This window comes from Juglans microcarpa x Juglans regia, chromosome 6D, assembly GCF_004785595.1.
Source record: "Juglans microcarpa x Juglans regia isolate MS1-56 chromosome 6D, Jm3101_v1.0, whole genome shotgun sequence".
Lineage (NCBI taxonomy): Eukaryota > Viridiplantae > Streptophyta > Magnoliopsida > Fagales > Juglandaceae > Juglans > Juglans microcarpa x Juglans regia.
Genome location: NC_054604.1, coordinates 30828378 through 30900466, shown reverse-complemented (window position 1 = coordinate 30900466; position 72089 = coordinate 30828378). Strand labels below are relative to the sequence as shown.

Below are 72089 nucleotides of genomic sequence, written 5' to 3'. Positions count from 1 at the left end.
ATGGATAAGATTGATTTTTCAGGAAATGGGATATCTGTAGGGGGATGAGAGCTGTTGAAGTATATAGTAGAACTAGAAGATTGGACTATTTTAGTGTTGAGATTGTTTCGGAGTTGCTTTCTTTTGCAAATAGGTTATGTGCATACATTTTACTATAAATTGAAAAAAATAAATGATGGGTAAATTTCATGGGTTCCTTAAACCAATTTTGTAAATTTCATTATATCTTAAAAAATATAATTTTATGTTCCTTAAACCAATTATGTATCATTGCTCTTTTTATGGGTAATTTGTGTTATTCTGTGTTGTTGGGTTTCTTTGCAGTGTATTCGTATCTCTTGGGAAGGGGGCTGTTATTAGGCTGTGATGATGGTGTTATAGTGCTGGTTAATTCACAAGTGTGAACCTTGGGCCCCCTCGGATATGGCGGGGTAATCCTCACCCGGATTACCATATTGCAGTTTTTGGTACTTTCCATAAAAGGCAATGGACATTGGGGTGATGGTTTTGCAACCATTCGATGTGAATGGCTCCTTACTTACGCATGCTGTCAATATTTCTACCATTTTGAGCCCTATTTATTTCTTTATTCTCAAAATTTTATGGGGAATCCAATGAGAATGCTCTTATTTAGCATTATTGTGATTACCATGCTGTTTGGTTGTTGTGGCGTGTGAATATGTGTGACATCGTGACAATTGCCAATTTCGTAGAGTCATCGTTCGGTTCTTAAACCAATGATGGAAAAACTCCAAACTTCATAATTACATGTTTAACATTTCAATGCATTTTTAAATATAGATTCGCAAGACCCTGACCATATGTACTTCACCAACCTCTTAAGTCAAGATCCTCAACTAGATTCAGCTTGCGGTGGGCAAAGTGGAAACTCTTCTATGACTGTTGATGACTCTCCACCCCTATCTCATAACGATCTTATCGGAGTTAGAAAATCAGTCAAGGGTGCGAACTTCACCCCGAAGAATTAATTGTAGCCTTAATGCCATTCAGGGAACATACCAAAAACACTCCCAACTTTAAAAAAAAATTTTGAATACTTCGAGCAATTTAAAGAAACCACAAATGACCGGACAATAAAGTCTTTAACCCGTCGATGATCAATTATTCAAAAGGCGACAAACAAATTTTGTGCCAAACTAGCCCAGGTTGAAGGGTTGAATCAAAGTAGCATGATTGAGCAAGACAAGGTAAATATCCATACTCAATCTTGAGTTACGAATAATTAGTTTTTTTTTTCACTTTGTATTAACATGTCATTATTTTGTTTACATGCTAGTATGACAAGGTGAAGGTTATGTACCAATCGCTAGAAAAATGTTCATTCCAGTTCGAGCATTGTTGGCACCTGTTGAAGGACCAACCTAAATGGATTTGGCGTTCCACAAAGGAGGATCCAAAGCGAAGGAAGACGATGTCCCCATCCCCTACCTCGACTCAATGTTTAGGTGCTACGGTGGATTCAGTTTTTGATCTAGAAGCGGATAATGTGGTAGATAACCACGTGATCGAATTGAACCGACCAATGGGAAGGAAAGCTGAGAAAGGAAAACGAAAGGCCCAAGCCACATCAGCACAGGAGATTGTGGGGCTCAACAAGCTGAAATATACGCTTTTGGAGGAGTCACATGCTCAGGAGAAAGAGTATTTTTGTCTCAAGGCCGAAAAGATAGAGTATGACAAGGAAAAAGAGCTAAATTACATTCGTCTTGAGGATGAAAGACTGAGGTTGGACACCAAGAAGATGAAAAATGAGAAAGAAAAAGAGTTAAATAAAATCCATCAAGAGGACGAAAGACTGAGGTTGGAGGTGGAGAAAGTAGAGCTCGCCAAGAAGGAAGCGGATCAGCACATTATGATGATGGATGTGAGTGCTATGCCAAGACTGCAACAATTATATTTCGAGCAACTGTAGAGGGACATCATGGCGAGACGCAATGATGCAGGACATTTGGATTGATTTTTTTATGTAAAAAAGTTTATTTCTTTATTTATTTTATGTTTCAAACAATGATGGGTGATAATATTATTGATACTAAGACAATTTAATTTTTAATTTAGATTGTGTAAATTGATATTTTGAAACAAGAAAATTGCCTATTACAATTTCAGAAACTATTACAGATTACCTCAAATATAATCACTACTAACATGAACGAAATACGAATAAAAAAACTTAATTAAAAAAACATATTTTACACTAACATAAAGGAAATACGAATTAAAATTTGATTAACTCAAAAATAGTTACAATAACATGAACGAAATACCAATCAATTATGCGACATGTCTATTGTTGGGAATATAATAGCCACTGATGTTCAATTAGATCTGCTTGTAGCTGATAATGTGTCGAGTTGTCTCTAATATTATGATGACATTGGATGAAGTCCGTAAGTTCAGTTGTATGATTACGCGACAGTTTGGGGACTTCATCATCAAGTTGATCATACTCAATGTTCGTGCCCTCACTATTATCATGCTCTTCTTCAATGATCATATTAGGTAGAATAACACATGCCTTCATTATATTATTAGTTCCTTAACTTTGAAAATTAGAGAAGGTCCACGAATGATTGCAAATCGTTGTTGAAGTATCCTGAATGCACGCTCGACATCTTTTCTTGCGAATTCTTGTGCTTTTACAAAAAAAATTTTCTTATTCCCTTGTGGTATTGGAATTATCTTAACAAAAGTTCGCAACTTGAAATAAATACCATCCGCAAGGTAATACCCCATCTCGTAGTGGTTGCTATTGATTGTGTAATTGACTGGAGGAGCACGCCCATGGGCAAATTTTGTGAAAATAGAAAATCTCTCTAGTACATTAATGTCGTTATGTGAACTGGGCATACCAAAAAATGCATGTCATATCCAGAGATTATATGAAGCAACTGCTTCTAAAATAATAATTGGTTCACGAATTTGGCCGGAGTACATACATTTCCAAGTTGCGAGACAATTTTTTCATTTCTAATGTATGCAATCAATGCTTCCGAGCATTCCTGAGAATTCCCGTTGTTCACCAACTGCAAGTAATCGAGCAATATCATTGGCACTTGGAGACAGCAAATATTCATCTGAAAAAACACTTACTATTGTCTCAGAGAATTTTTTAAGGCTCTCCATTACGGTGCTTTCACCAATATATATGTATTCATCCATAAAATTTGTAGTAACCTCATACGCCAGCATTCTAAGTACTGCGGTTATCTTTTGCATAGAATATAAACCGAGTCTTTCAGCACTATCTCTTCTTTGGACAAAGTACGGCTCGTACGACTCTATCTCATTTAGAATATGGAGAAATAGGGGACGGCTCATCCGAAATCTCATTCAAAATAGATTCAAGGGATATACTGGATTTTTAGCAAAATAATCGTGAAATAGGCACTCGTGCCCTTGAATATGATCACGCCGAATAAACTTACAGCGTTGGCGATTAGCATGATGCCTCAATGACTGTCCATCGGCCTCGTCATTAAGAATAACATCTAACTCATCTTCAGAGGATAAGTATGTGAGCAATTTGCGAAAGAAGGTATGAGCCATTTGATGAAGGGAGTGAGATATTAGGGGAGACTGTTGAATTTCAATTCTTTAGATCAAATGAGACTTGACTTTGTGAGAATGTGAATGCAAGCAGAATGCGTATTTATAGAGGAAAAAGTTACCGTTACATGTAGGACAAAAGATGTTACCGTTTGAGAGAAGAAAAAAAAAGTTACTGTTGGAGAAAAGACAAAAAATATTACTGTTGGAGGTAGGAGTTGAAGATGTTACCGTTGGAGGTAGGAGTTCAAAATGTTATTGTTAGAAAATGCACATATTAAAAAAAAATTACTATTTTTATAATACGGATTTCGGTTTGAAAAATAATATTATATCCGGTAGTCAAAATCATATAAGTATTTAGTAGAAGGTGATATTTGAAAAGAAGATAATAAGACAAAAGAAGTAGTAGTTAAGATTGTAAATGAAAGTGAGAAAAAAATAATAAAGAAAGAATAGAGAAATATTATTTAATAGAATAGAAATAGAGATGAGGAATGAGATGTAAAAAGTTTTTTAAAGATGAATAAAATTTAGGAAAAAAGTTTAGGGAATGTACTTTTTAGTAAAATTATAAGAAAAATTATGGGAACTCCAATGGGAATGTTCTTCGTCAAGACCTCTTGTCAATTTCTAAATTTATTCAAATAAAATTAGTCTCAAAAGATTGTACGAGTGTTCGGCAAGCCCCGAGGAAGCGCATTTCTTATGAGGTTTCATGATATCATTGATATGTCATGTCTTTGCTGACAGGATTTTGCGGGCACAGAAGAGGATGCAATGAAATATGATCCATATAAGGTTCTAGGTACAAGGTTGTTCATGAATCATGTACAATTTTCATGTAATTTTCAGGATGCAGTCAATCCCTTGCTTCTTGTAATTATTAGGCCTTGTAGAGATTTTATGGAGAATTCAAAATAGATAATAGCTCAATGGATTCATTATTCATGGTTGGTTATGAACAGACAGCCAAGGACCAAAGTTAGAGGATTGGCAATGGCCTAACTATTAGTCAATGCAAGTTCAAATTAGAAGGAAATGTGTGAAAAAACTCCAGCATTGGCCTAGTTAAACTTCATAAGTTTAACATTTCTACTACAGTAAATGTTAGCAACTCTCCATACTTGGCGAGGGACTGTACACAGACCAAATATTTTTTTATCATTTCTCTACCTCCCGCTCTTTCTTTCCCTCAGTTTTATTCTTCTTCGTCTCAAAACTCTCCTTTCATCTATCTTGATATTCTTTCTCCCGAAACTCTGTCTTCGCCCTTTTTCTCCCGAAGCTCCATTCTCTTCTTTGCCCTTTTCTTCTTCAACCTGCAAGTCGTAATCTCCATTTTCTTCTTCAACCCGCAAGCCATAATCTTCTAGTCCATTCTTGCTGAGACGTCGCTCTTCCCCAGCCCGCAAGCGTCCCCTTTTCTCCAGCGGTTGCCGTCGTCTTCGTTCTCTCCAACGTAAGTCCCTTTTCCTCGCTCTTCTCTCCCTCTTCTCTCTGATTTCTTTTCCAGTTTTTGCCCTTCTCTCTATTCCTTCTTCTTGTTTTGTGCTTTTGATTTGTGGGTTTTGTTTTGATTGTATGCATTTTGTTGGAAATACTGGTCCTACTTGGTTTGTCAAGAAAACACAAAAAAAATAGTGAAGTTTCGTGGTGCTTTCCAAATCCAAATTAGTAAAGGGATGGGCTAGATGGCCTTTCTTTCTATATGCATTCTGGTTTGTTGGAGATTTGTCGATTTCTATGACTTTCTTGGATATTGTATGGTGTATTGCATTTCATATTGGGTATTGATTATCTACCATCTCTGTTTTGACATATTGTTTGTCTATTATTTGTTGATTTTGGCATATCTACAATTAAGTACAATTAACAAATTAAAAATACTATTAAAGAAGCTTAACTCATGTGTAAGTACGGCTAGATATCTGACAATTAAGTAATTGTTAAGATTAATATATATAACTACTGGCTAGGCTACATATATCTATGCATATGGGTTAAGAACAATGGCGTGATCAGGGTACACCCATAAATTAATGCCATGATCAGCTCGATCGAGCTGTAATCTACCATCAAGTTGTATATATAGTCTTTGGACCACCATATTAAATTAATTGAGAGCTAGTTAATCAAACAGAAGATCAGAGGCCTTTTACTTGATGTTCATGCTCATTGCTCATGGATTTTTGGTGATCTTCCAGCATCATCACACACACACACACACAGATATATATGAAATATCCATCTCCAAAGTTTTAATACTCTGATGAACTATATACACACATATATACAAATAAAAAATTATATTTTCAAGTCAGTATATAATATATATAGATTAACTTAAATACCAATTTACAACTAAAACGACTTGTACAAAATACACATGAAACTAAAACAGTGTATCACGTTAACTAAATAACTATCATCAACTTAATTACAAAAATATCTAGCATTAAATCTTCATCATTATCATGGTATAACTTTAAGCACTACAAGACTAGTCACACGACCTCTTCATCTCTCTCCACACATATGTATATATATATACATATTTTTAAATATAAAGACAGACACATACACACACAACGGTTATATTGCTTTTAATTTTGAGAAGTTGCTCCTATGATTCTCAGTATGTATCAAACCTTAATTGAACGTGATGTGCTTTGTGACTCTTAAAGAAAAACTAGATTCCTTTATCAAAATTCAATCTAGGTCCATAATGAAGTCATGAAGTAGAACTACAAAACTGCATGTTCTACTAATTTACAGTGTAACTGTGTTACACCCATTAGATCCCCCATTCTTAAAACCATGATGTGTGGAAGCTTTTGCACTTAAACATGGAGTTTGTAATGCAACCCTTTTGTTGGAGAGGCTAACAAGTGGCATTTCATTGATTTTGTAGCAGGAAATTATGTTGTAGAGCATCTCTTGGCAGTTCCTCACAGTTTCGAGGAGTTTTGTAAAACTTTAATTAGTAATTTGGCTAGCTACTGCTACTGAAGTTAGTGAAAATCAGTATAGATGTTTTGTTTTATTGGTGGAATTTAATGTTGGGTAGCAACTGATTTATGAACTGTTTTTATGGCTGCGTAGCAACAGGTTTTGTTTTGTTGGTTTGATAGTTGCTGAAATTGGTAGATTTCTCAACTTTTGGATTAAATGTTTGTGGAAATGTTGCTGAATTTGATTTGTGATAGGCATTTTGTGGAGATTAAGGTTGTGTTTAGATGTTGAAGTGAGTTGAGTTGTGTTGAGTTGAGATGATAAAATATTGTTAGAATATTATTTATTATTATTATTATTATTTTGAGATTTGAAAAAATTGAATTGTTTATTATATTTTGTGTTGGAATTTGAAAAAATTGTAATGATGAGTTGAGATGAGTTGAGAGGAGTTAAGGATCCAAACGAAACCTAAATGTGTGTTTGCAAAATATTAAAAAAAATTAAAAAATTAATATTAAAAAATATAATATTTTATTATTATTTAGACTTTAAGATAGCTAGTCCAATATGAATTAATCTAGCTAGAAGTCTATGTTATGACCAAAAGATAACATTCTAATTAAATTTTAGACTTGATAATAATTAGGCCATTATCAATGCTCTTATCTATATCGAGTTGGATGTAAAAAGAAAACAGGGGCTGCTGACATGGACTTCTTTACGAGGACACGTGGATTGGATCATGATGGTAATAATGATGTTCCTTTTAATGCCCTGCCCAATTAATCTTTTGCATTCTTGAATCTTATTTCTTTTCAGAATCTTCAAAATGCAGTTGTCATTTGGGGGCGGCTACTATGCCGCCCCATTTTGACTGCTGGGCATATCGTCCAAGGTAAATTTTTTTTTTTTTTTTATATTTTTTTAACATATTTAAATATATTTAAAAAATAAAAAAAATATATCAATACATTTAAAATCACTTTCTTAATCATTAAGTAAAAAAAAAATAAAATAAAAAATAAATTTTGACTAGGTGTTAAATAGAGGTGTCAAATTAAGGAGGTAAAGTAGACTTTCTCTTGTCATTTTAAAGAGTGGTTTTAGAACGGAGACAAGGAAACTGTGCAGATAGCTGAACTCCCAAAAGAAGTTCAAACTCCTTCCAATGCAGGACACTTGAACTGCTGGATATGGATCCATCGTTCTTCACAGCAATATTGCAGGACATGCCGGGGTTTACCTTAGTAGCGTTGAACCCTCTCAACTTTGAGTAACCCATGTTGTGCTGCAGGCCTGGTAATATCGTGACGAAATGTGATAGGTGAAGTTATAAAGATCATGTTATTGACAAAACCATACTGTGGCATGCATGCCTCAGACTCAAGTTTGAAGATAGAAGAGAGATTTGAAAGGATGAAGTTCCAAGTATATATATTAATTCGAGACAGCAATAGGAGAAGTAATGTGTCATTAATATATATATATATATATATATTTTTAATGTCGGAGAACCTCTCCAATGCAGGCCCTTTGGACCTTTTTTTCCCATATTGACGTATATGTTTGTAGGTCCTTTGTGAGCAAGTAATGTGTCATTAATATTTAATCAGGGCACGTTAATTTAGGTGTTTATCTGGGGGAAGATCAAAGAAATTGACTAAATGATTAATTGTGGCTTGCACATTCCAAGCTTGAAGAAATTCTAAGAAGTTGGCATTTCAAAAACAGAAGGATGGCTGCATTCATAGTCTTGAAAGTGTAGAAACTATCTCAGTTACATACCAAATCAATAAAAGAAAATAAACCTCGATCTGGAAAAGTATAAAAACACAGAAGAACTGCCAAATTGAAAGGAAATTGGCGTCCATATTCCGTCCTGCATGGGCATGAGGAAGTGTTCTTCCCAGTGAAAGGAAGAATTGGTAACTGAAATGCTTGCAGTTTGAAGAGATGATTAGATAGGATATGAGCCCCACAGAGAGGTCCATTTCAATTTGCAACCAGAAGAATATTTGCCAGTACTCACAAAAGTTACTAGCAGTTATGTGATTTGCCTCAAGTTGTGTTTGGTAATTGAATTTCAGAATTGGCTGCAGCCATTCTGCTGCCTAGGCCCTAAACCAGGCCTCTAGCCATCATGAAGTTGTTAAGAGATATCATGTGCAAACACTTTTGAGAGAGAGGGAGAGTTATAAAATTAATAGGTAACTTTATGGATTCTTCACACGCTGGAGGAATTTCTTCTACCTACTGTTAGACCTAGAGGGACTCTAGCATTTGACTGCTTTTTGGGCATTGCCTTTCCCTTTTAGCTCAACACAATTTGCACTTGATTATGTATCCCCAGTTTTTACACAAAACACTTGCCTAAAGAAAAAAGGAAAAGCCACTCTCCCAGCAAGGCAAAAGATTCACTTCATAAAAAACAATATGCTTAGCATTGCAGCTCATTACTGCAGATATAAAATCAGTTTTTGAGAGAAAGAAAGAGAGAGAGTTTATGTACAAATATTGAAAGCAACGTGGACCACACTCCCAACTCCAAGTAGTGGAGACAAGTAGAATAAAATGTTGTACACATTAATGGAGGACTGAGTGCGAAATCATAAGAAAAGTTTTGCTACAAATAAACCACACGAATTGTCCTTACAGCACCCTCCTTTGGTTTAGTCAACTTCAAGCCATCTCTAACTATTGCTTGGCAGAAGGATGTATGGTTTTATACAAAAGGCATATGACATGTTTAATTAAAATAGCAATTTTGCCTACTCGAATCTCATTTTCATAGCTTTCCTTTGGAGATGGATTCCAATAAGTGGAACCTGTAAACTGGTAGCTGTTAGATGTCTGCCTGACTGGTTTCCCTCCAAAGGAAAAGGCTTCAAAGTTTAATATTATTCTTCTTTTTCCTGAATCAAAAGTTTCATCATCAGTGACATAAGGTTCTCTCCTGTCTGCTACATGGACAATTTGATCAAAATAAAATAAAGCATAAAGCTAGTCTAAATAATAATCATATAGCATTCGTGCGTGCACAAGCTTAAAAAAATGAGCTTCTTTTCAAAGTAGAGTTTTACAGCATCATTAGTATAAGGAGCTTCTTTATAAAAATGAACATGGAATTTTCGATATACCAACACGAAGCCTTTTCGATCTTTGGACCAAACAAAAGGACAGGGTAGTCGACAACTACTTCTTGATCAATCACTCATTTTCTCAGCATATCTCATCCCAGAGAAAATTCTCTTTGGGGGAATCTTTTCCAATAGGCCAATCGATTACTCATCTTATAATCTATAGCAGTGCAATGATAGGAAATTGAACTAGGTTTGTTTATTTAGTTATTCTAATATTGTGGTGTGGTCTGGTCAAAAGTCAGTCTTTGGAATCATCATTGTTGGGTGCTTATGATCAAATTTAATAAGCATTCTTTTTCTTTACTGCTCTCTCCATTAAGTTACTCATCTCTCTCACTAGTCTCTCATTCACATTGTTATCATAGCAGGAAGATGGTTTGCTGATAATAAACTTACTGCATAATTATAAGATTTGGAGCTGTGGATTGACAAGATTCGGTCTTTGTATCTCCATTTGACTCTTCTTTGGATGCTTATTGTTTCTTTTTGGGCTTCCATTGGCATTTTTTGAAAGAGAGAACAATTATTAATTGGCTGTCATTCTGAACAAGTTAACAACAAAATCATACCAGGGTTATGACTTTGGCATACTATTAAGAAGATTTGAGCCTTATGATAATCAAAGCATCTCTTTCTAATACCCACAATCAGACACGAATGCATCAATGACACCTTTTTTTTTTGCTTTTTCCAAGATCCAAGTAAAGACAATCATTACAACAGTCCAGACCTTCTCTATTTCGAGCTAAATCTTCATTTTCAATCAAGAAGTACTTCATCCTACAGATATGGTTCCTAAACCGGCATGAACCCAAAGATTATGCCCCTTTTGTGGGCAATGCCACTAAGCTGGTCAGGTTGACACTTGGTGCCTAGCTTTTATTTGTGCCTTGTGGGAGCTTCCTATATAGAAATAATTAAGATGTTAGTCCCAGGAATTGTTTGTTTAATCGGAACTCTGAAAATAGCTCTAGCCTCTGATGCCCTTATTTCTTTTTCTTGGCAACCTTAATGCACTCAAGCCTTCAAGATCAACAGAAGATGCAGTTTCTCTTGATTCAGAAATGATGGCAGTAAAAGCTGCACTGCTCATCTATATGTTCATTTATAAGAGGTGAACCAGAGGCTACAGGTTATATTCAAAGGTTCTAGCTCTAAGCTCCTCATGCCTCCTATGATTTTTTTTTTTTTTTCAAAAGGAGAAATAATCAAATCTTGTTAATATTAAAAATAACAAAAATTCTATATTCAGTTACTTTTATATACTTCTTACTAATTTGATTGACTACATCACTTTTTTATAATATAAAATAATTATTTTGACCAATCATATCAAAAGAATATATAAAAAATACGTAAAATTAACTGTATATAGCATAATTTTAAAAATAATGTTATAGATATTAAATTGGAGTTTTTTTTTTTTTTTTTTTTTTACTGTTTTTGGATCTTAACTTTAATTGTTAAAAACTTCAAAATATTTTGGGGCATGAAAGAGAAGAGCATGCCATTCACACGCCATCGGTATCTCTACAACTTGCAGTAAATTACCATCATTATGATCAGCGATTCGACATCACTAAAAAGGGTTGAAGCATAAAATACCTATATACACACACACGCCTCTAGCGTTGGAAATTCTTTGACTAATTTCTGATTTGTGAATGGAATTCTCATTTTCAAATGTTGTCACGTTTGGCCATTTAATAAGCAATATTAATCTCTTTTTTCTTCTTTGGCAATTTCGGGTATGCATGTTTGACTGATCAGGAAAAGAAGAGACAATATTCGTCAAACCAAACTTATTAAATTAACTATTGGAGGAGAGAAAATAAATAATAATAATCAGTGCATGTGATGTTCCTTCAGTGCAGCATCATATGTGTCAGTGTTACAAGAGTCAAATCAAGATTAGACAACTAAATAATTTATTTTTTTCAACAAAATTGATTAAATTTTATGAATTTAAATTTTTTGAACAAATAATAATTTTAAATGATATTAAAATATAGACGTTGAATTCGAATACTGATCCTATATTTTTTTTATGAGTTTAAGAAATTATCGCTTAATAGAGTTCGAATATTTTGATAGATAGATTTGTGAAGTAATGACACCAGTCAATAGATCTAATATAATTTGAGCAATATTACGTACATATCAGCAATTCGACTATACTTTAAATATAAATTAATATCATAATCACGTATAAGGCCCCAATTTTAAAAACATTTTTCCACACGAACATCTTGGTCGGCAACTATATATGCAGGTAAGGGCATCAATTTAACTTCAAAATCCGCTGTTTCTCCTTTAGAATTATAATTTTAAAATTTATTTGCAGTTAGAAATTTTTTTTTTATTAGTTATTATTCATTATTACACATCTTATATCTTATAAAAAATATCCTCACAGTTTATAAAAAAAAACTATAATTATTAAACGTGTGAATGAATAGTAATTGACGTATAACATTCCTTAATTAATCAAGTAAAACTTTTACTTATTTTAGCTATATATATATATATATATATATATATATATATATATATATAAGCCCGACTTGTAAGCTTAATTCAGTGCCTCAAATTATAATCAGACCTCAGCATTCTCGTAAATAATTCTCTATTTTATGTGGGGAGAGTTGGATTTTTCTCTTGCTCATTTCGTTAAATTTTCCGTTTTCAAAATACTTTTTGCCTCAAATTATCAGTTATTCTCTAGGCATGCACAAACATATATAATAACTAAGCAGGTTTGCCTAAAAAAAAAACACAGCAGGTGTTAACTCCCCCAGTTCATACATACATATAAATAAATAAGAATAAGGTACATCCAATACTTCACATTAATTGCTGCATTAAGTTGTCAATTAAATACTCATGATCCTAAAGGTAGAAAAAAAGGAATATTTTCAAAAGCAATTTTAAGGAGGACATATTTTTAAGTTTTTCATAGTGCTTTGTGTTTAAAAAAATTATCTCTTTACATTTTCTTTATTTTTGTTTTATTATTTAATTTATTATTATTATTATTTGAATCTGGATTGAAAATACATGTTCTTACATAATCTAAAAATAAATAAATTCAATCAACCAATTTGATTTTATAAAAATTGATTTTTTTTTACTCTTTAAGTTAAAATTTTTTATAAAATTAAATTTATTTTTAATTAAATAATCTGATTATATTAATTGATTAAATTTATTTTTTTAAAATTTTGTAAGAACATTATATTTTAAAATTTTAAATTTAAATTCAAATAACAAAAAATAAAAAAATATCTGAATAGCCGAGCTACTAGTTTAAAACTCACCTTAATCTATCTCATCTTATAATTATAACTTTATCAAATTTTAATATAAAATATAATAAATAATTTAATTTTTCTAAATTTTAAAATAACTTTCTTAAATTTTAATATAAAATATAATAAATAATTTAATTTTTATTTTATTATTTACAAATTATATCAATCAACCTCTATCTATCTCTAAATCTAAATCACTTTAATAAATGATGTTAAGATGAATGTACGATAGTCCTCTAACTGAGTCCTTTCAACTTTCAAGTGTACCCTGGTCCCTCATGTCATAATCCAATAAAGACGGTAAAGAAAAGTTGCTCTTTTGTGGCTGCCAATTTCCTAGGTTATACTAATATGCAAAGTTAGAGCAACTTGCTCGTCTGTGCCGTCTGAATAGTTAAAATGAATTTGAATTTAGAAAAAAAGTTAAAAGTTGATAAAAAAAAATTATTAGAAAATTATTTTTAATATTATTATTATTTAAAAATTTAAAAAATTTGAATTATTTATTATATTTTATATAAAAATATAAAAAAATTATAATAATAAGATTAGATAAAATACTTTTGTTATCTAAAGGCGCCTAAAAATAACGCAAGTTTGAGTTAAAAAAAAACTAGCAAATGGTGATGTTTTCACACTTCTTATGTGTTAGCTTTACATGAAACGAATTTACAAATTAATGATAAACTTATAACTCTGTATACAATCATATTTTTAATTTAGGATATTTCTATAAAATGTTGGTATTTTGATAAGTTATTTAATAAAAATGTTCATAATTTAAAATAAAATTGTGAAAAAGATTATAGGTTACGTTTAAATGTTGAGCTGAATTGAGTTCTCTATAAATAATAATGAGTTGAGATTGTGAAGTGAGTTATGTGAGGTCTACGTAAGATAATTTTAGTCTGTTTAGATGTATTTGAATCTTTAGATGAATTCAGATGTATTTATGAGAAGTTGAAAAAGGTTATGAGTCTCACGTGTAAAGATGTGTTGACTTAAAAAAGATTATGAGTCATACGCATAAAAAAATTTTGAATTTGGATGAATTTAATGATTTAAGAGTTAAGTATTTAGATGTTAAAAAAAAATTAAATTTAAACCGAACTCAACTAAACTTAGTGCATTCAAGTAACTAAACGAGCATATCATTTTCATTCTAGTAAAATTTAAAATGACATCCATCCATCTAGTAACTTGGCTCAACTTCAACGAAAGTTCTCGTTAGAAATATCTACGCGTGTGCGTGAATAATGTAAATGATTATGCTAACAAAGTAGTTAAAGTTAGGGATTATTTTTAAGTCCTTATAAAACAATAAACAATAACTTAGGGGAGGAAAATACTAAATAGTAGATGATTTTATTTGTTTAATTTATTATTTTGTCTTCTTCTCCATTCATGGAAATATCAAATAAAAAGATTTATTCTGCTGACCCTGAAAAATAAAATTCCAAGTAGAATTTATTAATGTTGCTTTAAGCAATGGAGGATTAAAAAGGAGAGACAACAGTACGGATCGGACAAGCAAGATATTACTTGAATCAAACTAAGGAGTATATTAAATATTTCATTTTTCAATTTGGAAAATTCTTTATCATCCTCAAGATATTACCAAGCTTTCTACAAATTTAATTTCCTGATCAATAGGCAGTTAACAACATATCATGAAGAACCAAAGCATCCATCTGGCGCATGTGATTCTTGACAAGACCCAAAAGGTGTTGGTCCATTACTAGAATGTTTTTTTTTTTGTCAACTAACCCATATGTTTTATCAATATGTACCAAAAAAAAAAAAACAAGAGAAAAATCTGAAATGGTATCTTGAAATATCTTAATCACATTATTTACTGTTGATTTCTGGTTAGTTTTTACGCTAACCCTTTTGAACACAAACAGAAACAGGATGCTGTAGTTTTCTGCAGCATGGCTATGAAGACGGGCTTCGTTTGGATCATAAATTTCTCTTAACTTATCTCAACTCATCATTATAATTTTTTCAAATTTTAACACAAAATATAATAAATAATTCAACTTTTTCAAATCTTAAAATAATAATAATATTAAAAAATAATATTCTAATAATATTTTATCATCTCAACTCAATTCAGTTCAACATTCAAACACAACCGATGCAACCAAAACAAAAAAAAAAAAACAGTTCTTCTGTGAATTGGGTATGTTTGAGAATAGTCTCGTTTAGATAGTGAGATGAGATGAGATAATTTTAGATAAAATTTAAAAGTTGAATAGATTTTATTAGAGTATTATTTTTTAATATTATTATTATTTTGAGATTTGAAAAAGTTAAATTCAGATGTGAAAAAGTTCAATTATTTATTGTATTTTGTATGAGAATTTGATAAAGTTGTAATGATAAGATGAGTTAAAATAGTTTCTCAATCCAAATGGGATATTTTTAGACAACTTCACTATTATTCACTATTATTTCATTACTATTTACAAACTATATATAGCATTCAAACGGAATAATGTCAAGTGAAAACAAATACGTAAATGAGCAATAAATGCTGGAAAACATTTCACGAATCTCGTTTATTTTTGCAGATGAGATAAGATAAGATGAGTTGAGATAAAATGTAAAAGTTATAATAAAATATTATTAGAATATATATTTTTAATATCATTTTATTTTAGAATTTGAAAAAATTGAATTGTTTATTTTATTTTTATGCGAGAGTTTGAAAAAATTGTAATAATTATATGAGATAAAATGAGATGAGAATGATTATAAAAACAAACGAGGCGATATCTCTTATATTTGAAACTCTTAAATTCGGTTAAAATTTGAATATGAACAAGTGACAAAAATTTTTATAATTCAAAATTTCTCTCTCTCTCTCTCTACAAAATTCTATGTACATAACAATTTACCCTCCGAACAACATTATAATCCTTATGTACTCTTTAAAGTTCTTTAAAACATGTATACACGTATAAATGTCTCTTATTTTTTCTTATATTTTATTTTATTTATTTATATATATATATATCTTATACTTACTATGACGTGGAACCTTCAAAATTAATTGCTTTGCCTCCAACAGTCCTTTTAGTTTGATAGGTAAATGCTTAAAACTAAAATTAAATTTATGAGAATAATAAATTTATTAATATAGACCAAAAGTTCTTGATTATATAATATTAAACTTTTTAATAAACTTAGTCCGAAATAAGCACTAAAAGAATCATTTAAGATAGTCGATAAATTTTATTCTTTAAATTTCATTAAGAAAATCATTATTTGAGATCTCAATTGTAGCATTATATAATTAATATGGCACCAAAATATCTAGATTTTATAATAAAATATGAATTTATAAAAACTCGTTTGGTAGTTTTTATCGAGAACAAAACTTTTAAAAATTTTATTATAAAAATAATAATAGATAAATATTATTCTACGAGAAAGATTCTAATACAAAATTTAAAAGGGATGATAATATGTGTTTTTTTTTTTTTTTTTTATAATTTTCCTTTTTACAGATATATGGAAAATTATATTTTGTTTCCTAGCTTCAATATGAATATCGTGAAATTAAACTTAAAATTTAATTTTACATAAATATTTTACGTTAGAAAAGTTGGCCCCAAAAAGAAAAAATTGTATAATTCCGCCACTGACTTGAAGCAACCACACTACCTGTAGGCTGTATTCATATCACAACACCCAAAACATCCAAAAAACTAGACATATTTAGATCCAAAAGGAGGAATGCTACCTAGCCATAGCCAAAGCATCAAGTAGTTCTCACTCAGTTCAAGCTTTGGAAGATGATAAAGGGTCATTAATCATAATTACTGGTCACCGTATATATATATACCCACAGAAACGATAAATGTCCCACAAAAAAAAAAAAAAAAAAAAAAAAAAAAAAAAAAAAAAAAAAAAACTACCAAAACTACCATAAAGTAACTGATCAGGCTAGTCTTTTAACTGCCCAAGACACAGGTTTAACCTCAGCAACCTGTGGTGAATTATTCATTAAAGAAGAGGAAAAAGAAAAAGAAACATTTTCTTTTCTGATCATGCAGTCCGAACCAGACCAAGAAAGTTCCTCCAGCAAAAGATTCTTCCACTCATCAAAATCCGTAGCACTGGAACTGTGCATCTCCATAACTGTTCAGAAGCTTTCCCATTCCCACTGTTCCAATATTGTCTTCATGCAGTTCTTCAAGCTGGATATTCACACACATGCAGATAAAACTTTCTTAGAAATGGAGTCATGTGTGCAAGAAAAAACAAGTACAGAATATATTGCACGGTGAAATATTGTTTGCATCTAAAAATAAAAAAAAGGTGTATTCAGACGAATGCTTAAAAACTCTGTTCCAAAAAAACAAAATAAATAGCACATGAAAATGTGAAAATATGTTTTACCCAGAGATCATCTTCGTCTTCAATACTGGTTGAACATGCAGTCTTGGAAATCTCACTGGTTTCATCGTTGCGTGCAAACCTGCCACGTATACGGGGTCGGCTGTCGGCTAGTGTTTTGCGGCATGCATACTGGTCCCGACCAACAAAAAAAAAAAACATAAAAACTAGACTCAATTATAGTTTAGATTAATGGAACAGATCAGGTTAACGCAACTTTCTTCAAGAGTATTGCTATTAGACAACCTTAATGGTCTTGCTGAAGTTCCTCTGGGTTCTTTTGGCTTTGTATTTGGAAATCTTCTCTTTTCTCTCTTCTGCACTGTAACGCCCTACTTTGATGTTTGCTTCCTCATTGAATGGGTTCTCCATAGCCAAAGGACTTGAGAAAGACCTGTGGGTGCCGGTGGCATGAGCTGCTTTACCACTCTGAAAAAGGAAGGAAAAGAAAACATAATTTGATTAGATATTTGATTTGAAAAACAGAGAAAAGACAGATGAGAAAACATGTATTTTAGATATAGTATAGGTGGTAATTCTGACCTGCAAATCTCCTGTGCTGCAAGCCCTCCTCATTTGTCCACTAAAAAAGCTATTTTCCGGGGGGCTCAAGGCCTTGTTCTGAAAACTTGAGCATTCAATGAAAGAATCAAACCGAGGCTGATATAGAAAACCAGGCTTTCCATCGAAACATTTACTACTATAGCTCCTCTGCATCAACTTAGCCACATTCTCAGCCCCACCGCTGTAACTGCGAGGAGCAAATACCTGGTTGAAAGAAGACTCAAAGCCCATTTGAAATTCTTCATTTTTGACCTCCAAATCCTCCAAGCCAGACAAATTCCAAGACCCATTTGCCAAATCAGAACCATGTGGTAAACACTGCAAATGGGTGGTCTGGTAAAGGTTCAAACTCTCGAATTGATGGCTTGGTGAGGAAGAGAGGAGCGTAGAAGAATATTGGTCAAAGGAGTGGGATTCATTAACTGGATTTTGCTGGTTTTGGGTGTCTGGAATTGCCTGAAAAATATCAAGGGGTGAGTCGGGGAAGAAGGGAAGGTCTCCATCAGAGAAGACCATGTCTGAGTTTGAATGGCAGTAGAAAGGGTCATCAAAGTCATGATAGAAATCCGAAGACATTGAAACCACTCAAAAAGGAATAGAAAAAATGAAAAGAAACTTCAAACAAGCAGTATTTGTTGCTAAACTAAAAAATAATAGCAGCAGTATGTATTTCTTTTCTCTTCTTCTTTCTTCGGTGGCTATTTTCTGATTTCTCTGGGTATTTGGCTCTGAAACTGCCACACAAAGCAAAACTGACACTTGGGTTCTGATGTATTTATTGAAGAAGACTTAGGTTTACAAGAGCAACAAGACAAAGAAAAGCCATTTCCTCTCTCTTTCTCTCTCCAAATGAGATTTTCAAACATACGCATACATAAGATAGAGTCCGCTGCCTCCGTCCCTGCACATATAAGAACGAAGAAGTTGTTATTTGCACTTTGCCACTCATACTTGTAGGATATTTCCAAGTAACCCCGGTACTTTTTGACTTTTTTTTGAAAAAACCAAGAGAAGTCAGAAGCCGTGATTGACCTAAAAATACTCTTGAATTAGCTAAAATTTAAATTTAATGAGAATTTAATTATTAAAAAGTAAAATATATTTATATTAAATTAGTCAAATTTCGAAATTTTTTAAAATTTAAAAGTTAGTCAAATTTCAAAAATTTTTAAAATTTAAAAGTTATTATACATACATTAAATATATATTTTATTAATTATTTCTATCTTCTTTTTTTTTTATCACATATTTTATCATAATTAATGTATTAATTTAAGTTAATGATATATTAATTTAATAAAAATATAATTATTAATTAATATATAATAGATAGAATTGTAAAATATGATAAAATAAAATAAATTAATAATTAAAAAATTATTAAAAAATTAAATATTTTTTAAATTATTAATTATTTATTTCTATATAATAAATAAATATATAATCTAATATTGAGATTTGATATAAATAATTAAAATTAAATTTATCTTATATTATTTTATTATTATATAATAAAAAAATAATATTTCAATATAGATTTATATAAATAAAATAATTAAAAATTAAATTTCCCTTATATTTATAAATCTGTCGCTGGCGAAGGCTTTTTATTTTCTGATTATCGAGTTTTTCCTCTTCTTCCTTAATCCTTCGTCAAAGACCTAGAAGCTAGGGGTTCCTTTTGGTTGTGGCGAGAGCGAGAGTTGCTACGGACATGGCGTCGCAGGAGTACTTGGACAAGATGCAGCTACGCCAGAACTACCGCAACCTCTGGCACTCCGATCTTTTGGGCACTATTCAGGCTGACACTCCCTGTACTCTCACTCTCTCTATTCTTTTTTTTTTTTTTTTTTTATTTGTATATGCGTGTGCATGCCTTTTGCTTTTGCTGATACGGTGTGAATGTGTTTGCAGATTGCTGCTTTGCATTGTGGTGGTAAGTGCTCTGGATCTGTCGTTTTGTATTATGGATCTAATTGTGTCGATGATTTCTAATCGGCTCACTCGATTGTTGATGATTTCTTCTCGCAATTTATTCCATATTCGCTGAATCTTGAATCGTATTTTTTTAGAATTTTTGGTCTTTGAAAAAAATTTCTAAATATCTGTTTGACTTATTCTGACATTGCTTGACTTTGTGGCTTTTTTGGTCTTTTTGTCCAATTTGAGTGGAATTTGACATCTGGTTTTTTTGAATAGATTGGGATTTACTGATCATGAGTCATGACATTGAACAACCCTGCCATTGCTGTGGGGTGGGCAATTTCTTGGTATAATTTAAGAGTGATTGTTCAGATTTTGTTTATTATGGTACAAATGGTCACTAGGAAATGTTTATAATCAATTCTCCTGAATCTGGAAATGTATCTGTATGATTGCTCCCTTTAGCTGTGAAGATTGAAGACGTTTTCTACACCATAGAACTCGAAACGAAAGTAGAGAATCTTTCTTTCGGGCATTTTTTTAACGAGTCTTAGTTATTTTGATACTGTGGGTGTTGTGAATATTTTACAGTTGGGGGCGTTAGAGACCGTCCTTTATCAAGTTAGGGTATGTTAACGTAAATGAAAAGTCAAGCAGCCTTGATATGTTTGTTTTTTGACCCCTTGATATGTATGTTGGTTTTTATTAAAGTGGGATTTTTTAAAGAAAACGATTGACATATAATATGGCTAAGATAGAGACGGTTCAATATGAATTGAGTCCTAAGATGAAAAGTCAAATGGTGCCTTTATTTCCTATTATTTGGTACTTGGTTTTTTATATCAAATGTTCAGTTTTAATTTGTTTTTCTTTTAAAAACCATTCTTCTCTCTTTTTGAGATGTGAATTACTAATCAAATTTCTGTATTCAAGTTCTACTAGTGTATTATTCTCAATAGATTAAGTGGATAATTCATTTAATCTTTCTTGGGAAATAATTGATCACAAATTGGATTTTGTTAGTTTTGAGTAATTTTATTTATTTATTTTTATTTTGCAAAAGCAACTGCTTCGAGTTTTTTTTGATGATATTATATAATCAATGTGTGGGTAAGAAAAAAAATCTACTATTTGTTGCAGTTTTGTGCTTCGACTGGTGTATTAGTTTTTTATTGCAAAACTTTACTTATTATCTTTTTCAATGCTGATAACGACTTTGGGCCAGCAATATCTGAATATTACCATGTTAGAGAAAATTTTCAAGAGTGAGATGACAATTTTTTAAACCATCATCATTTAAAAATCTCAGTTTTTTTAAATTAAATAAAAAATCAAATTCATCTTCACATACTGTAGATTTTTCAAACTTATTTAGAGGTAAAGAAATAGTATGATCTACCTTGTATATGAAATATTCAATTTTAAATTAACCTTTAATGCAACCATTTGATGTAAGGTGTGTGTGTTCCTCTTGTAAGTATGTTTCAAATCTTAATAAATTTAGAACAATGAAACCTGGCAGTGTGATGAGTTGAATGCTGAACAAGAGCCAATTAAAATCATTGGCATTTGTGGAACAGATAAAAATTTGTTAATACTTAAATATCTAACTAAAAAGGGCTTGTAAAAAATACTTAGAATAACTAAAAAAGGAAGGAAAAAATTAATTTATAATGAAAGAGTAAGAGGAAATGTATAATTTTTGTGAACAAGAAATAAAGTGTGAAAGGTGCAGAGATTGTAGAATAGAATAAGAGATGAGGAGTTATAAAATGAAAGAAGAGCAAAAAGAAACGACCTCCCCCCCCCAACCAAAAAAAAAAAAAAAAAAAAAAAAGAGTTAGGTGAACTTTAGAGTCTTTAGTTCAGGCTTCATCCCTTCTCTTTTTCCAGATGCCTTTGACCTCATTTTGTCTAGCCATTAACCTTCCCTCCTGTAATATCACAGCAAGGCATTACCGGAGTGAGTTAACACTGAAAAGTGATTGAATCATTTTTAATTTGGAATTAAACTACTTATCAAAAAAAAAAAAAAAAAGGAACTAAACTGAGTCAATAGCACAATATATCTACCAGGCATGCATATGCATCCCCATGTACACATGTTGGATAATATCCTTTGAAACAAGTGTACTTTCTTTCTTTCTTTCTTTAAACATCACTGGTAGAACTTCTGACTTTTAGACCAAGGACACCTAAAAAGGGCAAAGGCCATCCTGGAAACTGGGTTACCATTTATTTAAGAAGCACTGATATCAACACAAGACACCGATGTGATACTATACATATGCAGAAATATGACAATTCTAAAATGATTTGGATATGATAATTCGGGTGCGTGCTTGGGCTATGCCTATTTCCTTTCTGAATAAAAATTATTGATTACCTACAAAAAATGTCTAATCAGTAAATTCTTATGAAAAAAAGGTTAGTCAGTAATTATTCTCTTTAGTACTTTCGAAGTCTCTGTGCTTCCTAGTTGTTTATATAGGTTGCCTGAAACATTGGTTAGGCATATGTCCATACTTTTGGAGTTGTTGCCTCACAAATGTCTGTGTATTCCATTTTCTATGTTTATATGTGTAAATCAAGTTGACCCCTGCCCTCATTTCCCTCATTTCAGGAAAATGGAAAAACCTTACTTTTTTGTCTAGATCTAAATCTTTTTTTTTTTTTTTTTTATACGTAATCTAGATCTAAATCTTGATTACTGGTATTTTAACTTTCATTTTGAATTCATGAGCTATTTACTTGTTATAGAATTTTTCCTCCATACAAGTACCTGTTTCTAGTTCTTAACTAGGTGTTTTCTCTTGTATGTGTCCCATGTATTTGGGCTACACCTATTATTTTTATCAATATAATTCCGTTTACCTTTAAAAAAGAGATGTTTCTTCCCTGGAACACATGGAATTTACTTGGTTTCATTGTAGTGCGCCATGTGCATCATACTTGCTCCGCAAACGAGCTCTTTACGATGACATGTCAAGGTAATGGATTCTTTTGATCCTCCCTCTGACTCTGGTCTGAAAAACTGGACCTCTCGGTGTTAATGTATTGTCCTCTTATTTATTGTAGATATGTCTGCTGTGCTGGTTATATGCCCTGTAGCGGCAGGTGTGGAGAAAGTAAATGTCCTGAATTTTGCCTATGCACTGAGGTACAGATCTATTTGTTTTTGTTGGTGGAAATCAGAGTAGATATATAGTCAATGACTTCACATTCCTATGTTTCCACATGGATAGTAGTCGAGTCTGTGTCCCTTCTTAACTCCCAATTGACAAGTTAGATTAACTACCCATGAGAATATTGAAGGGATGGAAAAGGGGCCTCGGGTGTCCCTTTAAATGAGAATATTATATTAACTACGCATGGACAATATTTGAGTCTGTGTCCCCCCCCCCTCTTTTTTTAAATTGAATACGGTTTATTTCTCTCCGTACAACCAAAACTCCGATGATGAAAAGTTTTACTTTTTCCTTTTGGTGATGTTCTGGTGCATGTAGTGGTGACTTTAGTGTTTGATTTTAGTGAGTTATGGGTCCTTCGAAACTGGTGATTATTGAATCTAAGGCTTTTGAGGTAGTAAGGGATGGAAGGTTTGTACACATAACGGAGAAAGGTTGGAAGGTGGTGAAAGAGGTTAGTTTGGGGTTAGGCATGACAAGGTGGTTCTTAAAAGCCTTGGAGGATAGCTTGAAGGTTGGGAGGAAGGAGTTCTATTCTGCGCATAGAGAAGGTGATAGGGGCTATGTTGCACAGTGAATCCTTAACTCACGAGGTTGTTTCATGGTGTTGATAGAGTATGGGGGGGTGGGTATTGGAACTTCTTGTTCATTCCAAAGGACAAGGAAGGAAGGGGTGAGAGGAAGCTGGTGGAGGCGTTGGGGGAGGCTGTTGTGCAGGTGGTTCATTCTTGCAACCACAACAACCTCCATATCGGTCGTACAAGGAGGCGCTACAACCCAGTGGAAGTGTCAAGGGTAGCCATCACTTTGACATTTCGGCATGCTCGAGAGGAGGGGTAGGCCTGCAAAAGGGTGCTACCGCTTTTTCAGAAGCCTAGGCACGGGTAGAAAATGGCAGAGGAGCTCTCGGACTGAATGAGGAAAGTGAGCTTTGTGCTTTGCAGGAGATGAAGTGCCAGGTTGACTTGCTGCAAGCAAATATAAACTGGATGATATGGTGCGTAGAGGAGAAAAAAGGGGTGGGAGTGGGTTTGGGTTTGGGTCTGGGTCTGGGTCTGGGAGTGGGCTGTGGCCCAAGTGAAGTAAATTTGAAGGGTGCATCAGGTGGGCTCATGACGTTGGGCCAGGCTCAGTCAATTGGGCCACAGTCTGGGAAGCAAAGCTGCGTGGGCCAGGGAGGAGAGGCAGACCTGAAGGGGAAGGAGGTGACTAATGGGTTGGGCCTGAGCAGAAGCCCACTCCGGGTTTGGCAAGAAAAAGGCCCGAAACTTAGGATTTCAGGTATGTTGGAGGTGCCCAAATCCTCACTATCAGGTCCAAGCCATGGGTCGTGCTTGGCACAGAAAGGGGCTACAGCCTGCGGTGACTCAGTGGTTCAGTGGTGGTTCCACATTCGCCGGAAGTGGGGGTGGGGGAAATTGTAGACGGCGAAGTGCACTTTTCTATCCATGATGGTTCTGGAGCTACTCAGGGAGGGTCGCCTCCTTGTGGGCTACCTTAGAATCCTTCGGCGAGCCCTGGGTCACATATGAACGTGTCATTATCCTCGGCCCACACGCAGATAAGGTCATGGGGGGAAGAATTGGCTTTCAGTGAGCCTTAGGAGGGAGCTCGAGAAGACACCTTAGCTGTTGTGGATTGTGGGTGTTTGTCAGATAAGGGGGAGATAAATGAGTAAGGTACGCTGATGTTGTTTGACCCCTGTAAATACTCAACAGGGGGGAGGAGGCTGTAGGAGAGGATCCTACCCCTTTAAGCATGGTCCCTCCTAGTATTTCCTCTTATTGGTATTGAAAAAGGTAGAGGAACTTCAGAGCTGAATGGGGATCTCGAAGAGCAGTTTAAGGCTTTGATTATAGCCATTGAGGCAGGACAACATGGTGCAGGATCAAAAAGAGATAGAGAGCTGAAGAGTTTGACGTGGTCCATTAATTATGATGGAAAGAAGGGGAGTGCGAGTTGTGGAAGAAACAAGGGGAGGGTTGGAACAATTGATAAATGAAACCCAAGATTTTGAGTTGGAATGCTAGGGGGCTGAATGAGATTAATAAACGCCTTCGAATAAGAGCTTTATTAAGGCAATGGAAGATGGACATCATTTGTTTTCAGGAAACAAAGTTGAAGCATATCAATAGAACAATTATTTGGAGCATATGGAGTTGCCTATATGTAGGTTGGACATACTTACCCTCGAAAGGGGCCTTGGGTGGAATTTTGATTATGTGGAATAAGAGGGTGGTGGAGAGTATTGACGAGTTTGTGAGGGAGTACTCGGTGGGGTGTTTCTTTAAAAATTCTGATGATGGTTTTCTTTGGGCCTTTGTTGGGGTATATGGTCCTAACTTGGATAGTGAAAGGCGGATACTTTTGGGACGAGCTTGTTGGCCTATGTTCTTGGTGGGAGGCTCCATGGTATAGTAGAGGGGATTTTAATGTGACAAGACTTTCTAGCGAAAGATTAGGTGGATGTCAAAATCAAGCTATGGTGGATTTCTCAGATTTCATTTTTGAGTTAGGCCTTATGGACATACCTTTAATGGGAGGTGAGTATACTTGGTCTAATAATCACACTTGGTCAAGACTGGACAGGTTCTCATTTCCCCTTCGTGGGAGCTACAATATCTAGATTCAAGTAAAAAAAGGCTCCCAAGGATACGTTCTGATAATTTCTTGTAATGCTTGATGGTGGTGGTATTCCAGGGGGTAGAAGGCCGTTCAAGTTTGAGAATATGTGGTTAAAAAAGGAGGGGTTTGTGGACTTTGTTAGACAATGGCGGAATTCATACTTATTTGAGGGCAATCCGAGCAATGTGTTGGCTAGAAAATTGAAAGCTTTGAAGGACTCGAAGACATGGAATGAACATGTGTTTGGTGATGTAACCTTACAGAAGAAGAGCTTGTTTCAAGAGTTAGAAAGCTTGGAGGGTGTAGGAGATGAGAACAACTATAAAGAGCAAGTAGTTTCTGAATTAGAAAGATTGACTCTAATGGAGGAGATTTCGTGGAGGCAAAAGTCAAGGGCTTTATGGCTTCGGGAGGGGGATAAATGCACTAAGTTTTTTTTATCGAGGGGCTAATGTACATAGGAGGTTTAACTCCATTGAGTCCTTGAATATTGATGGAGCTGCATCCTCTGATCAGGTTGTGATGAAGGAATATGTGGCTGGCCATTTTGAAAATTTGTTGTCAGAACCTCATGCATGGAGGCCTACCGTAGATGGATTAGCCTTTGAGGTCATTGATCAACATAGTATGGTTTGGTTGGAGAGACCTTTTGAAGAGGAAGAGGTACAACAAGTAATCAGAAAAATGAATAAAGATAAAGCTCTAGGCTCGGATGGTTTTATTATGGCTTTTTTTCAGACTTGTTGGAGGTGGTGAGAGAAATGTAATGCTGATTTTTCAGGAATTTTTCACTCATGGCAAATTTGAAAAAAGCTTAAATGCTACCTTTATTGCTCGTCCCTAAAAAGGCTGGTGCAATAGAGGTACAAGATTATAGACCGATTAGTCTTGTGGGCAGTGTGTATAAGATACTATCAAGGTTCTTGCTAATAGGATGGGCACAGTTATGGAGAAGATTATCTCTAAATTCTAAAATGCCTTTGTGAGGGGGAGACAAATCTTAGACTTGATTCTTATTGCCAATGAATGCTTGGATAGCAAAATCAGGTCAGGAGTTCTAGGTATTCTATGCAAACTAGATATGGAGAAGGCATACGATCATGTTAATGGGGATTCCTTGATATATATGCTAAGTAGATGTGGTTTTGGGGAAAGATGGAGGAAATGGATAAGGCATTGTGTGTCCACGGTTCGTTTCTCTATCTTGGTAAATGGTGATCTTATAGGCTTCTTTAATAGTTTGCGGGGACTACGACAAGAAGATCTATTATTACCTCTCTTATTTGTCCTAGTAATGGAGACACTAAGGAGAATGCTGTCAGCGTCAATAGGGGAGGATTTTTTTCAGGATTTTCAGTGGGAGATTCACACGGCCCTACCATTATTGCTGTTTTGTGAGGCAAATGCAGGACATATCCAATCTTTGAAGGCCATCTTACTTTGTTTTGAAGCTGTATTCAGGTTGAAGATTAATCTTGCCAAGATGGAGATGGTCGCGGTTGGTGATGTAAGCAAAATTAGAGGGTTGGCTAACATCTTGGGTTGTGTGGTTTCTTCGTTGTCGTTGAAGTACCTTGGGCTTCCGTTGGGGTCTTCTTTCAAAGCTAAGTCTATTTTGGGGGGTGGGGGGTGTTTTTTTTTTTTTTTTTGGGGGTGGGGGGGTGTGGTAAATGTTGTATTTATCAAAAGGGGGGTGGATCACACTTATTAAGAGTACTTTATCCAATCTTCTCACATACTACTTATCTTTATTTCCCCCTCCCACTAGCATTGCAACTAGAATAAAGAAACTTCAACGTGATTTTTTATGGAGTGGGATGGGAGATGAGTTTAAGTTTCACTTAGTGGGATGGGACAAGGTTTGTTCTCCTTTGAGGGATGATGGGTTGGGGGTTCGAAATGTGAGGGCTTTCAATAGGGCATTACTAGGTAAATGGTTGTGGCATTATAGCTATGAGAGGGGAGCCTTGTTGAAAGGGGTGATTGACACGAAGTATGGTAGTGAACGCCCGCCCCCGCCCCGGGGGGGGGGGGGGGGGAAGACATATGGAGTGGGGCTATGAAGTACATACGGAAAGGTTGGTGCTCTTTCGCTAGTAATACTCAGTTGTGCCTGGGGGATGGTAGTAGGATCAGCTTTTGGAAGGATAAGCGGTTGGGAGACACGGCTTTGAAGGATGCTTATCTCACAATTTTCAGTATTGCACGGGAAAAAGAAGCCATGGTGGCTAATCTACGGGTAATTCATCAAGGTTCACCGGAGTGGAACATTAGCCTTACTCGGGATGCACATGATTGGGAAGTGAATATTCTGGTGGATTTTCTTAACTTGTTGTGTAACACTTCTATTGCTGCCACAACTGTAGATGTGATGGCATGGAGACCCTCTAGGAAAAGGAAATTCTCGGTACGCTCTTTTTATGACTATTACCGTGCAACAAAAGCACAATTTTCCTTGGAAGAACATCTGGAGGAGTAAAGCACCTACCAAGGCCGCATTCTTTGTTTGGACAACAACTTTAGGGAAGACTTTGACCATTGATAATCTTAGAAGACGTGGCCTTATAATAACGGATTGGTACTGTTTGTGCAGAAATAGCGGTGAAACGGCAGATCATTTACTTTTACATTGTGTGTTTGCTAGAGATATTTGGAATTATTTTTTCAGCAAGATGAGAATATCATGGGTAATGCCGGGCAGGGTGGTTGAACTATTAGCGTGCTGGAGAGGGATCATTAGGACACCACATATTGCAGTCGTATGGAAGATGGCTCCTATCTATATTTTTTGGTGTAATTGGAGTGAATGAAATGAGAGACATTTTGAGGATCATGATTGTTCCTTGGAAGAGTTTCGGAGTTTTTTCTGTAAGACTTTGTTTTTGTGGGCCACTGCTTTAAATTTGAATGGTCTCAGCTTCAATGATTTCTTTTTAACTGCTTCTAGTTCCTAAATAGGTGTATGCATTTGTATACTTCTAGCATACTTGGGCTATGCCTGTCTTTCAAAACAGCCTGGCATTTCTTAATCAGAAATGCCCTGTATGCACTGTATAAAGCCATTTAGGATTCATTAGAATTCATATAGTAGCTTGATTTCCCTAGCTACCTGGAATCTTGGTTGTTATGTGAAATATTTTCTTTACAGAGCTGTATAGCCTGCTTCTTATTCGGTGGTCCTAACTTCAACTCACCTTAACCCCTATCAATGTGAGAGAATTGAGTCCATTACTTGAGGATGTTGGCAAAATATGAAGAGACAAAAGAGGAATGAGCAAAGGCATAGATTAAAATGATTGTCTTTTGTTTCTTCACATGAAACTAAGGATGATCCTTGGGGAACTTTTGCTTCAATTTCTGGCTTGTTCAATGGCTTTTGAGTATGAGTTGAACTTTCCTTCATTTGCTTCTTGCAATAATTCCTGCATTGAGCTCTGTAATGGCATGGTGTAGAGATTGGTAAAGTGCTAGAGTAAATTGATACTTCCTTTCAAGATTATAATCGAAGCTTTAAAATGGTGATTTTATTGAAGTTAGAGAACACCCCCCCCCCCAAAAAAAAGAAAAAGAAAAAAAAGGTTATTATAATTCTTGCATTGGATACTCATAAACATTCTCTGATAACTGTTGTTTAGTTTTTTTTGCTTCCATATGGAAGCTCTGTGAAATACGTGTTCGTGTGAATAAATTAAACCTGATTGTTTATATAAGCAATGTAAGATCCATTGCCTTAGTACCCTTATTTAATTATGGCGCGCACACAGGTGATTAGAGTAGCGGACTCTGTTTATGAAGCATCATCTGGAATTTATGATCCCTTAGTTTTCTCAGTCCTTGCTACTTATCAAAAAAAATTCTCAGTGCTTGCTTGATGGCAATATGCTCTGCCCCCTGTCAGTTATTGCTATTGATGAATGGGTACACCTCAAAAGTGATTAATAAAATCTTTAGAACTAGTCATTCAAGGAGTGGATATCAATAGATTGAGGTTTGCATTACTTTTCAACGATATTTTAGCTTTTGCAGCAGACTCAATACTCTTATAGAGCTTCTGTTCTCGGAATTAATGTTTTATATTGTGTTTATACCCCAGGTTTTTCTCTGCTTTGGAAATTCAGTGGCCTCAACCCGGTTTTTGTTACAAGATCAATTTAACATTCAGACAACACAATGTGATAATTGCATCATTGTAATCTCTCTCTCTCTTCCCCCCCCCCCCCCCCCCCCCAACCCCAAAAAATAAAAATCCATCTCTCTCATTTGCAACTCTTTATACACGTTTCCTCCTGTTTTCAGGGTTTCATGTTCTGTTTACAACAAATTGCATGCATCTTTTCCATCGTTGCAATGATAGTTGGGAGTGAGGAAATTCAAGAGGCTTCTCAATTGTTATCTTGTTTGGCGGACATGGTGTACTGCACGTAAGACTTTCTTTCCATTTTTTTTTCTCCTGAACATTCTCAGTCAACGCGGCCTGAAATTACTTACTGAATTGATTATTTTCTTTTTTAGGGTATGCGCATGTATGCAGGTATGGAGCGAGAAAGTGATAGTTGCAAGAGGGGAAACATGGTCTGTACTTGAATGAAATGTCATTATGTCTAACTTGGGTTATTTGCAGACACAACACAAGATAGAAATGGACAAGCGAGATGGCAAGTTTGGGCCTCAACCGGTAATGGCCGTACCCCCCATGCAACAGATGTCTCGTATCGACCAGCCTTTTCCTCCATCGGTTGGGTATCCACCTCAACCAGCATATGGACAGCCCTATGGTTATCCGCCGCCGCCCCAGGCTCAACAAGGCTATCCAGCTGCTTATCCTCCTCCTGCTTACCCACCTCCTGGCTATCCCCGATGATTTTATTACAACATTACAAGTTGATTTGCAATTTCAGTCGATTTTTAGCTGTTACTTGCTGGGTTTCAGGTAACGAACTGTAAAAAGCTCCAATTTGTGCGTGGACCAGAATACAACTGTGATCTGGCCCATGGCCCGGCGCACTTGTTCTGTCTTTACTTGCTTATAAGTGATGTGAATGGCGACATGTTTGATGTGAATGGTGACATGTTCGTGTGTGATTTGGATTGTAATTGTTATTTTGCCCATTTGACAACAAAAGTTTGAAACAAGTCCTCGTCGTCCCTATACTTTTTTTGTCTTACGACCTTTGCCTTTATAATTGATGTTTATATAGACTTGTTTATTGGACAAGAGCATATATCATCGAAGGGTTTTGCTACGCATCATTCTATACTATACATGTTTCAATTTTTTTTTATTTTATTCTTATTAAATTAATTGAATTCTTCTACTAATCATCTATACATTATATACTTGTTAAGGGAAAAATAAAAAATAAAAAGATAAAAAAATTTGTACTGTGTGATGTAGGGATAATCGTAACTTGTTAGCCAGGATGGACTGAGTTATGACATCACTCAGTTTCTCCTGTGCTGGAAATTAAAAACTTTCCTTTTTTATTTTTTTGTAATAAATGGCATGAAATGCATTTCCTCTTTCCTCTTAGTAAAGATATCTACACAACATATTTTATAATATATTTTACAATACATGTAAAATAAAGATATTTTGATAAAATGATGTTATTTTTACGAGTTAGTTTACAAAAATAACCTTTTTTTTAAAATATTATTGTGTAAAATATTGTAAAAAGTAAGTGTGTCTATCATTTTTCTTTTTCTAAACTCTGCTGATGATTTTATATGTAAAGTCAAAAGTGACCAATTTAGGTTAACGACTCTATGTGATTAATAAATAGAAAAGTAATTAATTCAGGATATGATGGCTTATTAGCTTGGACAAAGGCTATCGTCTCCTATCACAGCACTTTTCCCCGCGAAACGACTGCACACTGTTCAGAATGCTGGAGGAACTGCATGCATTACTGAGCTGATACAGTACCTTCTCTTATACGTCGTAGATGTGTCATAAATACATTTCGTAGATCCATGTGCTTTTTAATAAATTATATATTATAATCTACTCTCCCCTCCGAATCCGACGGTCATTGTAGAATGTAGACTGCATTTCAGTTCGGTATGTTCAATACGTATTTATTATGTGTACTGTGTATGTATATGCATATATATATATGTATTGGTATGGGTTTTTTTTTTATTTTCTTCTGTATGTGCTTCATACTTCTTTATATTTTATAATATTTTAGCATGCATGAATGTGAGCCCCCTAACTAGAGCAATTGTTCAACAGGGAAAAAAAAAAAAAAAGGTAGCGTTACTGAAAAATTAATCCTGTAAATGCATTAGTTTCTCTCGTCTTTGTCCTGTTAAGAGATTGTAGAATAGTAATCGATGATCAAGAGGCATTGATTATTGGTCAAAAGATGAGAAAAGAAGACTATATGACATTTTTTTTGTACTAATCCTCAGCTTCCACGGTTCCACCACTCTCCATATGGCTGCTGATCTGTGTCTGCTATGACTGATCATCAGTCACTTATTATCTCGTGATGTGGTATTAAATGATTAGATATTTATTATATTTTATTTATTTATTCATTATTTGATGTTAGTTAAAAAAATATTAAAAGAATGACTAATATTATTCTTGTACAAAATCTGTTGTTTATTCACGCAACTCTTCATATCATCATCTCTTTTCTACCAAAGGTTACGTATACTCTTGTCTTTGAAAAACCTTGACAGCATCCTATAAATGCATCTGCTTTAATTCTTTACAATAAAGTTTTATTTTTGTGGAGTTTTTCAACCATTATTTTCAGGTGGTTGTAACGATACCACTTACTTCTGTACTTATTAATGATAAAGTTCAGCTGATTGGAAGAATATGTTAAATTTACGTTATGTTTCTTTGAATACGTGCTCAAGGACTAGATGGATGAATATGGAGGAAACAATTTGCTCACTTTTCAATTTGGAGCTATGCCTGACGTTGTATGTTGGAAACTCTAACGTTTGATATGACCGATGTCTTTATCATGGACATTGTTATATATCGTTTATTTTCTATTTTTGGGGAAATAATGCTATACTCTTTGACCCTTTTTTTCTTGTATTGGGTCATATTTGAAAACGAAGGAATTTATTTATTTATTTTATTTTATTTCTTCCCATCAAGTAAAACAACATACCTTGATTTTCACAACAAAATTCACAATTCAAAATTCAAAAAAGTTTCCATAAAACTTCTCTTCCAAAACATATTGTGAATAGTTATCACAATTTTTTCAAACTTCAACGAGAACAACTCTACAAAAATCTTTCAATAGAGAAATGTTTTAGGCATAAAGCTATTTTACATAAATAAACTTATAAAATAATATGAGTACTTAATATGATATGTCAGATTGAAAAATTATTTTTATTATAAATTATATTTAATATATCACATAAAATCACGTCAGTTTGTGACTATACTTTGTAAAAAGATTTTGTGGCTATATCATTACTTTTCCCAATATACAATATAGTTTTATTGATCACACCATTTTTTTTAAAAAAAATAATAAATAAAAATCGTTTAAATATATCTTCAAAATTTTTCTAAGATTTTCAAGAAAAATTCCTGTCCAAACATCACACAATCAAAATTCAAAACCATTTTCATATTTTCACAAAGAGTTCTACTAGTGTGCCGCCCAGTTTTGACCGCTGGGTGTGCCCACTAGCACAAAATCATTTTTTATTTATTTTTATCTTCTTTTCTTTTTTATATTTTTTAAATATATTTAAATGTTTTTAAAAAATAAAAAAATACCAATACATTCAAAATTACTTTCTTAATTATTAAGTAAAAAAAAAATTAAATACATAAACGGTCAAAATAAGAAGATAAACTCAAACGACATACTAATATTTTCCTTTCACAAACACGCTTTCATGCAGCATTTTTATTTTATTCCCAAGACAACTACCATGGAGGTGTTCTAGATAAGTTCAACGTTATCTACATTATCGAAAATTTGAACGACCATTAGGGACCATCTAGATTAAGGGCTGGCGGAGCAAAAACCCAATTCCTTTGACTCTTCCAATAAAAGGACATCTTACTATTTCAACCTAATATTATAGCATCTGACCAAGTTATTTCCATCACTCCTTCATCATTCTAAGACCACGTACACACTTACCTGTAATTTGTATCTATTCTGCTTGCTATCTTGAATGAAAATGGTCGGGCTGTGGCAGAAAATTAAATCTAATCAAACGTGTACATCTAGAAGGATTAGGTATTAAATTCGAGCAACATCGGTCGGGAATCTCAAACCGTGTGGGCTCGCTCGTCCTTATGAAAGCTGAACCCCTACGGCATTCTGTCTGTTGTATTATCTAAGAAAAATTATATTTAACAGCCTACATGACACATCTCTATTTTTTTTTTAATTTTTTTTCTTCAGCATGTGTGTTGTAAGAATGTGAAATAGAATAATTCTTTATCTTTTTTTTTTTTTTTTTTTTTTTTTGAGTAAGGGAAGATGATTTCAAACTTCATACCTCTCTTTTGGATATTAGAGGTCATGTCAATCAAATCACATCTTTAGTAGAATTTTTTTTTTATTATCTAAAGACAAGAGAAATAATACAAAACTAACGAATAAGAAAGATATATGCTTTGGCCACAAAAACAAATTTATAAAAATAAACTCATAAATTAGCGTGACTTGATATAAGAGAAATATTTAAATTATAAAATAATTACATAAAAGTAATCTCACATACTGATGTAACTTGATGTTATTTGTCAAATTGTAAAGTTATTTTTATTGTAAAATAGATCTGACAGATCACATAAAACTACGTCAACGTTAGATTGTAGAGTCACTTTTATTATAAAGTAGATCTAACATATCGTATGAAATTATGTTAGATGTAACACACCAAATGTGCACCTCAAATATATACACCAATACATATTTGAAATGCACATTAACCATTACAAATTCACTAATAGTTATTTCATTAATCAAATATATATACACACACATTAGTGGGCACATTAAAGAGTCATACTGAATTTTCCAAAAACATAAGTATGGACTCGTCCAACGTGGCATGACAAATCCTTTCCACATACAAAAAAAAAAAAAAAAATAAGGTCTTTTTGTGAAATTATTTTCATTATATCAACATATAATTTAGGATGTTCACCAAACAGAATTATCTTATTATGGCATGTCACCCTCCTGCCGATCAAGCCATGGTTATAATATTTACAAGCAATAATAATAATAATAATAATAGTTTTGTTTTGGTGTTAGTACAAATTAGGATTAAAGGAACTCCTTACTCAATTTGGAATATAGTGTAGAAAAATAAATGATAGATTATTCATGCCGGCAATATTAATAATTAATGCACTTCACTCAACCTGTTCAATTCATGTTATGATAATCCTATGACTAAAAAACAAACAAAGAGAAAAACAAAACCCATGTCAAACAGTATACATTAATTAAAATCATGGGATTCTTAAGTAAAGTCTGATAAATTTATGACGTAGAGCATTCTCAATGATTTTTTCATCCTATTATTTAAAATATACTATTAAAATTTATTTTTTCTATTTTACATACTGATTTTTACTATATATCATACATCAGTTTATCTATTTTTTCTTTATATCATTTAAATATTATACTTTTTAATATTTTTTATTCATTTCAAATATTTTCTCTAACTATCAATATCATCATATCTTTTGATATTTGTAATATCTTTCTATATACAATATACAATGTCATATAATTATATTTTATTTTAAATTAATTTAAATTTATAAGTTAAATTAAAATATAAATTGATTTAAAAATAAAAAAAAGATTATATAATGAAAATATTCTTGTTTTATTTTGTTTTATAGTCAAACCCAATTGAATAATTATAGTTACGTACACCACAAATGAGAACCTTTGGATCTCTTTCAAACGTAAGGGTGGACATAAATATTTCCAACGCTAATGTACTCGGGAGGAGGAGTGAGAAATTAATTAAATATATTTCCATTGATGAATAGAATCCTCTACATCTAGGAATGTCCTATAGGAAAATGTAAAAATGACTTTAAAATAAAAGATTCAATGGAAGGTATTTTGAGAGTATTTCTTTATATTTTTAGAGAAGAATGTATTATACAACATCCGTTGGGAGTGCTCTCTCCTAATACTACTGCTCAACCGAGTGGTATCTTGATCAAGTTCTTGCTCAAAATCACAGCTCATCTATCTCTTTCCGGCTGGCTGCCGCTGCTAAAATGCATTGATGCAACACTGTCCCCACAACCACAAGCAAAGTTTTCAAAGCCATTTAAGACAGTTTCTGTCGTCCGTGACCCATAATTTTTATCCAGGTTTGGCCGATTACAACCCCATGTCACCCTCAAATTCTCAATCACCTATTGCATTGACACTCCTAATGCCAAGCCAAACGCCACCTCTACCAATCTTGTCACATCCCCCACGCATGCATCCAAAGAAATAATCGTTCATGAACCATCCCAGTTTCACCAAAACCCCACATTATTAGTCGATTATGTCCAATCAAATAATCCCAGTAATTTTAGATGCAAAACTACAAGGTAAAAAAATATACATCGCCATTTTTTGCCAAAATTCAATATACCCAGCAAAGAAGCTATACAAAATCATCTAAATTTCTGATATTTTACTTTTTGAAATTTTGATAAAAAAAAAGAGATCGTCTTTCGTATGTACACAGATGAACCATCTCAAACAGCCAAAACCACAACTCTTATCCTGCTCTTTGGATTTTTGGTTTTTGGTAAACTGAGAGGTACTACCAACCAGTAAGATGGGAATAGTCGCCGTAAAATTCAGGGATCCCAGAAGCAGCCCAGAGTCTCTCGTTAATAGTTCCTTGCATATCATCCGGAATAAAGGGTGTTCGGCATAGAGGGCACGTCTTCTGCTCGTACCCCATCCAACGGTCGAGGCAGCCCTTGTGGAAGATGTGGCGGCAGTTGGTGAGCCTACGGATCTCGTCCTGGGACTCGAACTCGTACAGGCAGACGGCGCAGGACTCCGGCGGGTCCACCAGGTCCGAGAACCTCACGACCGGAAGGATTTCCCGGATCAGAACAGCCGACACGGAGTGGAATTCAGGGATTCGGTCAGGCGTGTCGGGCCACGAAATGTCGGGCTCCAGAAAATCCCCGAGACCCAGACAGCGAAATATGGTGGAGATGAACTTTCTAAGGAAACCCAGAACTGAAAGCGTGTGGAGAAAGAGCTTCGGGAGGAGAAGCTCCGTGTAGCCCACCGGAAAACCCATGGAACAGATAGAGCAAGAGAGAGAAAGTCTTGAGCTTCGTATGCGGTAGTAGGGGAATCTGTTTCTGTGTCTTTGCAGCTAACAGAGACGGAGAGATTAAGGTATGGTTATGGAGAGGGAGAGGAGGAAGAAAGAGAGCGAGAGTCTTATAAAGAGGAGTGGGAGAAGTTCAAATGTCAATAATGGGTCTGAGGTTTGTGTGGAATGACAAGCGAAGGGACATGAGAATATGATTGCGGTGGCGAGAGACTTGTTTTTTTGTGGAGTTTTGGTTTATGTTACTGTTCACTACTGTCTTATTCACAGGCTTTTACAGGTGTGAATTCAGCAACACCTTGTGAATCAAATACATAGGATAGATTATAGCCGTTACTTCTGGAGGATCTGTTAGTCTTTACAGATAGGATTGAATCCTGGTTTTAAGTTTTTATTTTACTTGTGGCTGTGATTTTTGTTGTTTTGGATACGAATGTTAATCTGTTGTATAAACAATATATGATTTGTCTGTCTCTTTGGCTTTCCTAATTTTGGTATATGTATAAGGTCTGATACTTCATCGATGCATTTGAAATTAGAAAAAAAAAAAAAAAAAAAAAAAAAAGAAGAAAAGAAGAAGAAGAAGAACCGTTTGGAATTTAAGGTAGAAAAGGCAAAAACCTCCAGGCTTATCAAGGAAACGAAGGGAGGGGGGTGGATAAAAAAAAACATAATGATAGTCAAAGTTGAATGAATGCCAGCATGTTTTATTATGTGAATTATTGTCTTCAATAATGCATATGGTTTCAATAAAACTACAAATACAAATGGCTGGTATCTGAGTTTTTGGAAATTAAACTTTTGAAATACGTGTTGATTTTACATAGTATTAAAGTAGAGATTTTGAGTTTGAATTATAACTCTACAATTTACATTATTTAATTAAATATTCTATTTGTTAGACCACGTATTGCGTCTGGGTCACATGTAAGATGAGTGTTAAGAATATAATACAAATGATTAAATCTATTTCTTTCTATTAGATCAAGCTTTTAGAATAAGTGACAATTTAATATGATATTTTTCGATAGAATAAGGAATACATATCGACGTTATAGTCGAGATTTTACTTAGATTTATGTTAGTTATATATTTATTTGGCCAAGTTATATTAGTATAGCAATCACGAGTACAATGCAAATATAGGCGGAGAGCTCTTGGGAACTTGACTCTATGGATCTCCTCCTTATTAGGGTCATATACTAAAATGAAACAATGATCCCTCCATTAGGGTTATATGAAACAATGATAATTGTGCAAAAGATCCCCAAAGTAGACAGGTTGCTCCGATGCATTCTTTAGTTACTACTAATTGCATGAATCGAATACGCCACAATGCTTCAATGCTTCTCGATAGACACCATGGACATAATCCAACAAAGATGATCAAATCTAAGTGTGTCAAAGACTTTGATCCCCTTGAAAATGATGTGACTATATGATCCGTCTTTGATGAAGACATTTTGAGCTTTGGTGATACTTATAGTTAGTCCTAAACGATTGAGATTTTCTTTAATTGTATGCTTAGTGTAGATAAAAATAGAGACGGTATTAAAAATTTATTTAGAGTATTAAATATGAGCTCTTCTACGTACAAGTGAATTTGCAGACTAATCTGTACACCAATGTTAACATGTCAGATGTTAATTAAAAAAAATAATACCGTTTCATTAAAGTCTATCTTTCCAACTCAATAGTGGTATGCGTATTGGTGTGCAAATCTGTTTACAACTAGATTTTTCCATTAAATATTGTAGGAGTTCATGATGTGTCTATCTCTCTCTAGAACTGGATCATCCAAATCGATTAGACAATAGAAGAAGGTCTGTTTCGAAAATCAATTTGACAAGAACGAATCAATTAATTAATAGGGATCAATCAGGGAGTAATGGGCCAAAAGGGTGGGGAAAAAGGAGAGCCATTGTGTTGAAACGTCCTAGACATGAAGTGGGTGTTGATGGTTACACCACGCATTCTCTTCGGTCCCTTTGGAAGCCCACAAGACTTGTTACACATACACAAAAAAACAGAGCACCGGAAAAGAACAGAGTAGTTATGGCTAGTGGGTGGGTGATATCTTGTTTTCTTTTGGCACATCATATATGGTGTCATTGTCCATTCTTAAATCTCCAGTCCGGGCTCCCACTAACATATCAAATGGCCGATTTGGGACATTCTTTAGCTCTCTCCATCGCAAACACATTTTACACTTTGTTCTTGTTTGGGCTGAATTTGCATGGAAAAATGTTATTCCCAATTAACCAAATTCTGATTACATGTTGATTTGTGTGCTAACTTGCTTCATAAAAAAATTGGGTTACAATTACAAACATGTAGTCATATGCTATGGTTTTGAACCAATCAACTGATGATTCGTTGAGATGTATTAAATGCTATTGAAGACAGATAACAAGGGAGGGAAGACAGAGAGTATTGGGTAAAGGCAAGGGAGGCCTGGCCAACCAGCCAAGCAGGATGGGTTATGGGAACTTGGGGCAAAAGGAGTCATGGAAGGCGTGGCGAAATGTGAACACAAAATGGGTAGGGGCTGGGCAGAGGCATGTTCACCATGGCAGCACCAATGCCCGATTACCAAGTTGCTCTGACACGTGTCTGATAAGGCCACGGCATCAATGGCCCACCCAATAACAAACAAACACATAGGCTATACAGTCTTTCACTCTTTCAGGTCCCCCACCCCTATATATATATATATATATATATATATATATATATATATATATATATATATATTTCACAGGCAGCTGGGGGTGGGGGCTAAGGGGGCAACCCATGCACGCACCCAACCCCGACCGCCAGGACCAGATTTCTGACCAGTCTCCACCACCTCTGTTCCCTTCTTTTGTCTCATCCTTTGTCTCTCTACTAATGCCGTGGAGTCCCAATCCGAATCCCAATCACTTTGTTCTTTATTTTATGCTGACCAATTGGCCCACTGTATATGTTGAAGTATGGTGCTGTTAACTTCTTGTTTTCATTTTATGAATTGAGATTTTAGATGGGTTTTTGATGTGTAGTTTTATACTCTAATGGTCCATTCAATTGAAGCACCTTTCGTGCATGCATGTGTTCATGAACATTTATCACATCTCTTGGGTCATGCAATATTCGTGATGCACACGTTCACCTTGGGCTACCTCAAACAAAACCAACTTTCCTATGGATAGGAAAAGAAAAAACAAAACAAAACAAAACTCAAATGAGGCATGGGTTTGAGCTCACTGGCATTAATTTTGGCGCTATAAGGATCAGATGATGAACAGGTGATCAACCAGCTAAATCCAACCATGATTTGTTTTTAATCCCAGGTGTAATCAAAATATCTTAAGCCCAAAGAGATTCCACTTTTCATATTTAATGCGTTTAGTTCTGAGCTTGGGGCTTGTTTTCTACTTGATTCGCCTACGCATTTTACGCCGAAAGACATGTATGATTTGTACGCCATTAGCTCCCTAAAATTTAAAATCAGAAATTTCCTGCCATTATGTTGAACCAAAGATTCCAACTTGTCTACTTATTATTAAGTAAAGATCAAATTCTACCCAACCTTGCTTGTCAGATATTGTCCAGTACCATTGGTGACAATGGCCAAGAAACTCTCTCAGGAAATACTTGATGACAGCAGAAATTAGTAGCAACTTGCATTGTAAATTAAGCAAAAGCAATGGTTTTCTGGGTCGTGCTTAATTTCACATGTGAGAGCACGTTGATCATCGTTGCCTCATTGGTGATATAGACTGACAGCACCACGTGGCTTCTCTTTCCGTATGTCCTTTTTCCTTTGTTTTGGGAAATTGAAGTACTAATCATTGTTTTTCAACCTTTAATTTATATATATATATATATATATACATATAGATATGATATATGATATATTCTTCAGCTAGGCGACTGTTGTGAGCCGTCCTTGGCCTACATTGGATTGGCGTGGGAAAGAAGTGATAATATAAAATAGTACAAATCCATCGAGTAATAGCTTCCCAAAAATAATGGGACTTTGTTCCCTTTTATATCCCTTCTCCTTTTTCTAAACATAAGAATGATTCAAGAAAGTTACAATCCCATGCAGAGAGCTATGCTATATACCTAACATTTGAAAACAAGGGTATATTTTCCACAGAGCTATGGAACAATCCAGTTTAGATCTCTCTCTCTCTCTCTCTCTCTCTCTCTACACCAGCATTTTAGTAAGTAATAGCTACTAAAAAGGCAAGCAAGGCATGCAGTAGGGGGGGGGGGGGGGGGGGTATGGCTTGTGAAAATGGGATTACAGGGAGATGAGGTTGCAGTAGCATATATAGCACTTTTTTTCACAAGTTGCGTATATATGTAATTACCATTACAGTCTGCAGATATGATTGTAACAAAAAGCTTTGTAAAAAGGATAGAGGTAGCAGCTAACTCTATCTACTTACTGAAATAGCCATACGTACAATGTATATATGTCCTCTTCTTTGTTTTCAGATAAATCGGGTGGGTTTCCTGACTCTGCTACATGAGTTGCTTTTGCTTTCGATGATCAACAGCTCACCCAGACGGAAACTTTGCTGTATTCTCACGTTTTGTTTGCGTTCGGTACAAAAAAAAGACCCTGAGAATTAGGTGAAATTTGTTTGAATAAATACTGACAATTAAATTAATAGTCACTTCTCCCGCCTCCACCACTTTTCCGTACAAATTAAAATGTGAGCTTGTCCCCTCTGAGACTCTCGAGTTGGATTCTCTCTCAACTTTGCCACTATGTCTTCTGATTCATGCTATTAATTATTCATCACTTTAAGTACTGTTCCTTTAAGGGTACATCAGCATACACACAAACCCAACTAGTTTATACAGAAAACATATGTTTTCTTTTCCTCTCATAAATCTTTTGTTTCGATCTGTTTTTGGCATGACTTGAAAGTAATGCATGAGTTCATTGAGTTGGGAGGATGAAGCCAATTAAGAGCATAATTAGACGGGACATTATACTTAAATTTAGGTGATTGTTGAACTTTAGAGCTCAGTGTAGGGGTCTAAAAAGTAGATTTAGATTTATAGGGCTTTGAAATTGGATGGGAATGGGACCCTGGACACTGCTTAAGAGAAAAGACAAAATGAATTGGGAGATTTGGAGATTCACATTGTGATTGCTGGTGCAAAGATAACGATATTAGCAGAGACACAAGTCAGAATGGTGGGTCATGTTGGCATGTGGGGATGTCTGGTGTTCTTGTACCTAACACAAAATATCCTTATAAATCTGAAGTGATCCATCTCTTCTCTGTGAAAGTTATGTTCTCCACCAATGTCAAGCTCTTCAACTCTCTCTCTCAAACACAAACAGTGTGTATATAAGATATGCAGATCAGGAAAACATGATCATCTCGCGCTAGCTCTTGATGATATATTATTTCTTTGCTCATGGATCTCCAAGGAAAGTGACCCTTTTATTGCTTTTACCCAAAAGTCTTCTGTCTAAGAAAATGACCATGTCAAGATATATTAATTTCGATTATTTTAATTTCTTTTCTGTTTAAACTTTTTCTGATTTAGATGTATGCAGATCATGGATGGGGTGTGTTTGGATTCACTAACAAATTAAAGCTTTTTTATGTAGCACTATGAGTGACCATCTCTTAATTGAGTTCAATTTTCTGTTGTAATCCAATTTTTCAATGCGTATTTGTAGATTCCCAGATTAAACGTCTATATCCATTATCCAGCTCTATTAAAAATCTTTGGCATAGCATGAGTGTTTTAGCTAAAGGCTATATCTGCAATTATGGTTCACCCGAAAGCGGAAATGAGAAATATTTTAGTCACAAATAGATCCCACAAAAATAAACTCTTAAATTGATATGGCTTGATGTGGTACATTAGATTGTAAAACTATTTTTATTGTAAAATAGATTTAACGTATCATATGAAGTCATGTCACTTTGTGAATTTACTTTTATGAAATATTTTTGTAATTGTAACACTTCTCTACCACAAATTCTTTTTTTTCTTCTTCTAGAGAGCAAGTTGCGCATGTTAAGGAATATACGAGACTAGCTAGAGAGAGTATTATAAGCCGAATCCATAAACCCACAACCTCTAGATAATGATTGATTAAAAATGGGGTATATAATACTTACAATTACACTCAACTCTTGCCGTTAGAAATACTCTTCTCATACCATTACACCACTATTTCTCTCTTATGGGTAGTTAATATTTTACTCTGATGGGTAATTTGTACAAGCTGCAACCAGAAATATTAGGCATAATATGCATAAATATGGAGAATTGCTAAATTTATAAACTGAGGTGACTTACTGCGATATATATACTTTTACAACAAAAAAAAATTCCCAATTTGACGTGTCATGTCAAACCACATTCATTTATAAATTTTTATATAAGATTAATTTATAAATTAAGCATTTCTGCATGAGTATGTTATATTAAAAGAATGTATGTTATATGAGTACGCTATATTAAAAGAAGAAAAAATATATTCATCATCCTCACACACCATACATGCACCATATATGCACCACACACCACACACCATATTTTTTTTAAATTTTTTTCTCTTACCGGTTTTGAACATATTTTAAAATCGAACCGGTATATATTGGTTTTGAGATTTGAAGAACCAATACCGCACCGGTTAAACCTCTAAACTAGTACTTCCTGTTTTACTAGTTTCGGTCCGGTTTTTTCAGTATATTATATATATATTTAGTATATATAATATAATATATATATTATAGTATATAATAATATAGTGATAATATATTGTAGTATATTATAATATATAGTGATATAGTATTAGTATAACTACTATACTATAGACTATAGTGATAATATATAGTTATTTATATAAGATTTTAAAATTTAATGTTATATTAATTAGTAATTTACTATATAATACAAAATTATTTTATATATAAAAATTATATATAATATAAAGAATTATATAAAAAATATTTTATACAATATAAAAAATTAATATATATATCAACTGGTCCATTTCGGAATCTGATATTAAAAAAGAAAAATTAGAGGTCCAGTTTTGATTGTTCTGATTCGATTTACTGGTTATTGATTTATTTATTTTTATCCTTAATGAGTAGCAAAGCTCTTAAAAGGATGTCTGTCAAGCCTCGTGATTCCAAGCAGTGTTTCAAATACAGTACCATACCGGCCGGTACGATCGAAATATGCCGTACCTGCCACTGGTCCGGTACAGGTATTGCATATATTTCGTACTGATCGTACTGACCTATATTTCGGCCTGTATCAACCTATATTTTAGCCTGTACCGGTCTGTATTTTGGCCTTTAATTTTTTTTCATTTTTTCAAACTACAAGCTTATTTTTTGACCCCGAATTCAGACTAAACTATTTATAATTTATATATATATGTATTTATATATAATTTATTCATATATAAACTAGTATTTTAGAATTTAATTTATATATATTTATATATATAATTTGTTCATATATCGACTATTCTAAAATATACACAAAACAATACCAATATTAAAATATTTCGTTCCAGTATCTTGACCAATATGACGTCCGATACAGTATTCAAAACATTGTTGCCAAGGCCTTACTATATGTGTATTTAACAAGCTGGGGAGCCATAGTACAGTTCATGTTTAATGGGCCTTATGTGAACTTGGGCCAATTTACAGACCCTATGTGACGAGCATAAGCATAGTCAGTGACCTGAGCTATCAACCCCAACCCTATAAAGGTCCAGCAGCTGCATCTGTGTTTCAAATCCACCATTTGTACGCATGAGCCAGCCCATGAACTCGGTCCCAGTCCACAATCATCTGCAGATCCATCACCTCCCTTCTCCAGCAGAAAAAAATATATCTATCATCATTTTAATTATCATTTTTTAAAAATTAAATGAAAAAACGTTTATTAGAAACAATATTACAAAGAGTCCCTCTTCTCAATGGGTAAGCCGTTCTCAAGCCTCAACGGCAACAAATGAAATTCCTACACGTAAGCAATCCTCATGTAAATTTCATGAGCCATATTACATAATAGTAAAATCAAATACATTGTAAATTTATTTTCCCCCTCTGCACTCTCTCCTGAGTTCTCACTATCCACATCGTCGTAACCCCCTTTGCACTCTACACCGCCGCACCTCCACAGCCCGTCGCAGCTAGCTAGAGATCTCCAACCTGTTGCAGCCCAACGGACCTCTCCAGCCCATCGCAACCCGTCGCACCCTTCAGCTAGTTCCAGCCCTCCAGCCGTTGCAGCTCGACAAACCTCTCCAGCCCATCGTACCCTTCACTCGTTGCAGCCCGATGAACCCACGAAAATTGGTTTTGGCGTGAGTTTTTGGGTTTTCTTCGAAATTTTACCAAGAAAGAGGGAGGGAAGGAGGGGTGGGGCTAGGGCTAGGGCTAGGGCTCGATGGGAGGGAAGGAGGGGGTGGGGCATGGGCTCGAGGGAGGGGTTTGCAATTCCGGAGGGAGAGGAGAGAGAGTGGGAGGAAGGGAAAATGGGATACGGGAGAAATGGAAGATTGTTTACTCAATCCGCTACAATGTGACCACATTGTTGGTAAATGGAGTGCCTATGTATCATAATTTTATTGGATGCCCTTTTTTAGGGGAGAGCGGTAGCATCTGTGGGAAGATATTCTCTATTACAAAATGATAAAAAGAAATAATGATTAGAACCATGTCTGAACAATACTCATTGGAGCATATACTGTTCACATACCAACGCTTCTATAATAGAATATATATATAACACTTAATACTGCTCATATTTGTCAGGATAATGTCTGTTTTAAAATTTTTTTTGTGCTTGTTAAAAATATGATTGATAAAATCATATTAGGAATTCTTTTTATTTTTTCGTTGTATTCATTTCTTTCTGAAAATAATAGTATTAATACTGATCCTTTCTATATATATATATATATATTAATGTTGTAGTTTGATCCTAACATATTTTCACCATTTTGCGGAAGCTAATAAATTCTACATTTGGGCTTTTGTCTACGTGGCTTTTTGTCATACAATCTACTAATCAACTATCATAAATCTTTTTTTTTTTTTTTTTTTTTTTTCATTGAAGAATTTTTTTTTTTCCCTATAGGGCTTCTTTTGTTCGATTTATTCCAAGACACCTCGATACTGACTCTGAATGATGTCTCGAAGAAATCCGAAGAAAGAAAAGAAAAGAAACGAAACAAATCGGCAAGCAGCTTGCTTTGTAATACTGTGAACTTTAAAGCATTTCAATAGTTAGACAAGGACATAGGGACAATCATAGTTTATGCTTGGGGGTGACCATAATTCCAAACGTGGGTCAGGAGCAGCCACTATCATCATATTACCTCACCATTTTTTGTGGATTTGGAAAGAAAAACAGTAGGCCACTAAGATAAATATGACGATATTCCAAATGCATAGAATCCCCATGTTGATAGGATCCTCCTTTGGATTAGCTACATGCCAACCATTTCAGGGCCTACCCTCTGCAAATCTTTCTTCTTTTTTTCCCTCAAATTAAACCCAGAAGAAAAGTGTTTTGTGTGAGTGAAAAAGGAAGACCACATCACAGCCTGTAATGAAAAGGAGCTTAGCTCATGTAAGCCAAGGCTCCCTTTGTCCAAACTCCACCATCGGTACTCATTTTAAGTTCAACAAACTGATACCATCTCATTTATGTGCCCTTACTTTCACTTTTACCTTTGGTATCTGGCTTTAATACGATTTTGAACACAACAGTAAGTCGACTTTGGAATTTGTTGGTCAAATATATATATATATGGAAATCTCTCGACAGTAACTACTGTTTGGTCGTTAGAATGAACAAGATTTCTCGTGTAAAAAATAGCCAAAATCAGATAGAGATCCGGTTCTAATGAGTGGTGCCAGGGGGGGAGGGGGGGTGACATCTGAGTGTATGGAGTTTGACGCTCAGAATTAACATTCTTTCCGAGAGGTATACAAAGCTCCAATCAATCAAAAGTGTTGGAGACATAAGGAATCATTGTAGTTTATAACGGAAATAAACAAGTCTTATGAATGGACAGCATTGGACCCTGTGGTGACCATGACTCTCTCAACAACGTGTAAACGCATGTCTTACTTCATCTGCAAATGATGACAGATTATGTATATCTTTAGGCAATTAGGAGCACTCAGGCCATTTTGATTACAAAAGAAGTCCCATTCCCACCCGTCGAAGCAACGAACCACACCGGATATTGTTGCTCATTCTGCAAGCATAAAAAACAAAGGAATCCCACGCAAACAATTACTCATTTGTGGGATGTCTCTCTCTCTCTCTCTCTCTCTCTCTCTCTCTCATACACCTCTCACTCTTGCCCGTTCCTATAAAGACAGTTCCAAAGCCGCATATTATAAGGCCGAAGTCACCAAGAGGAAGAGCCAATCTGGACGCAACAGTGCAACACTCAGGCGCGCACAAACAGAGCAGATACTTTGGACTCGTCTCTCCCACATTAAATTGCTTCCTCAGTAGTCAATAGTTCAGTCCCTCTCTTGTTTTCCTGTCTCTTTCTCGATCACCTGTCTCGTTTCCATCGCCATTTTTTTTAATAATATTCTCTGTCTGTCTGTCTGTGCCGTTCTCTGATGCCAACGTCATAAACAAACTGACAACAACCCCACACACCATTAACACCTGCATTTCATGGCTGCGGCAACTACGACCACTACTCACCTTAAAGCCCAAACCCAACACACCAAGCCCAAACGCCGCAAGTGCCGCGAGACTACCATCTCCGCTACTGCTACTTCCGACTCTACAGGACACTCCTCTCGGAAGCTCGACCCGCCCACCATTCAAACCCCTGACCACCACCCCTGGTGCTATCCCGCTTCGAAACCCGTCCCAAGTCCTCCACCTCCTCCACCATCTCCTCCGCCTCAACCTTCGAATCCCCGACGTGCAACGAACTCGAAACAGGACCCCATTAACTCGTCCTCATTTTCATCATCTTCGCCTTCCGATTCACCATCGACCTTCAGGATCAGATTCTCTCCGGGTAGTCTATCGCCGGTCATGGACTTTACACCCACCACAATGAACGACCGGGATACGTTTTCTTCCGGCTTTACCAAATTTAACTCGGTCCTCACCGCCGGGCTTCTCAACCCAATGTCACCACCTCCTCCACCCGACAAGGCGATCCGATCCAGTCCGACCCTTCTCGAAATGATGGCCAGCGAGCTCGATCTCCATCATTCCAGAACCCAGATCCCACCCCAAAACGCCGTCGTGCCAGTCCCCAAACCGCAACTCCCCCAAATCTCACCCCAGGACCAGCAAGCCCTAACAATGCAGCGAATCTCCGAGATCTTATCGACCCGCAGCCCTGGAAACCAGTTCAACGACTCGACCTCGAGCGACATAAAGCTCACCTTGAGCTCCAAGGATGGCGTCAGTGTCTCCGTGAATCTCCACCGTCAGATTCTCGTCGCTCACAGCCGGTTCTTTTCGGTCAAGTTGTCTGAGCTGTGGACGAAGCCGCAGAGATTAGCAGGGTCGCCGTGCGTCGTGGAGATTGCGGACTGCGACGACGTCGAGGTTTACATCGAAACCTTGAGGTTGATGTACTGTAAGGATCTGAGGAAGAAGCTTATGAAAGAGGATGTTCTCAGAGTTCTTGGCATCTTAAAGGTAATGTTTCTTTTTCTGTTTCAAGGTTTTTAGCCTCTGTTTCATTGCTGATATACTCTAGGAATAGACGGATTTGTCATATTAAAAGGAACTGTGGGTTTTAGGAAATGCTGCTTGAGAGTTGCGAAAGATATAACATTTGCGCTTAATTATATGCGTTTTGGGCTGTCTTGAAATGGGACCCAAACTGTTTGTGTTCTTGCCTAGGTATCGGCTGCAATTGGGTTTGATGCTGGGGTTTTGTCTTGCTTGGAGTACTTAGAAGCTGCGCCGTGGGAAGAGGATGAAGAAGAGAAGGTGGCTTCGTTATTGTCAGAACTCCGCCTTGACAGTGTCGGAGCTGGGGAAGTTTTGAAAAGGGTTTCAATTGACGTTGCTAATGGAGCTGATGATGGTAAAGACAATGAAGAAGTGCTGCTTAAACTTTTACATGTAGTTCTTGAAGGTAAAGACGAGAAGGCAAGGCGAGAAATGAAGGGGTTGGTATCGAAGATGCTTCGTGAGAATTCTTCGCAGAATGACCTTCGGAAAGAATCATTGTACTCGGCTTGTGATGGGTGTTTGCAATTGCTTCGCCACAATTTTATGCAGGCAGCCGGGTCGCACTTACAGGATGTGGGCCAGATTGCGCGACAAGCAGATAATTTACATTGGATTTTGGATATTCTGATCGATAGGCAGATAGCTGAGGATTTTTTGAGAACATGGGCATCACAATCTGAATTGTCTGCTGCACATTCTAAAGTGGCCGCAGTTCATAGGTTCGAGGTTAGCAGAGTTACAGCACGGCTATTTGTTGGGATTGGGAAGGGGCAGCTATTGGCTTCTAAAGATGTGAGGTGCTTGCTACTGAGGACATGGCTAGAGCCATTTTATGATGATTTCGGATGGATGAGGAGGGCATCAAGAGGCCTTGACCGTCACTTAATAGAAGATGGTCTTAGTAACACCATTCTCACTCTGCCTCTCTCTTGGCAACAGGATATTTTGCTTGCTTGGTTTAATCGTTTCCTGAATTCGGGTGAAGATTGTCCAAACATACAAAGAGGTTTTGAAGTTTGGTGGAGGAGGGCTTTTTGGAGACGAAATGATGAGCAGGAAAGACAACGACCATTGCGAATTACAACTGCAACTGTTGAAAACTAGAAGTCACTACTACTTTCACAATTCCGGAGAGGTTGGTGCTCTTATGGGTCTTTTGACATCCATTACTTTTATGTGTTCTCACTTTGGTTCTGATCCTTCATTAACGTTCATATGTTTTGTTTGTCGTCTTCCTTTCTAAACCTGGACGTCTAGCTTTCTAAACTGGGACGGACAGTTCTTTGTCATCAAGGAGTTAATTACATAGAGATGTATGCTGTATTTGCCTTCACTTTGAAGAAGCCAGGTTTAGCCTGGAAGAAGATAAAGAGACCTGTTGGTGCAACTCCCCTTAGCTTGTTGAGAAGTAAACGGAGTAAAATTGGTTGCTCTTTTCAGTTTCATTGTCTAATTGGAGGATTAACTCCCTCAAAGAAGAGTACGTGTATGTTAGTCAACCACAATCAATTGCCATGGGCCTGTACACTTCCAGGATTAGTGCTAATAAAAAATCAATTGCCAAATGACAGATGTGTGGACTTACTAGGCATGGTAATTTAGTCACCATTGAAGTCATAACGCAACATAACACGTACTGGTTATATCCAGTGTAGTTCTTTGAATATTACATTCCCTTACACAAACCACATCTGTCGACACAAGACAATCTAGTAAGCTATGCATGTCCAACTTATTTCTGATACATCTCCGCTCATTATCCAAATGCACCTGTTCCATTTGCTCATTCTGGAAAGTTGATTAACCATGAGTTCTCAAATTTCTTACAGAACTCTTTTTTGTATGGAAGTAGGGTTCATTTTTATTCTCTGACAAAGTAAATTCCGAACATTTTGCTCCAACAAATGCTTTTAGTTGTCTCTGTGCATGGCCCTTCCCAAATTTACGAAACATACATATTCCTTGTGATTGATGTCTCATTTATCTGATATACGATGACCATTTGATTGGTTGAGATATGGGCAAATTTGAGGCTGCAATCACCTTTTGTTGCTTGTTATAAGAACGTTTGGAGTTTACAAGAGTTGTAGAACTAAGATGTCAATCTATAATAGTGATGGAAACAACATAAATGATGGGTACTCTTATATGATTTCTCTCCTTTTAGTCTGGGTGAATGCTGGAATGTGGCAAAGTATTTTTTACCTTTTTCGGGAGTGCATATCCTTAGGAATAGCTTATGCAAGGTTTTTTCTGTTGGTATATGACTTTCTTCTCTCATAATAATAATAATAATAATATTATTATTATTATTATTATTATTATTATTATTATTATTATTATTCGAGTAGCTTTCGAGATTCCCATTCGACTCTATACGTAATGCATATTTGCAATATTGGGGACACCTTCTTGCATTTCCTGTGAGATAACTTCGGTGTGGTTTTATTGCTGCTCTTATGCGATAACTTTCACCTTATTAAAACGCCCCTGATTCCGTGGCCTTGGCTACATCTTCGTTAAAACATTTGGTGTTAGGCGCTTTCGGATTAAAACGTTGGAATGAATTGGCCTCCTCAACTTCGGTTTTTTCGAGCTAAATAGCTCTTGTAATTACGACCAACCCACCAAATGCCAATTATATTTCCCCAATCACTAGACACCACGTGTTCAAATGTACCACAAGATGGTTTGGGATGTCATTTCATTTCGTCTAATCATTATAATTTTTCCAAACGTTCATACAGAATATAATAAATAATTCATTTTTTTTCAAATCTCAAAATAAAAATAATTTTAAAAAATTTTATTATATCAATATTTTATTTAATTTTTATTTCATTTCATCTGTCTAACCAGAAGTTTGTAAAAGGAAAAGTATAATGCTAGGATACACTCCAAATATGCATACCAATGTAAATGGTTTTTTTTTTTTTATTATTTATTTTTCCCCTTTGAGTAACATACATGAGTCACGCATTTGGTGGAAACAGTTAAGAGTCATTAGCATTTTTCAAAAAAAAAATAAAGAACTAACAAACAGAAATAAAAGAAGTTTGTATTTAAAACAATTAATAAACAAAAAAGGTGGGGATGTAGCTCAGATGGTAGAGCGCTCGCTTAGCATGCGAGAGGTACGGGGATCGATACCCCGCATCTCCATATCTTAATTTGGTCTGCCTTTTTCTTTTTTCTTAGTTTTATTCTTTCTCTCTCTTTTTTTTTTTTCTCCTTTTGTCCTTTCTTCCAGGAAGAAGTAGCAAATGCCTCAGATATTTTCTTTTTGGAGCTTTGCAATAATTGCAGCTTAGGCACAAACATTAGTTTGAAAAGATGGGTTGTTTCAGATCTGCCACTTCGGACTGCAAGGTTGTACGTAGAGCTTCCAACATTGTAATGTACAATTTAACACAATCTTTTTTAGCTGTTAATTAATAAAAGACATTTACAGTCTACAGATAGTGTGACTGTTGATGTTTTTAGTCATTTCCTAATTCGTTAGTTTCAGTTTTCATTTCAGTTCATTGGGGCAAATTAATGACAGTGAGTGTGTCCCAGTTCAAGTCTCAAGACATCGCACATTTCTATGGAATCCACTTTCTACGTGCTTTGGGTGTCTTTGCTGGCTGCAGCTTAACTAACTTTGTTTGATGGCCGTAGATGGTGTTGTGCACTAAGAATGGGACCATTGTGTACACTTTTATTTTTGAAAAATGTTAGTATGCCGTCTAATTTTGTCATTTTATTTTAACCGTTTATATATTTAAATTTTTTTTACTTAATAGTTAAGAAAATAACTTTTAGTGTATTGGTATGTTTGTTTTTTATTTTTTAAAAATATTTAAAAATGTTTAAAAAATATGAAAAGAAAAAGAATAAAAAAATAAAATATAGAATTTGTCCTAGTGAGCACACCCAATAGTCAAAGTTAGGCGGCATATTAGCATCACTCTTTATTATTTGAATACAGTTAGATATAATATCAATATGTAGACTCTTAAGGTATTTTGTGGATGATCTCGACGTTAAATACTTCATGCGAGATAGATAGATATATATGATGTTGTTGTATCTATTTTCTCCGAATTTTAGATAGATAAGATATAAGGAATCCTCATATATTCTGTTAGGACCATATCAAGCTTGGGGCATTGGTGATTTCTACACAAGAAACAAAAGTTCTTAGATATTAGCCATGGAAATTGAAGTTTGACAAAATTTTCGTCCTTGGAATTAATGGTGGAGTAGGGGACCAATGTGCTTCTTCAGGGTCCCAAATCATTTGTCCTTTAGGTTGAGTGAGGAATCTCTGAGTGTGATTGCAATTGTTCATCTAATAATATCTGTCTGTGAATTTCTGAGTGTGTGGCTATGCTTAATGCTTATTTATTTATCATGTTCATGGTCTTACAAATTGGGTCAATCAGTTCGCTGGGCTTCTGATTATTGTTTGCCTCTTTATAAGCCATTTCTTAGAGCCCAAGTTCAGTAGTTAGTTTCCTATCCAATTCCCAGGCTGAGAGGGTTTTTGTTTTTTTATTTTTATTTTATAAGGGGGGTGGGGTTTGAATCCTGATTTTTCATTTGGAGAACTGGTCTATATGCCATTAGGCTCTTGGCACCATGCTGAAAGGCTTAGGCTTAGGCTTGAGTCAATAAATTATATCCCTCCATTTGCTGCTACTACATGTTATTTGTCAGAAATTAAGATGTCATTAGCCTTTCATTGAAAAAAAAGGGGAGAAAGAAATGCACAATGCTATCTACATGTCTTCCCTAAAAACTAAAAAATCACCCTTTTGAAGTAGTTTTGTTTTCTTAATGATCATCTTGAGTTTCCTAAAATTGCTGCTTCATCATTTGCAGAAGAAACCAATCCCCATTTCCCCAGTTAACAGAGACAAATTAAATTATATACAATGTGTAAGACATTTCATCCTCTCTCAACAACAAAACATTATTGGAAGGAAATTATTTATGAGCTATTATTTTATTATATTTTTCTGCTCAGTCTGTACAAAAAAGGTTGCAGAGAAAAATCTCAGGTACAGATGCAGCATTAACACTCTCGTTTGGAGAGACTCGATCTTCACATACAAAATAAAATATTTTCCACGAGCTCTATGAAAAGAAGATGCTATATCATGAGCCTTCTAATTTTTGGTATTTTGGCTTCAACAATCGAAGGAGATCGATCCGTTTAAACCATTGTCCCTTCTAATTTTACATGCCATAATCGAAGGTCATGAGTTTTGAAAATATTTACTATTTAAATGCTAGGTAGCTAGGCATATAATGCTGATCCAAACTACTACTTTAGGGAAAAAAATAAGGAAAATATTTAAGTTATAAATAGATTACGCAAAAACAATCACACAAACTGATGTGGCTTGACGTGGTTCGTCAGATTATAAAGTTACTTTTATTGTAAAGTAGATCTAACGAATTAGATGAAGCCATATCAGTTTGTGAGATTACTTTTATGTAATTCGTTTATGGATGTAGCAACACTCAAAAAATAAAGAATAATTTTACTCATCATTTCTACGTATACCATATATTTATTTTTATTTTTTTATCTTTTTTTTTAATAAGTATATAGTGTAGAGATGATAAAGGAAATATCTCAATTAGTTTAGTCTGAAAAAAAAAAAATAATAATAAAATAAAGCCCGTGAGGTGTCGGCAACTGGATAGCATTCCTAAAAAATAAATACCAAAACTATATGAGATTGGTGAAAGTTTGCCAGCAGCAATGCCATGGCAGGTACGTAGCTTTTGTTTTTTGACAAAATAAAAAAAAGGGTGGGAAGTTGGTGGCACTCCCGACCTTTTCCTTTGCTGTGGAAGAACAAATTAAACACAGTACTGAAAATTGACGGTCCTTCGCTTTATTAAAAATTTTGTGTGTAATTATTTTTGTATATTTTTTTGTATATTTTATTAATATGATTGATTGTGTCAATTTTTTAATATAAAATAATTATTTTGATCAATTACATTAATAAAATATGTATAAAGTACATAAAAATGATTGTATATAGTAAATTTTTTTTTTATTTTTTTATTTCCCAGTACAATTTGGATCCTATACATATTTTTCCTTAGCTTTTTTTTTTTCCGCCCTTTATAAAACCAAGATCCCAGGTCAAGCATGAAGTCTACCCATGTAGAAAAAAAATAAAAATTAGATACCCACAAAACAGTAGTTGTCATTAAATTTGTCTCTTACAAAAAGGGTTTTCTTAATCACCCAATGGAAAAGGCCACCAAAGTCGCCAAGAAACTTCTTGTAATTGACAATACATAAAAGATTATTCTAACAAGAGTATATACGATACGTGCAAGCTTTAATTAACTTACTTTTTTAAAATTTGAATATAAAAATCAGCCCAACAAGTTTAATATATATATATATATATGCTATGAGGGAGTAAAGAAATAAGGAAAAATAATAAATTCATTGCTAGCTGATCAGCAAGACATTAATTCTCCATATAAGACAAAGATACCTTAGGCTTCTATTTCTCTTGGTTAATCTTAATTGTCATGTCTCTTGGCTTTAGTCCTGTCGGTCACTCATCTTTCGTGCAAGCCAAGGAGAGAATTCAAAATAATTTATAATATTATATCTAAGGGTGATTATTATATCTTGCAAACTTTGGAATATATTATAATTCTTAAATCTTTCTCCTTTGAAAATTTTCAGATTAAATTATAAATGGCATAATGGGATATTGCCTAATTCAACTGAAATTTATTAGTAGTACTACGTCATTATTAATTCCATTACATTAATCTAACTCCCAGCTTGAGTAGTACTATATATTAATAATGTTTACTTCACATATCTCTTATAATTCTATTCCACTATATAATTAATATAATGCGCGCGCTTTCCATCATTCTTTATAATTAGATCATTTCTTAATTTTTAAAAAATAATCCAAAGTTTGGTGGATATATTGTATCATCTCATCGTATATATGTAATGAAATAGGGATGATGATATATATAGTAGTGTATATATATATATATATATATATATATGTACAATTTTTCTTAATAAATAGTATATAATTTACTTTATGACTGTATTATTCTTCCGTTTGAAATTCTAAAATTTAAATAAAAATTTGAAAGGTTTAATTTGTTTTTTCCACGGAGACAGAAGGAAAAGGATCTTTGAATTAAGTTTGGTGTGAAAGCGCGAGAAACCATAGTCGTGAATGGTACCGATCGATCGACCTTTCTACGGTAGCGGTCGGGTTCATACATGCATGCGTCCTTCTAAGATTCACACACGTCCTTGATCTGGTCTACACAGACAGGCCCCACAAATTAAAGCAATTCAACTGCATGCATGCGGCCTGTACATGATCATGAGATTAGTCAATTGATCGAAGGCTAAGCTTAATTCTTTTCAAATAAAATATTACTTTGTTTCTACACTTAATTTCAATTCTCTATGTCCTAAAATATTTCTTGGGAGACACCTTCTTAATTATTCGTAGATGCATGCAGTGTGATATCATAATCTTCTCTTCTTTTTTTTCTATTTTTAGTGGATAAACATGCATGACAAGTAGTAATTTGTTGCACTCGATCGATCCCTCCTTGTCAACCTACCTACCATGCTCTATCAATATTGACAGCTTTTACCTTCTACCAATGTATGATTTTCATGTAAATATATGCATGCAGTCGTCAGTACCCTTCATGCATGCATTGGTCGACATATTACTCGATCATCCTATATATATATATATATATATATATATATATATATATATATATATATATAATATTGTGAGAGATGACTAATCTCTCACTCTTTCTCTCTTTTTTTTTTTTGACCAGTAAGCTGTACGTACGCAACATGAGTGCGTACATCTTTCTGAAGCATTATATATCTTACTAGCTACAACAAACAAATCAACCTAGATTCATGTATTAGCAATCGTTTTCATGTCTGCTCATTTCTTAATACTTTGGCCATTTAAATATGGGACCAGACGAACATTCACCTCATTTATTTCCTTTTTAAATGTTTATAATTGGGATCCAGCCATTCTTGTGAACATAACACTACATCCATAAACAACAATAACAAGAAAGACAGTAAAAATAAATGCAAAAATATAGAAATCAAGCACACAAAATCACAAGACACAAGAATTAATGTGGTTCAGCGACTTGCCACGTCTATGGATCAGTTGTAGGGGATTATGTTCAGAGGAGATTACAACACATAGTGAGTTACAAGAATTTTACTCTACTCACACAATCTCAACACCCTTTCTCTCTTTCTAGGGCATTTTTCTCCCTCACTCTCAAACGCCTCTTGCCTTTCCCTCTTTCAATTTGATCATATTTTTCTACTTTGAAACAGTACATATATATAGGTCCTAGCGTGAGAAACCTAAGGTGAAAAAATCAGGGTTCTTCGCTCGAGCAGAATGTCGAGCATGCCGCCGGCGAACAATTTATGCAATATTCGCTCAAGCCAACCATCGAGCGCACCTCGTGCGAACACTAGAGTTTTTGTTTCGCTCGAGTCCATTGTCGTGCGCACTTCAAACGAACAAATTGTCTAAGCTTTGCTCGAGCCAACTATTGAGCGTACCTCAAGTGAACTCTCTACTTGAGTTTCACTCTAGCAACAATTGAGCGAACAATCAGTCTGAAGCTTTTCAGCTCTCAAAGCAAGCTCCACACATATCCCACCAATCTCCCAGCCACTGCCTCCACCATTAGCCCTATCACCTCTGTAGCTCACAACTCATTTCTTCAAGCCAAAAGACAATTTGAAGTCGAGCTCAACTTTAGTATCTCACATTGATCACCCCCAGTTAGCATATCTGCTGGATAACTCACAATTCCTACTCCACTGGGAATATCCGGTCTTGAATCGACTCTGGAAAACATTAGAGAATCTATTGTTGATGTCCCATTCTCTAATCTAAGCGATTGATTCCATAGTTAACCTATTTTATCTTCAATCGACGTGCTTATCTCTTGTGTAGTCTCTAATTCCTTCGTGGAAGTCCAATCAACTTCTTCTCAGCTAACTCTCACTTGCTCAATCTCCCATCTCACAAGATTTTTCTTTTGTATCGTCGTTTACCACCTTCAGTCAGCAGGACATAGATCAAGCTAGGTGACCATTGTAGAGGTTTGGTCGTCCTAGCAGCTATGCAAGCACCAACTATAGGTGTAGACGTCATTGGAACACCACACGCTTTGTCCTTGTCTCTCAAACCTCTGCTCTGCACCATGGTTTCAGGAGATTTTCTCAGGCTTATATGAGGAACTGTAAAAATCGAATCCCTTCTGCTTTCCCATTTGATTCGCGCTACCAAACCTGATCTACCTCAACCTTATATTTTTTTGCACATCATTGGACCCTGATGTCAAATACAAAGTATTAATTCTCTTACCAAGCACTAAGACTAGCGCACCCTTTGTGACCTTCCACATTCTTCTAAAAAACACGGCTGAATGATCGTTGTCATCAAGCTGTCCCACAAAGATCATTCCTTTCTTTAGATTTGTAACATGTCTGACTAGCTACAAATTCCACACACTCCTATTTAAGAGTGCGATGCGTACAACACCCATTCCCACTTCATCTAGTGCCTCTCTAGTAGCCGTGTATGTCTTCCCAAAATTAACAGTAACATAGTTATGCATTATCTCTTTCTGTGAGGTGCTATGGAATGAAACCACTAAATCCGACACTCAATCATCAATTGGAATGTGCACTGTAAGAAATCGAGTGTCATGTATTTCTTCAGCCACTACTTTCACAGCGTCATCCTTAGTCTGTTTCTGATTTTGGTAGTCTCTTTTGATGTGGCACGACTTGTCGCAATTCCAGCAAGTGATTTGCTTCCCCGATCTTGACTTTCTTCTGGCCCTATTCTTGGACTATCATGTCCCCTGCCCCAATCGTCAACACTCAGGGCCAAATCGATACTAGAAAACTTACAAGAGTCTTTCTTGCGTACCTCCTCAGCGAGAATCATATCATGTACATCATCATAATCCAATTTCATCTTGCTGGCTGAATTACTTACTGCCATTCTCATGGCTTCCAAACTATTTGACAACGATGTTAACAAAATCAATGCTCTAATGTCATAATCAAACTCAATTTCTACAGATGACAATTTATTTGTGATTGTATTAAAGTCATTCAAATGTTGGGCCACAGACATACGTTCTGGCTTTCTTAAATTGAACAATTTTTTCATCAAATGCATCTTGTTATTCTTCAACAACTTTTCATACATACCTGACAAAACTATCATGAACTCCGTCGTGGTTCTCTCCTTAATAACGTTGTGCACCATTGATCTAGACAGGGTGAGCCGAATAACCCCCAGAACTTGTCGATCTAACAGATTCCAATCAACAGCGTCCATGCTCTCTGACTTCTATCCCAATAGAGGAAGATGAAGCTTCTTCCCGTAGAGATAATTTTCAATCTACATCATTCAGTATCTAAAATCTGTGTTATCGAACTTCTCAATTCCAATCACCACTTCGTCTCTGAGCATCGTTCAGCCCTGAGCTCTAACCTTGGAAGTCTGATACCAGCTGTTGTGAAAATAACATCACACCCACAAACAATGATAATGATATTGACAGTAAAAGTAAATGCAGAATTATAGGAATCAAGCACACACAATCACATGACACAAGAATTTACACGGTTTGAGAACTTGCCTACGTCTACGGAGCTATAAGGGATTCTATTCAAATGAGATTACAACATACAGTGAGTTCCAAGAGCTTCACTTTACTCACACAATCTCAATTCTCTCTCTTTAGGGCTTTTTTTTTATCTCTCATTTGCTCTCAAACGCCTCTTGCCTAATTGTTGGGATTATCCCACATTGGTTGTTGATAAGACAATTGCACCATCAGGCAATAATGCAACAGACTGCACCAAAGGCAAAGCAGGATCACACATCATGGGCCAAGAAAACTCTAGAATAAATTGTGAGAATATCCTTGTCAAAACAGAATGAAAATTTGTGGTACACGTGTCACAATGATAGAGAATAGGTTGTTATGTACTGAGTAGTATAAATGATGTAAATAGGATGATAGAAATGTAAGAAAAGAATTTTGGAATAGTAAGAAAGCCCTTTGAGGCATTTCAACAAATACCTTGTCTACACTGTCTCTTCCTACTTTTTCAGTTGTGGAATGAGCTAGTGATCAGTTTACAAGTGTGAGATAAAACATCACCTCTTGAGCTAGTTTTTGGAGTTGAGAGAGGCCCATGACCACCCAACATTGGTATCAAAGCTAGGTTTACCGATAGTCTCAACCCAACAGTCTGCGGGAGAAACAGTTTGTCACTACTCCAACATAGGGCCCAATGTGTAAGGGGAAGATTGTGGGGTTTATCCCACATCGGTTGTGGAATGGGTTGGTGGTAAGTTTATTAGTGTGAGAGAAAGTCTCAGTACCCCTTGAGCTAGCTTTTGTAATTGAGAGAGACACATGACCACCAAATAAGTACCTTCACCTCGATCTAATTAATTAATTTGTATCTTTGGCCTTCGTATATAATATATCATTATTTATATCATGTGCTTATTTGAATAAATATAAAGCACTCAAAATATATTGCATCGATCGATATAATTTAAGAACAATAAATTTAGGACATATAATATTGTTCTCAAGTATAACATAAAGCCATAACAAAGATTTTGTAGCAATTGAAGTACATTTTTTTAACATAATATTTTATGATAGCTAATTTCAAAACAAAACTGCTACGTACAACCGGCATGTGCAAACGGAGTGCAACCGGCTGTACGGACAAAGTTTACGTGGAAAAGAAAAAGAAAGAAAAAAGCCAAAAAAAAAAAAAAGCAAAGAGAAGGCCAAAGTAAAGCCTTCTTCCGTCGAGTTCCAGATAGAAAGAGGAAAGTCTTCTTATGGGTTGAAGACGCTGGGAAAGTAAAGTCTCTTCAAGCATTTCTCCACCAAGAAATAGAAAAAAGAAACCATCTGCAGCCTTCACAATTGATATATTAAAAAAAATGGAAACATATGTGCTTAGAATTTCAACAAGAGAAGTCTGCAAACTGGGCCTCTCAAAGATGCTTGGAAGTTGACAGCTGCGTGATTTTGAGGTTGAAGATCGAGGGAGATTCGAGCCTTGTGCATGACCAAATAACAGAGCCTCTTTTACTTATAAATGAAAGAAGATCATGGATGAAGAAGAGAAAACAATGAAGGCTTAAACCAAAAATATACAACGTATGTGACTCTAAACTTTGAATCTAACAAAATTTTTTCCTTTCACTTCTGTGCTGCTATGGAATCCAACAAAATAGTTTTTGCAGAGTTCTTTAGCCATTTGTGTTTTAATTCGACCTCCTAACAAAGTGCCCCTACAAAGTCCCAAACATAGATCAGAGAAAGAGAGAGAGCAACATTATTCAACAACTCATTCCTTTCCATTTTATGTATTATCGGTCTAAATAATAGCTGGTACGAACTGGGTTTGTTCAGGATGGTGACTGGGTGGTTAAAAATTGAAGAAACTGGTTGTTCATGAGGTCCTAGGTGTTGATTACAGAGTCTGGGGATGACAAATGCTCTGGGTCTGCAAGATGGAAATGGAAAATGGGTCTGAGGAAGATGATACAGGAACCAGAGCAGGTTAATGGAGGTTTAAGGCATGCGAAGAAGAAGATGAGAAGAAGAACCTGCAAACGAGGAAGGTGCGTTGTCGTCGTCGTCGTCTGTTCTTTGGGAGGGACTTTCGTCTTCTTAAGGGTTGAAAATGCTGGGAGCAGCTCTATGGGAGACGGAATTCAATTTGTTGTGTTTTGTTTCCACGTGGACGCCGGTTGCGCGAGGGTTCCCCCAGGCGATTGCAACTAGAGTTTCTCATTTCAAAATTTTACTTGAAGATATGCATGCCACTACTTAATTAGAATTGAACTGATCTACAATTAAGATGAACCGGAAGGTGGACCATCAAGTTGGTTGTCTTGCCTGGATGACTCCTGGAAGCCCCCGGCCATGCAGTTCTAGAGGACACTAAACTAGCAACTATAATGGGGGTCTTATATATATATATATACCGCGTGGAAAAACATCCACCCTGCATACCTGGTAGCGATCGACGAGAACTTTGAACAAATCTACGAAACTTAGCTAGCTAGTACCTTCTCGATCAGCAGTCAAACTTAGGTGCTTCTTTCTTTTTTTTCTTTCTTCCTTCTTTAATTCCTTTAATTTCTATCTTTTTTCGTTTGAAAGGTATGCTTCTCTTTAACACGCGCACTCGCAAGTCGCAATACTGCAGCTGGGACCTACGTACAGTACTGGATTGACACCCGACACAAACAATATTGCTCTGCAGCCTGGTCTTTCCTATGATTGCTCTTCCACTTTCCCTGCAATAAAAGTGGTCCATTTTGTTAGACTGTGCGCAGTAAAATTTGCTAGCCTTTGTTATTTGTTGCAGAGTTGCAGTTATAATTGGTCCATGAGTAAGAATAAAATCCAGATCAGTACCACTGCATGCAGCATGTATCATGTATACATTTATTCACGTTTGAAGACTTGAGGTCTGGTCTTTGGCACATGGTATAGTACATGGGATGGGGGTTTAAGACTTGATCATCAGGTCTTCAAGGCCGGGAGCCGCGTGAACTTCGTGCATGCATGCATGGTACGTACAGGAGAAGCAAAGACCTCTCTCGTCGATAACAGGGTCATCTGCGAACGAAAGACAAGATAAGCTGGATGCATTACATTTACATAGCACGCGTTTTCCTTAAAAACTGTTGCTCAAATCTATTCTTTCACTTTGATCAAGTGAATTTTTTTAGCAGGGGCTAAGCTTCACTTTTTGTCTCTTACCTGCATGCATGCTCTCAACATTTGCAAACATTATGCTAAAAAATGATCTGATCAAGACCGTTGGTTTGATGGATGACTACTGTCATTGGTTACTTATTCATCAACCGGATCATGACAGTTCATCCAAGAACAAAAAATGGATGAAGATTTTGATGCTGCGCCAAAAAATAAACTAATTTTAACTGCTACCCAAACAAAAAGGACGATTTTTTACTTATAATAATTTGGACTACAAAATGCTTATCATTATTGTGGCCCACCAGAAAAAAAAAAAAATTCATGTATTGGTGCCGTCTTAAGGCTGTGTACTTTGGTAAGTGAACTATTTATAAACAAATTATTATTATTCACAAATCATCTGAAATCACCATAGTACTGTCCAAACGTAGCTAGCCTTATTAATGTTGCATTAGGAGCACACTTCTCACTCTAAGGCTGTGTTTGGTAATTAGTGAACTACTTTTTTATTATTTATAAATAATTCACTATTATTCATTATTTTTTTACTATTATTTATGATTATTATTCACAAATAATTTGAAATCATATCACCTTAACATCCAAACGTAACATTAATGTTAATCTCCAATGCGGGAAGAAAAAAGGGATTATAATGTTTCTTTTTTCTAAAAAAAAAAAAAAAATAGGAGTGGAATTAAAAGTGTAATATATAATACTTCAGGTCATGATAAATTATAAAATATATTGTTTTTTTTAATTGTAAAACACATAAATATTAAATAATGCTAATAATTATTACCATTGGTTTCGCCATTGCTAGGCTGCCAATGAAGAGGGAAGCATATATATTATATAGTCTTTCAGGCAGCCGCCTTTCAACCCTATTCCTTTGAGGGAAAATTAGGTAACTCCAATGATAGGATGCCATAACATTAAGGTCAAAATAAATTAACAAGGCATTATAATCAACTTAATATTAAATTGTTGATGGTATATATATATATATATATATATATATATATATATAGAGAGAGAGAGAGAGAGAGAGAGAGAGATATACATATAGTCTTTGTACGTTGGGCAGCCTTTAATTCCACGCATTCTAATGGACGCCATGCATACTTTTCTAGGCATACATTCAATTAAGCACATCTAATTTAATTTCAACGCTTGGTGCAAAAGCATTTAAATGTAACCACCAAACAAGGACACATGATTTTGAATTTTAGAGGTTCTCAAAGAATTTTCTTTCTTTTATCTCTAAATGTCTTTTTTTTTTTTATCATGTTGGAGTATTTAGAATTCTAAGGTATTTTTTGCCTGTCACTGCCAATCATGATCTCTCTCTCTCTCTCTCTCTCTCTCTCTCTCTCTCTCTCTCTCTCTCTCTCTCTATATATATATATATATATATATATATATAGCAAAATATGAGAATTTTGCGTCATGTGCCAGCTCCTTATCTATATATGTTTCAAACTTTGACACATTGAAAACGAAATGAAAGAGTACCTATTTCTGCTTAAACCGATCCCTTGAAATAGTTAAAACTAGCCAGGCTTAAAGATGATGCCACTTTCCGTCCCGTGAATAGCTCAAACGCTCCAACTTTATGTGGATGTGCTAGTAATTAATTGGTTTTCACTTATTGTAACAAGACTTTGAATAAGTTTAAAAATTGCTCCTTTTGCAAGATGACATAGTTAGCTAGGATCTTATTAATTAAGTTGGATTCAAGTCTTCTAAAGTTTGGACATGTAATTAAGAATACGAAGAGATCATATAGATAGATATATAAAGTGAACCCTACAATTTTTATATCTGAATAAATAAATAAATAATAAATGTTGCATGTAAGGTCTACGTTACGTGTCTATCTTTATTCCATTTGAAGCCCTTAAATTCTTACCCACACTTACAAAAATAAAAATAAAAATGAGACATTGAGCTGGAGCAGAATTTTGAGGAAATCTTTCTTCGCACTAAATTCTAATTCACTACTCTCATAGTTTATGGTTGTTAGAATTTTCTCACTCAAAATCTCGACGTTCTCATCTAATCCTTTGGTCGCGGCACAACTTGATCAATCTCACACTTTTTTATTAGAATTGATTTTGATGCATTTTAAAACAATTCATTGAAAAGTATGAATTAGAGATTTTAGACGTGCGCGCATATGTGTATATATATATATATATATTACAAAACTCAATTTCATCATAGATAAGATAAGTTGAGATGATTTGTGAATAGTAATAAAATTTATGAATTAAAATTTATAAATAATAATAAATAGTAATGAGATGAATTGAAATAATTTTTATATCTAAACGGAGCATTTATTAATATATATGCATATAATAACTCCGTACGACAAATTACTTGATCGAGCTATGGAATTAAATTCAAGACTGGATCGAGCTTCAATCAGCTTGCTAGTTCCCCGACAATAATATCCCCCTAATCTGCGAAAGGCAAGATCAAAGCCAATTTCAAAGGGCAAATGCAGTGGAAAAAGATTAAAAAAAAAAAAAAAAAACCGGCATACTTAATCTCCGTACAATCTAAAGTACACCATATTGGAGTAGACCCCAGCAGTAATAATGGCATATACCATGCTCACCAATCCGTAGCCTCAGACAATAACTTGAACCACTCAATTACACAGTACTCTCAATTCCGAAAAGACTCCCACTTCCCATCTCTATCTACCTAGCTAGAGCCTAGGTCCAACCCTACCCAATCCCCCTCCCCCCAAAAGAAAGTTGCGTAAATAACCCATTGGTGCACAGTCCCAGTTGTACTACCTTCCCATCCCATTTAGAATGGTCCATCCATAAAGTTTATGGAAGACAGGACCACCGTCTCTTCCTATTTACCCTACACCCCAAAGTTACAAGTTTCAACCCAAATTGTATCCCTAATAATTTGCACCAAATCATCATATTGACGAGAAATTCTAAATAAATCTTACACTGTACACTCCCGTCATTATTAACACGTGATTGTTATTTTTGTTCTTCTATCTTAATATTTAAATATATGTATTTAAATAGAAAAGGTTATTGTCTCTTTCAATATTCCCCCGTTTCTAGAGGGTGCCCTCTGGAAATTCATGTATCGGAGTGAGAGTGCGTTGCTTGCTATTATGCGCAGGAGTGGGTAGTGTACTCCCTTGCTCCACACTAGAAAGTAGAGAGTACAAATTAACAAAAGCAGGGAAAGCCAAAGAGGAAAATGATGTCATCGTGGGTGTAGGGCATAGGGTTAGAAAGGACCAAATGGCAAGCGGCGGAGAGAGCTCCTGATATAGGACCACCTGCTTTTGAAGGGACAAAAAGCTAATGGTTTTTTTTCCCCTTCTAAAACCCACACTCTCGTGACTTTGGTGCGTGCGTACCATGCACGTTGTTTCGACCATGGAAACGTTAATTTGTCGTTAGGTCGATAGCATTAGCCCGTTTTTCTCCTGCTTGAAAATGAAAGTGAGATGAAAAATGTCTTTAATGATGTTTTTAAAAATGAATAATTCTTCTTATCAGTTATTATTTATTATTTTATATTTAAAAAATATTTTACACTCTAAAAAAAAAATTATCAATTATAAAGTTAAATAGTAACTAATATATAGTAAAACTCGATATGAGGCCGACCTCAAGTCACATTGGATGAATGAGTGAAGGAAAATTTAACCATGTTAAGCGATGTTGGGTTTGAATTATACTATGTTTAAGTTTGGACATAAATACGTGCACTGCTTACTATGAAGACCATATCATCATATATTAATTGATGTAAAGAGCTTCCATTTTATCTATGTATTTGGCGTATTAATAAATACAAGCATGGTGCATGGTGTAGGGTTGTGTGTTAGTGACAAAACATCCTATCCTGCGCGTGGAGAGGGCATAATTCCATCATAAATAAAAAAGAATAGATGCGGTCCCATTGAATGTGGAGGAGAACAAGAGAGAGGATGATGGGTGGAATACTTTAATACACCAATTAATGAGAATTAGAGATGGGAAAAGCAAATGGACCACCTCATCTCATCCTACCCACAGTTCCTTATTTTGGGAACATTTTGTGTAATCCCCATGCGCATCTATTCCATCTTTCACCCCAATATCTGTCTCTGAAAAAACAAAATAATCTGAGACCTTTTCAAACTTACGTAGGGAAGGGAAGGAAGCCTTCGATTTTAGGTTCAGAAGAAGTACTGCACACATAGGCAGGCCCACCAAAAACCCCCCCAACAGAACCCTCTCTGAAACCCATCTGAAAAAGCCTGCAAACAACTCTTACTTTGGAAACTATTTCTTGGGATTTGTTCCCCTGCATACACCTCTAAAATCCCATTTCTTTTTTTTTTTTTAAATATTTTTGATCGGTTTTTGACAGGATTTATTATGAGAGTCCTGAGAGGGTGGTTATGAAAATCATTAAAGTAATATACAGAACAAGTCATATGGCGGCTTGTAGTTTGTGTACCAGGCAAAGGACGATCATTACTTCATTACTTTCTGTTGTTGGTGGTCCTCCTACATCAGTAGTACTACCTTGTAACCGGGGCAGTTTACTGAGTTGTACTAGTTTTTTTTAATATAGATTTGAGATTTTATGTGTTGCCTTTTCTTCTCTAGGTTATGAAAGCCATTTTTTTAATCGTTGGATGTGAAATAATTGAGAGGCTTATTTGATTTTTTTCTTTTTAAGAAGTCTATTTTGGATGTATTTGTATCATGTTGCATTGACCCACCTAAGAGACTCAGAGAGAGAGAGAGAGAGGGGGTGGGGGCTTGTATCAAATGATGAACATGGCTGGGAGGTCATCATCACCCTTATCTGATCTTCTATTTCTGAGGAGATATATCTGATCTTTCTTCCGAGGTTGGCTTTCATGGAATACCATATTCATGTTGGCATATTAAGAGAAGAATTCCCTCCTTCCCCATCGTTTAGCCAGTTCCCTCTACCGAGTTCCACCCCCAACACAAACACGTGCATCCACTTCTTGATCTCCATAGCCAGAGAATCCACTCTTCCATTTCTGGTAAAGTCTCTCCCTTTCTTTCTCGTTCCTTAGTTTCCACATAAATAAGAAACCAAAATAACCTCTTTTTCCCTTTTTTTTTTCTTCCACATGATGAATCACAAGGGTAATATCTTTTACCTCATAAATTAAATCTGATCATTGAAATTGCTTGATGGTCTTCCACTGTGGGTTGATACAGGTTTCTGGGTTCTTTTCGTTGGAGTGAATCTTGGGAGGATTGTAATTGTAGAATCAACATCCATTTCGATATCAGAAGCTGCTACATGCAAGCGTAATATATATTAAAAGCAAGAGAAGATTTGTGTTTCATGGCTCGAGAACACTGTGAAGGTAAATCGGGAACATGGTTTCTTCAGCTGGCTTTTGTTACTCGGATGTTTCTAGTAACCCGAACATTCAGACTCATCTGGTGAACCAGATCCAAGGCTTTGGGTCCAACCAAGAGATGTTCAACTTGACCACTGGCATGGATATGATAGGGATTTCAAAGAATCTACACGGCCAACAGAGTGACAGTGACTCAGTCATGTGGAAAGGGTTCTTTGGAAAGTCTCAAAGCCACCCTGGTCCATCCTCTTCAAAGACGATCAACGAGTCTACGAGTGATTTTTATCAGCATGAGTTCAATAAGCCTGATTTCACAACTGGTATTTCTGAAACAAGTAGCGAGAACCTAATAGTTGCAGCACAAGAATCTGGAGCTTGGCAGGAGAATAGACTGCTCGTCGATGATTCTTCTTTGAGATGTGTGTTTCCTTGTGAAGGAAATGAAAGGCCAAGTCAAGGTCTTTCACTCTCTCTTTGTTCAAGCAATCCCTCAACTATAGGGGTACAATCCTTTGAGCTAAGGCACAGTAATCATCACCGTCAAGACCAACAAGATGATATGAGGTTTGTTGCTTCAAGTTCTAGAGATGGGTTTTACGGAAAATCATCCAACATCCAACAGCAACAAATAATGCAAGATGGGTCATTGGGAAAAGCTTCAAATCTTCATCAAGAGCAGTTCCAGCTCAGGAACTCAAAGTATTTGGCCCCTGCACAGGAACTTCTGAATGAGTTCTGTAGCCTTGGAGCAAAGCAAACTGATCCACTGAAGCAAAAGCCCCACAAGGCCAAGAAGTGGGAAGAGGATAATGGCAGTAGTTCTTCCAGAAAGCAGGCTCTTCACTCCATCGAATACATGGAATTGCAGAAAAGAAAGGCAAAATTGCTTTCAATGCTGGAAGAGGTACATATATATGTATTGCAGATCTTGTTATACTCCATTAAGGATCCTTTCTTTTTGCCATTTTCATCGCGGATTTTCATTCATTCCTCAAAAATTGGAAATAAAATAAAAGAAATATCTGTTTTTCTTGAAGTTAGTATCAAACGAGTTCTAACTTTTCTTGGTGGGTGATGGATTGGGGTCTCTAAGACTTGATTCTTGAACTAATTAAGCGACTGCGGGCCCTTTCATTTATGGCCACACTGTGACAATTTTGGCTTTTCATTTACCTCAGAATCTCTATTGATCCCTCGTCTTTTCATGTCATCTTATTTTCATCTTATTAGTCTTTTAATAAAGTAGAAAATATTCTATGCCGTAACTCTTGTGCCAAAAACTTGAGCTATCTTTCACTTCATCTCGTTGATCTTCTTCTTAAGGTGGAAAGAAGGTACAGGCACTATTGTAATCAAATGAAGGCAGTGGTGTCGTCTTTCGAAGCCGTGGCTGGCCACGGGGCAGCGACGGTCTACTCTGCGTTGGCTTCAAAAGCCATGTCAAGGCATTTTAGATGTTTGAAAGATGGGATTGTGGGTCAGATTCAGGCAACCAAGAGAGCCATGGGTGAAAAGGATACTGCTGCACCCGGCACAACCAGAGGCGAAACACCAAGGCTTAGGATTCTTGACCAAACACTGAGGCAACAGAGGGCGTTTCAGCAAATGAACATGATGGAGAGCCATCCATGGAGACCCCAACGCGGCCTTCCCGAGCGATCCGTTTCTGTTCTTCGAGCGTGGCTTTTTGAGCATTTTCTCCACCCGTAATTCCGGCCTCTTGATTACGATCTCTATTCTCTTTCCAAACTCTGGAGTTCTCTTTGCAAGTGATTTTAATTACAAAAATGATTAATTTCACAAAAGAATCAACATTTTATCAAGCAAGAAAAAGAAATCATGTAAAATACTAGCAGTTCTTTTAGTTGATCTGTTTCTCATTCGTCAAGTTTCTGTAATTTTTGCTTGCAAAAACAATATATATTTTGGTATTTTCTACCCACCAAAATTCAGATTCCAATTTCATTCTTGTCATCTTACTATCAAGGATTTAATTTAATTATTTCTGGATATTTGCCAGGCTTCCTCTCTGTTACCTTTATGTGGATCTAATGCTAATTTCATAGGACCCATCTCTCTCTCTCTCTCTCTCTCTCAACCACAGACACAAGTAGTTAACTAACACTGTGTTCTCGTGAAACTTATGCAGGTACCCAAGCGATGTTGATAAACATATCTTAGCCCGCCAAACTGGTCTCTCAAGAAGCCAGGCACATGATTCACATCTTTCTATATTTTATTTTCCTTTTCTCGTGAATTAGTTAATTTCATTGATCAATAGGGCATATCTTGATGATCTTAGGATCCATACTGCTTTTTCTTTGTAAGATATTCTTGGGATCCATACTTTAATATAAACAAACACATAATTCTACTAACTGACAAATGCTTATAATGTGTATTAATTTAATCCCTCTTTGTTGTTACGTATGTTGCTACAGGTATCCAATTGGTTCATTAATGCGAGGGTGAGACTGTGGAAACCCATGGTTGAAGATATGTACGTAGAGGAGACAAAAGAGCAAGACAACAACTTGACTTCCTCGGATGGAGTTACAGATCTTGATGAGAACGGCCGGCAAAATCAAAACCCGCTTCGAACACGCATTGAGGATCAAAAACCTACCCAGGACCAACTTGTCCGAATAGACTCTGAGTGCCTCTCATCCATCATCAGCAATAACCCGGACAAAAATCACTCTAAAAGCAGTACTAAAGCCTTTCAAAACCACCATATCCACATGCACCAACAACACGGTTTCGGGCGTGTCGCCGAGGCATATGGGGCGATGGAGCTGGACTTTTCATCTTATAATCAACACCCGGCTGGTGCGGTGTCTTATGCCAATAACAGTGCTACTCAGAATATAAACAGTGGTGGTGTGTCTTTGACATTAGGGTTGCAGCAGCATGGTGGGAGTGGGGTGAGCTTGGCCTTCTCGCCTGCCTCGCAAAGTTCTCTGTTTTATGCTAGAGACCACATTGATGAATGCCAAACAGTTCAGTACTCGCTTCTTGATAGCGAAGGACAGAATCTCCCGTACAGAAATTTGATGGGAGCGCAGCTGCTCCACGACTTGGCTGGATAGAATCGAATAACTAGCTAAGTCCGATGTGGTTGGAGAGTTTGGAGAAAAATTCTTATCAAAGGCGGTGAATTTTATTGGTGATGGCCGTAGATAAATTGTTTTAGGTACATATATATTATAAATACTTCATACATACATGATACATAAAGCTATACTTGGTTGGATAATAGTATATGAATATGATGATCTCACGATCCATGGCGAGCTAGCTGGTGATTTTTTGGAAACTTTTCTTGATTATTGTAAGAACATGATCCACCTTATAATTATTACCTTTAGGCTAAGTTGAAACTGCTGGTGATTGATGCAATGAATATACTTAATTAATTTCTTTCTTCTTTTCAGCAGATTCTTTTTCTCAAAGATCAATTAATTTGTAACATATACCATGACTAGGTTTCCACTCTAAAGTGCTTGGAAAATCGTGGGGCTCAAGGAGATTTTTTTGTATTTATCTTTTAATTTTCTATGAAGCTGGAAAACTTTAAACATGATATTGCAGCACAATTTGGTTGGCTCCTAACTAGTTTTTGAGATGAAATTACGAAATATCTTGATCATTTGATGGGTTGTGGTCCCTAATTCGACCGCATGAGAATGCTATCTCATGCCAATACGTATTGCCTGCTTTATGATTTGCCAACTTTAAATTTGGAGTAGTTTATAATGCGGCTGCTTTTCCCATTAAAAAAAAAAGGGTTTCTTTCATTTATAACTGCCTTTTTAGTTAGTGTGAAAGGCATTAGGGTTTTCTTGGACTCTTTGTTCCTTAAAAGTTGCAACTTGTTGAAGGTCGATCGAAGAGGGATAGTAATATGCAAAAGGACTTTCTCCATTTCAAGACACACTAGAGATTTAGGTGTTGGTAAGACGTTCTTCATGCAAGCTTATGCAAATGGAGATTCGCCATATTTCATGCATCTCCTACTTTTGGTCAAACAAAATTTATCGTACTCCACTCTACATTTAAGGATATTAATATTGCATGCATACTGCATGGCGCGCGCGCGCGA

General features: G+C 35.4%; 5 protein-coding genes, 1 long non-coding RNA gene and 1 other non-coding gene across 7 annotated transcripts; 4 read left to right on the top strand and 3 right to left on the bottom strand.

Annotated features, from left to right (window-relative positions):
- Window positions 1-15438: 15438 nt before the first annotated feature.
- On the bottom strand, window positions 15439-29092 carry LOC121235913. Its single transcript, XR_005934623.1, has 4 exons — window positions 28999-29092; window positions 23797-23802; window positions 20751-20759; window positions 15439-15451 (listed from the first exon to the last, which is right to left on the bottom strand). It is a non-coding gene; the product is annotated as an uncharacterized LOC121235913 (long non-coding RNA).
- LOC121235910 lies at window positions 16942-18821 on the bottom strand. Its single transcript, XM_041132346.1, has 4 exons — window positions 17927-18821; window positions 17630-17812; window positions 17387-17515; window positions 16942-17184 (listed from the first exon to the last, which is right to left on the bottom strand). Exons 1-4 carry the CDS (start codon window positions 18521-18523, stop codon window positions 17089-17091), a joined length of 1005 nt encoding a protein of 334 aa, XP_040988280.1. The 5' UTR covers window positions 18524-18821; the 3' UTR covers window positions 16942-17088.
- Window positions 19548-30816, top strand: LOC121235911. Its single transcript, XM_041132347.1, has 8 exons — window positions 19548-19761; window positions 19862-19883; window positions 22804-22860; window positions 22949-23030; window positions 29777-29872; window positions 29980-30104; window positions 30196-30214; window positions 30305-30816. Exons 1-8 carry the CDS (start codon window positions 19662-19664, stop codon window positions 30542-30544), a joined length of 741 nt encoding a protein of 246 aa, XP_040988281.1. The 5' UTR covers window positions 19548-19661; the 3' UTR covers window positions 30545-30816.
- A 5444-nt stretch (window positions 30817-36260) lies between these two features.
- Window positions 36261-37235, bottom strand: LOC121235912 (brassinosteroid-responsive RING protein 1-like). Its single transcript, XM_041132349.1, has one exon. It carries the CDS (start codon window positions 36973-36975, stop codon window positions 36481-36483), a length of 495 nt encoding a protein of 164 aa, XP_040988283.1. The 5' UTR covers window positions 36976-37235; the 3' UTR covers window positions 36261-36480.
- Window positions 37236-47380: 10145 nt separating this feature from the next.
- Window positions 47381-50426, top strand: LOC121235909 (BTB/POZ domain-containing protein At1g63850-like). Its single transcript, XM_041132345.1, has 3 exons — window positions 47381-48699; window positions 48907-49876; window positions 49999-50426. Exons 1-2 carry the CDS (start codon window positions 47710-47712, stop codon window positions 49843-49845), a joined length of 1929 nt encoding a protein of 642 aa, XP_040988279.1. The 5' UTR covers window positions 47381-47709; the 3' UTR covers window positions 49846-49876; window positions 49999-50426.
- Window positions 50427-51830: 1404 nt separating this feature from the next.
- TRNAA-AGC lies at window positions 51831-51903 on the top strand. The gene has a single exon. It is a non-coding gene; the product is annotated as a tRNA-Ala (tRNA).
- Window positions 51904-67377: 15474 nt separating this feature from the next.
- On the top strand, window positions 67378-71403 carry LOC121268792 (homeobox protein BEL1 homolog). The gene is made up of 5 exons (XM_041173053.1): window positions 67378-67657; window positions 67839-68891; window positions 69311-69693; window positions 70137-70197; window positions 70429-71403. The coding sequence occupies exons 2-5, from the start codon at window positions 68004-68006 to the stop codon at window positions 71074-71076; spliced, it is 1980 nt and encodes a 659-aa protein (XP_041028987.1). The 5' UTR covers window positions 67378-67657; window positions 67839-68003; the 3' UTR covers window positions 71077-71403.
- Window positions 71404-72089: the final 686 nt, after the last annotated feature.

Bases quoted from the DNA above. Each gene is read 5' to 3' on its own strand.
- LOC121235910 (XM_041132346.1), bottom strand. From the start codon at position 18,523: ATGTCTTCGGATTTCTATCATGACTTTGATGACCCTTTCTACTGCCAT. The intron at 17,813-17,926 runs GTCAGAATTACC...TTCCTTTTTCAG, and splicing joins GCAGCACAGGAGATTTGCAG to AGTGGTAAAGCAGCTCATGC. The intron at 17,516-17,629 runs GTTGTCTAATAG...GGTCGGGACCAG, and splicing joins ACTTCAGCAAGACCATTAAG to TATGCATGCCGCAAAACACT.
- LOC121235911 (XM_041132347.1), top strand. From the start codon at position 19,662: ATGGCGTCGCAGGAGTACTTGGACAAGATGCAGCTACGCCAGAACTAC. The intron at 19,884-22,803 runs GTAAGTGCTCTG...GTTTCATTGTAG, and splicing joins TGCTGCTTTGCATTGTGGTG to TGCGCCATGTGCATCATACT. The intron at 22,861-22,948 runs GTAATGGATTCT...TATTTATTGTAG, and splicing joins CTTTACGATGACATGTCAAG to ATATGTCTGCTGTGCTGGTT.
- LOC121235912 (XM_041132349.1), bottom strand. From the start codon at position 36,975: ATGGGTTTTCCGGTGGGCTACACGGAGCTTCTCCTCCCGAAGCTCTTT.
- LOC121235909 (XM_041132345.1), top strand. From the start codon at position 47,710: ATGGCTGCGGCAACTACGACCACTACTCACCTTAAAGCCCAAACCCAA. The intron at 48,700-48,906 runs GTAATGTTTCTT...GTTCTTGCCTAG, and splicing joins GAGTTCTTGGCATCTTAAAG to GTATCGGCTGCAATTGGGTT.
- LOC121268792 (XM_041173053.1), top strand. From the start codon at position 68,004: ATGGTTTCTTCAGCTGGCTTTTGTTACTCGGATGTTTCTAGTAACCCG. The intron at 69,694-70,136 runs GTAATTCCGGCC...AAACTTATGCAG, and splicing joins TTTGAGCATTTTCTCCACCC to GTACCCAAGCGATGTTGATA. The intron at 70,198-70,428 runs GCACATGATTCA...ATGTTGCTACAG, and splicing joins CTGGTCTCTCAAGAAGCCAG to GTATCCAATTGGTTCATTAA.